The sequence below is a fragment of the Scyliorhinus canicula genome, chromosome 20 (genome assembly GCF_902713615.1).
Source record: "Scyliorhinus canicula chromosome 20, sScyCan1.1, whole genome shotgun sequence".
In the NCBI taxonomy this organism is placed as follows: Eukaryota; Metazoa; Chordata; class Chondrichthyes; order Carcharhiniformes; family Scyliorhinidae; genus Scyliorhinus; species Scyliorhinus canicula.
Window position 1 is genome coordinate 37,587,996 of NC_052165.1, and position 72,089 is coordinate 37,660,084.

Here is a 72,089-nt window from a genome sequence, read left to right on the forward strand (position 1 = left end):
ACATTAATGACTGGGAGGAGCTTACTAACAATTGTTTAAAATGGGGACAAACTATCAATCAAGCTGCGAGTCCAAATGTCTCAGTGGTGAGGCACACAAGGGAAGCAAATGCTACTCTCCAGATCCCACTACTTGTGGATGTCCTGCCTCACGTGCCCAATGATCTGTGGTCTGAGAATTGACCTGTTTAGCCACATGAAGAATCACATGGCAGAAACTCATGACCCTAAGTAGATGTCATCCTCAAATCGAGTGACAACTAATGATGGCGACTGTCAGAGGTGGTGCTTTCAGATGAGGACCCGTAGCTAGCTTGGATGAATGCAAAAGATCCCATGGCACTATTTAGAAGAAGAGGGGGAGAGTTAACCCCCAGTGTCCTGGCCAATATTCATCCCTTATTTAACATCTCAAAGGAAAAAGATTATCATTTTCACATTGCGGTTCATGGGAGCTTGTTGTGAGAAGATTGGCTGCCACATTTCCCATATTACAGCAGTGAGGGTACACTTTTAGAAAAATACTTTTATTGGCTGTAAATGAGATATCCTGTTGTGAAATCTTTGTTAATTACGTCTAAGTAACTTGTTAAAAATATGGTTACACCTCATGCACCAAGTCGTAATGTTTTCAAGAGTTTTTACAGTAAAACTAACAGCGTAAAAAAATGAAAGCTCTAGTCAAATCAGTGATTTCTAAAGATTTCCATTTGTGACAACATCAACTGGGCACCTAATGGAGAGACAGGATACGGGGATATGGGGGAAGGAGGATATGGGGGAAGGGGGGATAGAGAAATACAGCACAGAACAGGCCCTTCGGCCCACGATGTTGTGCCGAACTTTTGTCCTAGGTTAATCATAGAATTTTGGACACTAAGGGCAATTTTTCATGGCCAATCCACCCAACCTGCACATCTTTGGACTGTGGGAGGAAACGAGTACCCGGAGGAAACCCACGCACACACGGGGAGGATGTGCAGACTCCATACAGACAGTGACCCAAGTCGAAATCGAACTTGGGACCCTGGAGCTGTGAAGCAATTGTGCTATCCACAATGCTACCGTGCTGCCCTTAAGAAGAAGTTAATCTACACTCCATTATTCTACCCTAATCCATGTAGCTATCCAATAGCCGCTTGAAGGTCCCTAACGTTTCCGACTCAACTACTTCCACAGGCAGTGCATTCCATGCCCCTACTACTCTCTGGGTAAAGAACCTACCTCTGACATCCCCTCTATATCTTCCACCATTTATCTTAAATTTATGTCCCCTTGTAATGGTGTGTTCCACCCGGGGAAAAAGTCTCTGACTGTCTACTCTATTCCCCTGATCATCTTATAAACCTCTATCAAGTCGCCCCTCATCCTTCTCCGTTCTAATGAGAAAAGGCCTAGCACCCTCAACCTTTCCTCGTATGACCTATTCTCCATTCTAGGCAACATCCTGGTAAATCTCCTTTGCACCTTTTCCAAAGCTTCCACATCCTTCCTAAAATGAGGCGACCAGAACTGCACACAGTACTCCAAGTGTGGCCTGACCAAGGTTTTGTACAGCTGCATCATCACCTCACGGCTCTTAAATTCAATCCCTCTGCTAATGAACGCTAGCACACCATAAGCCTTCTTCACAGCTCTATCCACTTGAGTGGCAACTCTCAAAGATCTATGAACATAGACCCCAAGATCTCTCTGCTCCTCCACATTGCCAAGAACCCTACTGTTAGCCCTGTATTCCGCATTCATATTTGTCCTTCCAAAATGGACAACCTCACTGTAACACTTGTCAGGGTTAAACTCCATCTGCCACTTCTCAGCCCAGCTCTGCATCCTATCTATGTCTCTTTGAAGCCGACAACAGCCCTCCTCACTATCCACAACTCCACCAATCTTCGTATCATCTGCAAATTTACTCACCCACCCTTCAACTTCCTCATCCGTCGTTAATGAAAATCACAAACAGCAGAGGACCCAGAACTGATCCCTGCGGTACGCCACTGATAACTGGGCTCCAGGCTGAATATTTGCCATCCACCACCACTCTCTGTCTTCTAGCGGTTAGCCAGTTTGTTATCCAACTGGCCAAATTTCCCACTATCCCATGCCTCCTTACTTTCTGCACAAGCCTGCAATGGGGAACCTTATCAAATGCCTTACTAAAATCCATGTACACTACATCCACTGCTTTACCTTCATCCACATGCTTGGTCACCTCCTCAAAGAAGTCAATAAGACTTGTAAGGCAAGACCTACCCCTCACAAATCTGTGCTGACTATCCCTAATCAAGCAGTGTCTTTCCAGATGCTCAGAAATCCTATCCCTCAGTACCCTTTCCATTACTTTGCCTACCACCGAAGTAAGACTAACTGGCCTGTAATTCCCAGGGTTATCCCTATTCCCTTTTTTGAACAGGGGCACGACATTTGCCACTCTCCAATCCTCTGGTACCACCCCTGTTGACAGCGAGGACGAAAAGATCATTGCCAACGGCTCTGCAATTTCATTTCTTGCTTCCCATAGAATCCTTGGATATATCCCGTCAGGCCCGGGGGACTTGTCTATCCTCAAGTTTTTCAAAACGCGCAACACATCTTCCTTCCTGACAAATATCCCCTCGAGCTTATCAGTCTGTTTCACACTGTCCTCTCCAACAATATGGCCCCTCTCGTTTGTAAATACTGAAGAAAAATACTTGTTCAAGACCTCTCCTATCTCTTCAGACTCAATACACAATCTCCCGCTACTGTCCTTGATCGGACCTACCATCGCTCTAGTCATTCTCATATTTCTCACATATGTGTAAAAGGCCTTGGGATTTTCCTTAATCCTACCTGCCAAAGATTTTTCATGCCCTCTCTTAACTCTCTTAATCCCTTTCTTCAGTTCCCTCCTGGCTATCTTGTATCCCTCTAGCGCCCTGTCTGAACCTTGTTTCTTCAGCCTTACATAAGTCTCCTTCTTCCTCTTAACAAGACATTCAACCTCTCTTGTCAACCATGGTTCCCTCACTCGACCATCTCTTCCCTGCCTGACAGGGACATACATATCAAAGACACGCAGTACCTGTTCCTTGAACAAGTTCCACATTTCACTTGTGTCCTTCCCTGACAGCCTATGTTCCCAACTTCTGCACTTCAATTCTTGTCTGACAGCATTGTATTTACCCTTCCCCCAATTGTAAACCTTGCCCTGTTGCACGCACCTATCCCTCTCCATAACTAAAGTGAAAGTCACAGAATTGTGGTTACTACCTCCAAAATGCTCCCCCACTAACAAATCTATCACCTGCCCTGGTTCATTACCAAGTACTAAATCCAATATGGCCTCCCCTCTGGTCGGACAATCTACATACTGTGTTAGAAAAGCTTCCTGGACACACTGCACAAACACTACCCCATCCAAACTATTTGATCTAAAGAGTTTCCACTCAATGTTTGGGAAGTTGAAGTCACCCATGACTACTACCCTGTGGCTTCTGCACCTTTCCAAAATCTGTTTCCCAATCTGTTCCTCCACATCTCTGCTGCTATTGGAGGGCCTATAGAAAACTCCCAACAAGGTGACTGCTCCTTTCCTATTTCTGACTTCAACCCATATTACCTCAGTAGGCAGATCCCCCTCGAACTGCCTTTCTGCAGCTGTTATACCATCTCTAATTAACAATGCCCCCCCCCCCCCCCCCCCACCCACCACCTCTTTTACCATCCTCCCTAATCTTGTTGAAACATCTATAACCAGGGACCTCCAACAACCATTTCTGCCCCTCTTCTATCCAAGTTTCCGTGATGGCCACCATATCGTAGTCCCAAGTACCGATCCATGCCTTAAGTTCACCCACCTTATTCCTGATGCTTCTTGCATTAAAGTATACACACTTTAACCCATCTCCTTGCCTGCAAGTACTCTCCTTTGTCAGTGTTACCTTCCCCACTGCATCACTACTTGCTTTGACGTCCTGAATATTGGCTTCCTTAGTTGCTGGACTACAAATCCGGTTCCCATTCCCCTGCCAAATTAGTTTAAACCCTCCCGAAGAGTACTAGAAAACCTCCCCCCCAGGATATTGGTGCCCTTCTGGTTCAGATGCAACCCGTCCTGCTTGTACAGGTCCCACCTTCCCCAGAATGCGCTCCAATTATCCAAATACCTGAAGCCCTCCCTCCTACACCATTCCTGCAGCCACGTGTTCAACTGCACTCTCTCCCTATTCCTAGCCTCGCTATCACGTGGCACCGGCAACAAACCAGAGATGACAACTCAGGCTGGAAGTTAAAGGCCAGGACAGACAAACTCCCTAAACTTGTTTATTACCTCCACACCCTTTTTCCTACCTATGCCGTTGGTACCAATGTGCACCACGACTTCTGGCTGCTCACCCTCCCCCTTCAGGATCCTGAAGACACGATCCGAGACATCCCTGGCCCTGGCACCCGGGAGGCAACATACCTTTCGGGAGTCTCGCTCGCGACCACAGAATCTCCTATCTATTCCCCTAACCATTGAATCTCCTATTACTATTGCTTTTCTATGCTCCCCCCTCCCCTTCTGAGCCCCAGAGCCAGACTCAGTGCCAGAGACCTGGCCGCTGGGGCCTTCCCCCGGTAGGTCATCCCCCCCCAACAGCATCCAAAACGGTATACTTGTTTTGAAGGGGAACGGCCACGAGGGATCCCTGCACTGTCTGCCTGTTAGTTTTCTTTCCCCTGACTGTAACCCAGCTACTCTTGTCCAGTACCTTGGGTGTGGCTACCTCCATGTAACTCTTCTCGATAACCCCCTCTGCCTACCGGATGATCCGAAGTTCATCCAGTTCCAGCTCCAGTTCCTTAACACGGTCTCTGAGGAGCTGGAGTTGGGTGCACTTCCCGCAGATATAGTCAGCGGGGACACCAGTGGTATCCCTCACCACCCACATCCTACAGGAGGAGCATGCAACTGCCCTAGCCTCCATCCCCTCTTACTTTACAGAATTAGCTGCCCCGTGGACCAACTGGACCTCCGCCCTCCGACTCTGCTTCCAGTCAGCTGTACTCTAAACTCCTGGCTCCCTTCACGCTCTTTGATAAATATAGGAAATGAAATGTAAGGAGCGCCTTACTCCCTCCTCACCTAACTCCCTCAGTCACCAAACTCTCACTGTAGCACTCAAATGCAACAAGCTCAGCACTCAGTGCAAACAAAGCCTGCACTGTAACTAGCTCCTATTTATACTGTGACTCTAGCCTCTGAAAACTGGCCTAATCCAATTAACTAATGGGGGATATGGGGGAAGGTGGATATGGAGGAAGGGGGGATATGGAGGAAGGGGGGATATAGGGAAAGGGGGGATATGGGAGAAGGGGAGATATGGGGTAAGGGGGAATATGGGGGAAGGGGGATATGGGGAAGGGGTATATGGGGAAGGGGGGATATGGGGGAAGGGGATATGGGGAAAGGGATATGGGGAAGGGGGTATGGGTGATATGGGGAGAGGGAAAGGGGGGCAGGCAGTGGGGGGTCTCACTTGGCGCTGTGTGGCAGGCGGCCATTTTGCCAGGTCTCCAGGGGGGAGCGGCGTGTGCGTCCGTGACGGGTGGTGCCGTCACGAATGGTGTCACACCGCTACTAGCCCATTCCCGGCCAGAGAATTTGCGACGTTTCGGGGAGCCCAACGCCGGAGTGAGTTGCGCCATTTTTGCCGCCGAGTTTGGGCCATCGTGCCGATTCACGGAGAATCCCGCCCATGGTCTGCGCATCTAAGTTGAATTATCAGGAGGGTGGTCCACATGCTGTTGAGCCCAGCACAATGAAAGACCTCATTGTTTGTGATTTTTGCCTTGAATTGAATTCTCATGATGGACCACCAGGACGTGTTCCAGGATTTTGTTGTGGCTCCTGTAGAAGGGGTTTAATACCGTTTAGCAGGTGCGAAGGACACAGGCTTGGACGAGTTTGATTTTAGTATTTGTCTCAATGCCAAGCTGCTTCCAAACACAATCATGAAGTCAGCCATAGACAGAACTTGCTTTTTGGATGCGTGTACTGGTGTTTTCATCAGTAGCAGAATCCCTAAAGAGCACATGACCAAGGATCGGGGAATTCTTCTACAACCCAGAGATTGGTGCCATCAATGGTTATATCTACTGGACCAGTACCAGAGGTACATTAGAAACAAAACCAGAAAAGATCAACAAAACCTTCAAGGCCTTCTACCAAGGGCTGTATACCTCAGAGCCCCCAATGGGGGAGTCCAGGATACTTCCAGCTGCACAGGGGCACCAGACAAGGATGCCCACTGTCCCTGCTGCTGTTTGCTCTAGCGATCGAACCACTAGCAATCGCGCTCAAAGCAGCAAAAAGCTGGAGGGGGATCCGAAGGGGCGGCAGAGAGCACAGAGTCTCACCCTATGCAGATAACCTGCTCCTCTACATTTTGGACCCACAAAGCAGCATGGACGGAATCATCGCGCTCCTGAAAGAGTTTGGCGCCCTCTCGGGCTACAAACGCAACATGAGCAAAAGCGAGATCTTCCCGGTAGACCCACAAGTAGGGGGGGAGCACTAACGGGACTGCTGTTTTCAAACGTTAGAAGTGTATTGAACATCGTTATGGCACCGGCGGAGGGGAAGGAAACAGAGGTGGTTGTGGCATTGGACGCTGAAAAGGCGTTTGACTGGGCAGAATGGGGGAACTTGATGGCAGTTCTGGAGCAGTTTGGGATCCAGACCAAGATTTGTGAATTGGGTAAAGCTACTATATAAGGAGCTGAGGTCGAGTGTCCACACAAATAACATCATCTCAAGATACTTTTATCTCCACCGTGGGACTAGGCAGGGATGTCCTATGTCCCCCCTGCTGTTTGCACTCGCGATTGAGCCATTGGCCATCGCATTAAGAAGTTTGGGGGTACGGAAAGGAATAGTGCGGGGCGGGGGGGATAGATCATAGGGTGTCCTTATATGCCGATGACTTGCTGTCATACGTGTCGCAACCGAGTGTGTCGATAGGGGGAATATTGGAGCTGTTTCGAGTGTTTGGGTCTTTCTCGGGGTACAAACTAAATCTCGACAAGAGTGAGTATTTTGTGGTGTCTCGGCTGGGGGCCGGGGGCAGGGATGGGGAGCTGCCATTCCGTAGGGCAGGGACTCACTTTAGGTACCTGGGGGTGCAGGTTGTGCGGGAAGGGGAGGGCTCCGCAGGTACAACATTCCTAGTTTGGTGGGGAGAGTGAAAGCTGATCTGGTAAGGTGGGATGGACTCCCTCTGTCACTGGCGGGTCGGGTACAGGCTGTTAAAATGAACTTGCCGCGATTTCTGTTTAATTTTCAATGCCTGCCGATTGTCCTGCCAAATGCTTTTTTCAGAGAGATTGAGGGAAGGATTACGTTGTTCATATGGGGAGGGAAGGTGGCCAGAGTTAGAAAGGTGCTGCTACAGAGGGGAAGGCAGGTAGGGGGTTCGGGCCTTCCGAACCTGATGTATTACTACTGGACGGCGAATGTGGAGAAGGTGCGGAGCTGGGTCAGAGGGGTTGATTCCCAGTGGGGTCAGAATGAAGGAGAGTTTGTGCAGGGGGTCGGGATTGAAAGCACTAGCAACAGCGCCGCTCCCGATGGCCCCGGGGAAATACTCAGGGAGTCCGGTAATAATAGCTTCATTGAGAATCTGGAGGCAGTTTCGCCAACACTTCAGGTTGGGGGCAGGGTCAAGGGAAATGTCGATTCGGGGGAACCACAGATTTGAGCCAGGGAAGTGGGATGGAAATTTTCGGAAATGGAAGGAGAAGGGGATTAAGACACTAAAAGATTTGTTTCTTTTTTCTTTTTCTTTTCTGTTTTTTAATAAATTTAGATTACCCAATTATTTTTTCCAATTAAGGGGCAATTTAGTGGGGCCAATCCACCTACTCTGCACATTTTTTGGGTTGTGGGGGCGAAACCCATGCAGACACGGGAAGAATGTGCTAAGTCCACATGGACGGTAACCCAGAGTCGGGATCGAACCTGGGACCTCAGTACCATGAGGCAGCTGTGCTAACCACTAGGCGACCGTGCTGCCCAAAGATTTGTTTCTTAAGGGTCGGTTTGAAGGATTGAAGGAGCTGGAAGCAAAGTATGGGCTGGAGCAGGGGGAAATGTTTAGATACATGCAGGTTCGAGATTTTGCCAGAAAGGAGATACAGAGCTTCCCGGTGGAGCCGGCCTCCACATTGCTGGAGGAGGTGCTGCCGACAGGGGGACTGGAGAAGGGGGTAGTGTCGGAGGTTTACGAAGAGGAGAAGGCACCACTGGAAGGGATCAAAGGAAAGTGGGAGGAAGTGTTGAGAGAGGATATGGAGGAGGGGTTCTGGAGTGAGGTGTTCCGGAGAGTAAATGCCTCCACCTCGTGCGCGAGGTTGGAGCTGATACAGCTGAAGGTGGTATACAGAGCACACCTCACGAGGGCGAGGATGAGCCAATTCTTTGAGGGAGTGGTAGATGTGTGTGAACATTACGGGGAGGGGGGGGGGGGGGGGGGGGGGGGGGGGGGGGGGGGGAGCGCTAATCATGTTCATATGTTTTGGTCCTGTCCAAAGCTACAGGATTACTGGAAGGAGGTTTTTAGGGTAATTTCTAAAGTGGTGCGCGTGAAACTGGACCCGGGCCCCCGGGAGGCCATATTCGGGATGTCGAACCAGCCAGGGTTGGAAACGGGTATGGAGGCAGATGTTGTAGCCTTCGCCTCGTTGATCGCCCAGAGGCGGATCCTGATAGTTTGGAGAGCAGCCTCTCCACCCTGTGCCCTGGCGTGACGGGGGGACCCGTTGGAATTCTTGACTCTTGAGAAGGTTAAGTTTGAACTGAGGGGAAGGATGGAGGGGTTCTACAATTCATGGGCGTTATTCATTATGCACTTTCAAGAACTGGATAACATCGAACATTAGTTGGGTGGGAGGGTTGGGGGGAGGGGGGCTGTGTGTGTTAATGGCGACTATGGGTGATTCTTGATTCCTTTTTGTCATTTTTTGTGTGAACATGCGTGCTAATGATTGGGGTTTGGTGGGAGGATGGGATCGTTGTTATTGATATGGGGATTGACATATCTGTTGCTGATTGTTGTTTATTGTTGGTGGGTGTAAATTTGGAAGAAAATGTGAAAAAGGAGGAGAATAAAAAATATTTTTTTAAAAAGGTCTCATGCACATTACGGTTCATGATTCCTCAGAAGGTTTGTGATACATGACTCTTTAAAAACCTGGCCTGACTCCAGGAATATTGCGGAGGAGTAGAAGATCCCTACCTACACAATGGAGCCAGCCAGGTTGAGTGTGCTGGGTGTGGGCTCCTAACAAGAACAGATTTGCATCCTATAAAGGCATTCCTGAAACCAGACAGCTCGGAAATGTGGTCAGGATTCCTGGAATCAGGACCGCCTGCCACTTTTAAAGGGTGAAAATTCAGCCCAAGCTTTCAGGTCAATGATCTTTCTTTAGAATCCAGCTCCTGACCTGAAATGTGAACACTGGGTGTGATTCTACTATCGCTTTGCGCCCGGAGCTGATCTGGGCGCGCCAGATGTATCGCGGCAGAGATCCAAATCAGGCTTAGCGCCGGGGGCGAAACCTTGCACGAGTGACCCGACCCATGGTGCCCGGCGGGATCTGGATCATGCCCTCACCGGCCGTGATCCAGGTAATGATATTTCAATGAGTTATTAGGCTGATTTAAATATGCGTGGCATAGTTGAGGCCACATTCGCCTGATGTCCAGGAGTCACCGGCCGCATCAGCGAGGCCTCACAGGCTCGCCGATTAGTACTGGCCTCCACAAGCAGAGACCATGCGTGATGGCCACTCTCGGGGTTTTGGATCCATTGGAGCCCCTCAGGTGATCAGGGACAGGGCAGTACCCTAGCACCCGGATCTGGCACTGTCAGAGTACCAGGTTGGCACTGCCAGTGTGTCAGGGGCAATGCCTGGATGCCAGGTCAGCACTGACAAAAGTCGGGCCTGAGGGGTACCATGCCCATGAAAGGGGGGGGGGGGTAAGGAGAATATAAAGGATGGGGGGGGGGTATGATGGGACGTCATAAAGATAGGGGGCGAAGGGGAAGTGAGGGGGGGGCGGTTCCTGAAAGTGGGGTGATGGGGCCTGAAAGTAGGGGGGGCCTCAGCAACCCTTAGTAGGGTGAGTAATGCCCATGTTTGCAGAGGGTGGCATTGCCCATGGGTAGGTGGGTGTGGAGGACCCTCAAGCTCACTTAGAGATCAGGGCACCCTTTCAAAATGGCAGCCTGATCTCTGATGAGCCGGTCTCACCAGCATGTTCAGCTCCCCACTGCTAAAACAATTTTAAGTGTGGGGTAGACTGGGGAGAAACTCCCCGAGGCCCAAACAAATTACTAAGGGAGTGATTTAACAAAGAAAAGTCCCGTTCTAGGAGTGAAGAGCAGGGTGTTTTGCGGCAGTGGCGTGAATGACTCCGCTATCAAAGCGGGACTTTGTTTTTTTTGGGCCTTGGCGAGGAACGTCCGTACCAACATTACATACCGGGTATGTAAGTATGAGAGAGATTCCCGGTCAGCCGTGTGGTGGAAAGAATGTTGGAGCCTCTACCATTACTATCCTGTTATGGGCCAGGGTTTAGAGAACCCCATAGTGTATCATGGAGTTCACCTGACCCACAACTTTTAATAGATAGTGGTATGGTACAGGTGTGGTACAGCAGAAATGGAAAAGCCCAGCTCCACCCACACTCTGACGTCACTGATAAACACCCATTTCTTAAAGGTACATTTCTTAAACACCCATTTCTTAAAGGTATATTTCTTAAACACCCATTTCTTAAAGGTACACTCACATGTCACCACCCCTAAGAAAAAAAACCATCAACTTCAAGATGGTTTCATTTTTCATCTTTTCACTATTCTTTAAGAAATACACACAGTAAATATACTTTATCGTTTCAAAAAACAACACACGCAAACAGGTATAATAATAGTCCATTTTTGTTCTTCTTCCTCCAACTGAAAGCCTTGTCGATTGACAGTCTCTTTGAACAAGAAGGTCTCTGCACGATCCATCCATTTCTCCATGCCTCGGCATTTCTCTTTAAAGTCAGATATTTTAGTTCAATCTAATCAGAGTTCCTTGTAATTCCCCAACACAGGAGCATTGGTTATCACAGCTTTAAGGCAGTCAATGCCTGTTGAAAGTCCGCTGTCCACTGAAATTTTCGACGTTTCTTCAGCAAGTCCATCAGTGGAGCAACCACGCTACAAAACTTTTTCACAAATGTTCGATCAAATCCACTCATGCCAAGAAATTGCATTATTTCCCGTTGTGTCGAGGTTATCGGAAACTCCTCAATGACTGTTGGTTTCACATCCCATGTGACCATTCAACCCCGTCCGATTGTATGGCCAAGGAAAGTGACTTGGGCTTTTCCAAATTCACTTTTGGCTAGGTTTATCACCAAACCCACCTCCTGAAGTCAATCAAATAACTCCATCAGATGTTTTAAATGTTCTTTCCATGCCTGGTTGAAAATTACCAGATTGTCGATGAATACCACACAATTGGGTAATCCTGAAACAACCTTGTTAGTTAACCGTTGAAATGTGGCTGGGGCGTTTTTCATGTCAAATGGCATAACTTTGAATTGGTATATACCATCTGGAGTCACAAAAGCAGAAATCTCCTTCGCCCTTTCGGATAAAGGTACCTGCCAGTAACCTTAAAGTAAATCCAGTTTGGAAATAAAAGCTGATTGTCCCGCTTTCTCGATGCAATCCTCCAAACGTGGGATAGGATAAGAGTCTGTTCTTGTAATTGCATTAACTTTTCTATACTCCACACACAACTGTTGGGTACCATTTGGTTTAGGTACCATCACTATGGGTGAGCTCCATTGGCTGCAACCACTTCAATTATGCCATTTTTAACCATACTCGCAATCTCTTTGTTAACCTGTGCCAATTTTAAAGGGTTAAGTCTATATGGATGTTGTTTGATTGGAACAGCTACACCTACATCATTTATAGCCATTTTAGTACTTCCCAATTTATCTCTACAAACTTGCCCACAGGATATCAATAACTCTTTCAGGTCAGTCCGTTTTTCCTCTGGACATAACTCAACAATTTTATCCCAATTTTTAGAACATCCTCGTTTTCCAATTAATTTGAGGTATGTAAAATTCACAGTCATCTGGATTTGGTTCATCACTTTGAGTTAGAATCATTAAAACTTCCTTTTTCTCTCCTTCCCTTTCAAAGTACCTTTTAAGCATATTCACATGACACACTCAGTGAGTCTTCCTTCTATTTGGTGTTTTTACCACATAATTTACCTCACTTAATTTCCTTTCAATCTGATAAGGTCCACAAAACCTAGCTTTTAAAGGTTCACCTACCACTGGTAACAACACTAACTGGTAACAACAAAACTTTATCTGCACTGGCAAAACTACGAACTTTGGATTTCTTGTCCGCTAGCTGTTTCATCACATTTTGAGTAACTTTTAATGCTGTCTAGCCAATTCACCTGCTCTATTTAATTGTTCCCTAAAATTTGACACTTAATCCAATAATGTAATTTCCGATTTCTCACTCACCAATTTTTCCTTAATCAATTTAAGTGGTCCTCTTACCTCATGACCAAAAATTAGTTCAAATGGAGTAAATTTGGTTGACGCATTAGGTGCATCCCTAATTGCGAACAGTACGAATGGAATTCCTTGATCCCAATCCTCTGGATGATCGTGACAATAAGCCCTCAACATTGTCTTTGATGTCTGATGCCACCTTTCTAACAGCCCCTGCGATTCTGGATGGTACGCAGTTGATTTAAATTGTTTTATTCCTAAGCTATCTATAACTTCTTTGAATAACCTTGAGGTAAAATTTGATCCTTGATCCGATTGTATTTCTGTGGATAGTCCATATCCAGTAAAGATTTGAAGTAACTCCTCCACAATCTTTTTAGCTGTAATATTACGTACTGGAATGGCCTCTGGAAACCTAGTAGACACATCCATTATAGTCAAAATATATTGATTCCCACCTTTTGCTTTCGGAAGCGGTCCTACGCAATCAATTAGGATGCTTGTAAAAGGTTCCTCAAATGCTAGAATGGGTATTCAGGGTGCTGATTTTATCACTGCTTCAGGTTTCCCTATCACTTGACATGTGTGACATGATTGACAAAATTTAACTACATCTTTATGTAGTCCAGGCCAATAAAAATGTTTATGGATTTTAGCTTGAGTTTTCCTTATTCCCAAATGACCTCCCACTGGTACCTCATGTGCAACTCACAATACCTCCTTTCTATACCCTACCGGCAATACTACTTGATGAACGTCTGCCCACTTTTCATCCGCCTGCATATGTAAAGGTCTCCATTTTCTCATCAAGATATCATTTTTACAGTAATAACACTCTGGTATACATGCAGATTCCTCTTCCATGTATGCTTTCTGATACATCCGTTTTATTTCTACATCTTTTCATTGTAACTCCGCCAATTTTCCTGAACTAAAAATATCTGCCTCATCCTCCACCTGTTCTTGTTCTTCTTCAACTATCTGATCAAAAATCGTTTCTGATAATTGCACTTCAACTTCATCTTCACTCTTTGATTTCTCCTCTTGTCTTAACCTGTGACTTTGCGACCTTGTTACTACACAATCCGGAAAAATCCCAGGATATTCGTCCTTCAACTCTTCAGTTGTCTGATTTTCCACTGGCTTATCAACCACAGTCGGCATCACTCCCACCTGCAATCCAGCTATATCATTACCCAAGATAAACTGTATTCCTGGACAAGATAGTTTCTCTATTACTCCTACTACCACTTCACCACTCTTCATTGGACTTTCCAACTTACCTTACATAATGGAACACTACACCTCTCACCCTGAATTCCACATATTACCACCTTTTCTGGCAAATTTCTTCCCAAACTACATAATTACTTATCTCTTACCATTAAAGATTGACTAGCTCCCGTATCTCTTAAAATTGTAACTTCTTTATCTGCCGTTCCTGATACACATGGGTAAACTTTACCCACACAAGTAAATTCTTTAAAGAGATCTGTCACCTTATCAATCACCTCTTGATCAGGCTGTACAATCTTTTGCACCTCCTTCGCTTCACTTGGGCTTTCCTTTACCACTTTAACAAACCCCACTGTCTTGTACTGTTTTACCACATCAGCCTTCCCAGTGCTTTTCTTCAACCACCAACACTGTGACTTTACATCGCCTAGTTTATTACAGTGAAAACATTTGAAACTTTTCATTTCTTTTCCACCCTCCTGGATTTCTTTTTTAATCTGAGGTACACTCTCCTCATTATCTCCCATCAGATCACCTTTACCTTTACCACTTGAGTATTTCTCATGTCCCCAGTTTCTATCCTTCACAGGCGGAAACTGATGTCGGAAACCAAGCTTTGATTTATGAACTAATTCATAATCATCTGCCATTTCTGCTGCTAACCTCGCAGTTTTAACCCTCTGTTCTTCCACGTGAGTTCTCACTACATCAGGAATTGAATTTTTAAACTCCTCCAAAAGTATAATTTCTCTGAGAGCTTCATAAGTATAGTCTAATTACAACGCCCTTATCCACCTATCAAAATTACTCTGTTTGAGCCTTTCAAACTCCATGTATGTTTGACCAAATTTGTTCCTTAAATTTCTAAACCTTTGTCTGTAGGCTTCAGGCACTAGTTTATATGCACCTAAGATGGATTTTTTCACCTCCTCATACATCCCAGATACCTCCTCCGGTAATGATGTAAACATTTCACTAGCCCTACCCATCAGCTTTGCTTGAATCAGTAACACCCACATGTCCTGTGGCCATTTCATTTGGTTAGCTACCTTCTCAAATTAAATGAAAAGGCTTCTACCTCCTTCTCATCAAACCTTGGCAATGCTCTGTACATACTTAAATAGATCCCCACCACGCCTCTCGACTTTGATGCTCTTTCTCACTATCCTCATCACTATATCCAACTCTAAGTTCCCTTTATGTCTGCCAATTTACTGACTGTCATGTTTCATGGCCATTTTCTGAAGTTCACATTCTCTCTCTTTATCTTTTTCCACTGATCGTATCTCCCTTTCTCTTTCTTTTTGTCTGCTAGGGCCTATGTTTCTTTTCTCCTTTCTTCTCTACTTTTCTTTTACCTCTCTCTCTTTTTCTTTTCCGCTCTCTCTTTTTCTTTTCGCTCTCTCTCTCTTTTTCCTCTCTTTCGTATTCAAGCTGCTTAATTCTTTTCATGTTCCATTTGTTTAATTTGCTAACTGAATTTTTGCCATTTGCAATGATGTCAAACTGTATCTCAGGCAACTTTAAAGCTTAGCCACTGCCATAATTACCTCATCTTTTCGCATTTTGTCAGGCAATGTTAACTGCAATGTTTTTGCCAAATCTAACAGTCTGCTTTTAGTCTCTGTCCATTAAGGTACTGTGTGTGGCCGTCTCCACCCCCAAAACTTCTAAGCCTCTGAAAGAGCCATTGTCCATAACACACTCCCTACTTAAACTAAAAGACCACACCTGAAAAGCATCACAATATGCTTACCTCTCACTGTCTTTAAGTTCATTAAGCCAATTCAATAGATAGACTTTATCCCCTCGAGCCCCCACTTTGTTATGGGCCAGAGTTTAGAGAACCCCAACGTGTATCATGGAGTTCACCTGACCCACAACTTTTAATAGGTTGTGTATGGGGAGCACACAGCCCACTCTACAAGGGCGGTACAGCAGAAACAGAAAAGTATTTTTTAAAGCAAAACAATGTTTATTCTATGAACTGAAGTTACCTTTTAAAACATACAGTGAACATCTTAGCAACCATTAATTCAAATACAACCCCAAAGAATACAACACTAAGTAATCCTTAAGCTGTCATTTTAACATCCATAAGACTTAAAAAAACCTTTGAACCGAAGCACATCAGGTTAAAGTCACTACTGAGAGCAGTTATTAGTTTTAAATCAGCAAAGGATCGATTTACCGTCTTTAGATTACGGAGAGAGACTAATACCCTTGCTGGCTGTGACTGCAGCTATCCAGCTCTGGAAACGAAACTAAAACACACCCTGCAGCAAACAGCCTAAAATGAAAGTAAAAAGCTGACAGACAGCCCAGCTCCACCACACTCTGGCGTCACTGATAAACACCTATTTCTTAAAGGTACATTTCTTAAACACTCATTTCTTAAAGGTACTCTCACAAGACAACCCATACTACAAAACTACAAAGTGGGGTTGGATGAAGAGGAGTGGGAGAAGATTCATACAGAAATAGATTGATAGGCTGAATAGCCTTCTTCTCTGCTGCTGAAAATATTGTGCCCTTAGTTTAACTGCAACCTTCTGACTAAGTTCCTTTCTAACTCCGCCTGACCTTCTCCATTCCCTTTGCATCCAGCTCAATAATTAAAAAAAATCTTAAATGGTTTCTTTGTGCTGGCAAATATAAATCCCTCCCAGCAGGGAAATTAATTTTGCAGCCTATGACCTCAGTGTTCCTGCACAAGAATCATTCCAACGTTGGCACATATCGGACCTCATTAGGTAAAGAGAGGAAACCATCTTGTTGGGAGGAGGGCCAATATGGGGGGGCTGGAGGCGGTGGGATATTGGAATGCAGATAGTCCCATCATGGATTCAGCATTGTGTGCCTGCACATTGGAGTGTCTGTAACATTGGAAGTGAAACAATGATATGAACTGTGCTGAGCTGCGACGATGGAGGGAAAAAATTGTGGCTTATATTTTCCTCCAAAGAGTTCAAAGGGGTTGATTGTTGGGACAGATATCCACATTGTGCATTTTGTGTGAATCTCGTAGTTGGAGTTGTAACTGCAAGAAAATGGCAACATTTAATGGTTGTTGGTTATCATGATTACCAGAGGAATTCTTCATAATATTAAGTGAGAAAACACAAGCTTGTTTCACAGGAAAACATTGATTTTTTATCTAAAGCATGTCTGTTACTTGCTCTTCGGAGTCACTGAGTGAGTGAAGACTAAAATCTTCCCACTATCGCGTGCCTTTACTTGCCAATTTAATGACTTTGATTGCACAATGACTTCTAGTCTTAAAATGATTTATATTTCTTTGAAGTGGCCCCTGGAGGAAATGAACCATCCGACTATAAAACACTAGAAAATGTCCTCCATCCCATTGGGCTATATTGACAAGTTACAAGACTTCACTTCCTGACCCAGAGGTACCCATGTATGAGATCAGATTAGTTATATCACCAAACAATCCCCTCCGTTACCTGTCTTGCTGTAACCTTCCTTCACCCTCCCAGAATGATATTATAAACATGTCCTGTTACATATTTTATATCTTAGATCTATGCAGAGATATTTAAAAATAAATTTAAGTGCCCAATTCTTTTTTTTCCAATTAAGGGGCAATTCAGTGTGGCCAATCCAACCTACCATGCACATCTGTGGGTTGTGAGGATGAGACCACACTGGCACGGGGAGAATGTGCAAACTCCACACGGACAGTGACCGGGGGCCAGGATTTAACGTGGATCCTCAGCGTCATGAGGCAGCAGTGCTAACCACTGCAGCACCCGTGCCACCCTGATCTATGCAGAGATGACTCTCATTTCAACAAGTGTATTAAAATGTCTACACCATGCTTGAACTCTAGTTTCTAGCTCTTTCAACTATTTGCTTTCTTTTCTGAGTCCATACATCGGCTAAACCAATCCAGCACAGTGATAATCAAAAGTAAACAGACTCACATAATAAAGCACAGAACATTTGAACGTGACATGCCTCAGACACAAAGGACCTTCCATTGAATCTTCTCCATAACAGCGTACCAGGTTGCCAAATGCCAATTCAACCCTTGATACTACCACCTGTTACTCTACAGTTCCGAAAAATAGTCAAATTGGACTTGAAACGTTAATTCTGGGCATGATTCCATGGTAAAAAACAGAGTCCAGTTTTGTTTGGGCATGCTTAGTGGTGTGTTTCGTGGCGTGTGCAGCTAAGGACAGATACAGTATACTCGAGAGAGAACTTCAGTATTATGGAACAATGGCTTCGCTGATAAAGCATCGTGCAAAAGACCAAGATTAAGAGGCGAGGACTGAAGTTGATAATGAAACAACTGTCTTGTAAACAATGCACAAAGAAACAACCTTTAATTTGTTCCACTCCAGTGGAACAAGACCAAAGTGAGTACAAAGAAGGGAAACACCAGGTGACCTAAGAAAATAATCTAGCATTTGGCACAAGTATAAAACATCAGACGCTCCTTCGATAAATATTTCTGAAAGAAGAATGAACATATGTGCAGTTTTGTACACACCTATGCCAACAAACACATGCTCTCACACACAAACACATGCTCTCACACACGGACAAACTCATAATCACACACACAGACAAACTCATAATCAAACACACAAACTCATAATCACACACACAGACAAACTCATAATCACACACAGACAAACTCATAATCAAACACACAGACAAACTCATAATCCACACACAGACAAAACTCATATTCACACACAGACAAACTCATATTCACGCACACAGATAAACTCAGACACAGACAAACACGGTGGGCAGCACGGTAGCATTGTGGATAGCACAATTGCTTCACAGCTCCAGGGTCCCACGTTCAATTCCGGCTTGGGTCACTGTCTGTGCAGAGTCTGCACATCCTCCTCGTGTGTGCGTGGGTTTCCTCTGGTTTCCTCCCACAGTCCAAAGATGTGCAGGTTAGGTAGATTGGCCATGATAAATTGCCCATAGTGTCCAAAATTGCCCTTAGTGTTGGGTGGGTTTACTGGGTTATGGGGATAGGGTGAAGGTGTTGACCTTGGGTAGGGTGCTCTTTCCAGGAGCCGATGCAGACTCGATGGGCTGAATGGCCTCCTTCTGCACTGTAAATTCTATGAGAACACATACTCACACACACAGACAAACCTATACAAAACCTATACACATACAAAAAAAACTCATAATCACACACACATAAACTCATACTCACACACAAACTCATACTTACACACAACCTCATATTCACACACATAGACAAACTCATACTCACACACAAACTCACAAACACACACACAGACAAACCTATCCTCTCATAGAATCATAGAATTTACAGTGCAATAGGAGGCCATTTGGTCCATATAGTGTGCACCGGCCCTTGGAAAGAGCACCCTACTTAAGCCCACACCTCCACCCTATCCCGTAACCCCACCTCTCACACACAGCCAACCCATACTAACACACACAGACAAACCTATACTCACACACACAGGCAACTCATACTCACATACACAGACAAACCTATACTCACACACACAGGCAACTCATACTCACATACACAGACAAACCTATACTCACACACACAGGCAAACTCATACACACATTACACAGACAAACGCACACACTCAAACTCATACTCATACACACACACACACAAACACTCATGCTCACACACACAAACCCATAGTCACACACACAGACTCATAATCACACACTCACAGATAAACCCTTTACTCACACACAGATTAACTCATATTCACACACAGACAAACCCATACTCATAAATCCCACACACACCATATATTTACTCACCCACAGTCACACACACGTGTTCACCCAAATGCACACGCACAAATTCTCAAACTCTCATGCACAAACACCTCATCCCCGTAGGCACACACACTCATACATACACACACATAAAAGGCACATATATTCAGGCACACTTAATCATACTAACATACAGGTACATGCATAAACACACTCAGATACACACAAGGACACATGCAAAAGCAACTGCTTAAAATGGCTAGTGTGTGTTCACATGCACACATCTGAGTGACTACAGAGCATTGCTGGCATCTCATCCAATCAATTTTATAACCCTCTTCCAATATGGTCACTGCAAGAAAGACGACCAGATGTCATGTCCCAGGGACATCTGCTCATTCCTATCTGAGCATCACCATGGAGGCCGTGACAAAACAAAGAGCAGAGGATCAAAGATTAAATATGAGAAGGTCACACAGAGATAATTGGAATCAAAGAAAGAGGGAAAGGAGGCAGGAAGGCGATAAGTGATAGAAGGGATGGGATAGTGGAAGAGAGAAGAATGAAGCCAAGGGATAGAGAAATAAGAGTGAAAACAAAACAGAGAGAATGGTAATGTGAAGAGAGCAAGAAATTGAGAAAGAGAAAGAATGGAAGAACCAAAAGAGAACAGGCCTGAGAGGCCGAATGGCCCACTTCTGCTCCTATTTTCGTATATTCATATGAAACAAAAACAGTGAGGAAAAGAAAGAATTGGAGAGGGAGAGAAACAAAGAGAGGGGAAGAGTTACAGAAAGAAAGGGAGATGGAGCGAGAAATAGGGAAATAGTTTCTCTTGTTTACAAGTGCTTACTAGTTATCTGCAGTATTTTCCATATTTTCTTTCACTGACCAATCAGTTCATGATTCCTAACCCACAAAATGTCAAGTTCACACATGATCAACACTTCCAGTAAGGGTGATATGAACGTGAAAAATTATTTCTGTTTGAAAAAGAGAATTTCTGTTCTATTTTCAACCCCAAACTCTCACAGCAGAGAAGCAGCTGAGTTGCATCTTTGAGAGGGCCATTCTTGTCTGTTTTTGTGCATGGTTTTGTATATCACATGACTGACCTTTCTTTGTTTCTACGCGCTCAACAGATTTATTTACAACCGTTTTAAAATATCTCTGCTCCATGCTTACGGCTCGGTATCTACAGTAGCTTCTGTGGTGTCTGTTTACCTATCGCTGAGTTCGCACCCAGGCTTAACCAATCAATCATAGTGATCATAAATCAGTTACCAGACTAACATAGTCAAACACAAAACAATTGAACATTGCACAGGGTGTTGCTTTTAACCTTGAGAGGGTTCAGGATAGAGGGAGAGGGGACAAGAGAAAATATTGCCATGGCTGGCCTGATCTTTCGGCCTGATTGCTTTAGTCCCCCCTGGGCTTCAAGTTGTCAACTCTGCTTGGACTGCCATAACTTGGCCTCCCTTCTTCCAACCACCCTAATCCCACACCCCTGGCATTGGCTTCCCAATATGACATTGCACCAGCTTCCACCAGAATGGTATTGGGGTTATATACGAAGACGGGTTCCAGAGACGAGGGCTGGGATTTGCTGGTCTTGTCATGCAGAGAGGTGCTAGGGGCAACATGGCGGACTAGCCAAAAGCCCATTGACTTTCAGCAGGACGAGACACTCCTAACAGCAGACGGACTGGAACATCCAGATCTAAGATTAAACAAATAGGTGTGATATAATTGAGATGTTTAAGAATGATTGATGGAGATGATAGGGTGGAGTACAAGAATCTCTGGTCGGGGGGGGGGGGGGGGGGGGGGGGGGGGGAGGGGGGGGGGGGGTAGTAGTCAGGGGGCGTAACCTTAAAATTAGAGCTAGGCCATTCAGGAAGTACTTCTTTACACATAGGAAATATGTAAGCCGGTAAATCAATTGTGAACTATTTGAATGGCGGCCAGGCTTAAGGAGCTGAATGGCCTCCTCCTATTCCTATGTTTCACCAACTGAAAAGTAAGCATTCTCTCATTGGAAGATACGGCTGTCTGTCAGGCAGCAATTTCCCACAATTGCTGATATTTTTGTAACTGGTCAACAAAAGTGTTCAACAAATGTGCTAATGGAAGCACGGTGCTGGATTCTCCAATTTGGAGACTATGATCCCACCCCCCTCCCTCCCCCCTCTGCCGGCGTGGGAACGGTGGTGTTTTATGCCAGGAAAACTGGCGCAAAACGGTCACCGATTCCCCGTTTGCCGGGGGCTCGCAGGAAGGCAGCATAGAGCACCCGGCTCTAGCTGCCAATACAGCCTGGAGAATTGCCGGGTCCGTGGCCACACATGCACACAGCAGTGGCCTGCAGCTGCTGAGCCGTGCTTTATGGCGGATGCCGCTCGCGGACCCTGCCCACGAAATAGTCTCCCCCTTCGGCTGGCTCGCGTGCCCCGAACCGCCCCACCACAGTGCCCCCAGTCCCGAATAATGTCCCCATCTACCGAGGATCAGCCCTTCCCCGATTGTTGGGGCACTGGACTGTGTCCGCAGCCGCCACGCTGAGTCCCCGACGGGTGAGACCATGAGAGACCCACGCCGTCGGGAACTCGGCCAGTCAGGGGCAGAGCATTGGGGGCGGGCCTCAGGCAATGGCCGAGGCCGTGGATACGCAATGTGGCGTACTCTGCGAGTACGCCGCTCTGGAGGGAACGGAGCATCGCAGAAGCGGCGTCGCCCCCGATTCTGTCGGGAATTTGGATTCTCCCAACGTGATTTCGGCATCGCCGACCGGAGAATCCAGCCCACGATATTTTTGTGCACCCAAGCGCTGTCCTTAATAGTGTCCTGGAGATTAATCTTTAAAGCCTGGAGCGTATTGAATGAATTAAAATTAAATCCAGCATTTTACTGCAGCTGTACAGAGCCCTGGTGACACCACATCTGGAATACTGTGCACTGCTTTGGTTTTGCTATTTGAAAAAGGATATAACTGCGTTAGAAACAGTTCAGAGAAAATTCATCAGTCTCATTCCTGAGATGAAGGGCTTATTTTAATGAAGAAAGGTTGAACAGGTTGGGCCTATACCCATTGGAGGTTAGAAGGATGAGTGGTGACTTTATCGAAACATAAAAGATCCTAGGGGAACTTGATAGGCTGGATATCTGGATGATGTTTCCTCTTCTGGGAGAGACTAGAACTGGGAGGGCACAGTTTAAAAATAAGAGGTCTCCATTTTAAGACGGAGTTGGGGAGAATTTCTTTCTCAGGGCATCATTAATCTGCGAAATCCTGTTCCCCAGAGTTCAGCGGAGGCAGGGTCATTGAATAAATTCAAGGCTGAGTTAGACAGATTTCTGATGGACAAGGGAGTCAAGGGTTATGGGGATGTTGTGGTCTTATAATGATATAATCCTTGAGCTTATTTTCAAGCTTATGTACAAGGCACAAGGCACCAATCGCTCATCAGGGATTGGGTAAACACGTGTGTTTGTTTATTAAGACTCAGGACATGAGAACAGTTACACAGATATAAAACCTAAATACAGCAGAGCTGTGAGTGTGTGTTCTGCTCAAAGCAAACATGAAACCAAGACTGGATCACATGATACATTTCCCTTCTAGTGATGTCATGTTGATATCTGTTAAAGGCATATTACAACAAGGACGGACAGGAACGTGGAATCGAAACCACAACCAGGTCAGCCATGTTTTGATTGAATGGCAGAGCAGGTTCAAAGGGAAGAATGGCCTACTCTTTCTCCCAAGTCCTCTGTTTTGATGCTCCGATGTGACTTATAAAAGTACCACCGTACATTATAGAACTAATTATATTCTCATTCAAAAGTGTCCTTAGAGTTCATAGAATCCCTCCAGTGCAGAAGGAGCTGACCATTCGCCCCATCGAGTTTGCACCAATGCTCTGAAAGAGCACCCTACCAACTCCCTCACCCTATCCCCGTAACCCCACCTAACCTGCACATCTTTGGACTGTGGGAGGAAACCGGAGCACCCGGAGGAAACCCATACAGACACAGGGAGAACAGTTATGTTTTCACGTGGATCAGGACACCCTTTAAAAAGGGAGCCGAGCTCTCTGTTGAGCCGACATTGCCGACTGTATCAGGCCTTGCCTCACCAGCGTGATGGCAGGAACCTTGCCCCCAGATTTTCTGTGTAGAGTGCCAGAGAATCTGGAGGGAAAACGTCACTGTGTAGCTGGAGAGCTACACTTCAGTTTTGTCACCTCAACCAGCAGTCAGTGCGCAGAGTGCAAAGTTCCGCCCATTATCTGGTCAATATTGCATTGCTGGTTATGGGAGCTTTCTGTGTAAAAATTGGCTGCCATGTTTCCTCCAACAGTAACTACACTTTTAAAGGGGCTTGATTGGCCGTAAAGCACTTTGAGACGCCTGGTGGTGCTATATAAATGCAAGTTTTAATTTGCATTTTCTGGTTACCAATCTGTCTGCCAATGGAGGCTTGGATAATCTCTGTGGTAATCTCTAACTGGCCATTACTATAGCCAGATTAAAACAGTTATGCTAGTTTTTAAATTGTAAAGAATTACCCACAAATCATTCTCCAATTTGAATGAAAACTGTAGTTTCCAGTTTAATTGCTGTTCATAATTAATTGAAAGAGAACATTATTAGTGCATAAACACATACCAGTTCCAATTCTGGCTGTTTTGTTACTGATTAAGCCAAATGATTTGAGTCACGAGTTATTGTGAGGGTACTTATGATTGAATGTTAAAATATAAACCCACCCTGTCATCAATGAAAACTCGTTTGTCGGGTGTAACTAACTGAGATCTGAAATAGGCTGGCAGCAGCAACAACCCGGGCCCGGGGGGGTTTGGATCGGTGGGAGGGAGAACTGTGTACATGGGTTTGTGGGATGTGGCGGGTGTTATCTCTTTCCCTTTTGTTGTTGGGTGTTCTTTTGTTTTTTTCCTTTGTTTGTAGTTGCTGTTGAAGTTGGGTGGGTATTGTTCTTGGGGTGTTACCGCGGTTGTTTTGTTAATAGAGTTGAGATGTTTATATTTTGTAAAAATTTCAATAAAAATTATTTTTAAAAAAACTAACTCAGATCTAAGGGCAGAGGTTCGTGTCTCATAGCCTAATTGTCCTCCCTATTCTCTAACCTTTTTGAGACCCACAATTCACTGAGATGTCAACCCTCCTCTACCTCTGCCTGTTATGCATCCCCACCTTTCATCACTTCACCATTGGCGATTGTGACCTTCACTGCCTTCTGACCCCAGACTCTGGATTTCCATCCCTAAACCTTTCCACCTCTCGACACAGCATACCTCCTTTAAGCAGCTAATTAAAATCTGCCTTTTTGACCAAGTCTTTTTGATCATCTTGTCTCCTCCTTTGGTTCAGTGTCACGTTTTATCTGATTATCTCGCATGGTGCAAAAGGAGGTCATGTGACCCATCGTGTCGGCACTGGCTCTCCAAACGAACATCATGACTTAATGCCATTCATCTACCTTTTCCCCGGACCCCTGCACATTGCTTCTGTTCAAGTAATCATCCAATTCCCTCTGGAATGCCTCAATTGAACCTTCCTCCATCACACTTCCAGACAGAATATTCCAGGGCCGAACCACTTGTGTGTAAAAGATTTTTTCACATCACATTTATTTCTTTTGCAAATCACTTGAAACCTGCACCCTCGCCTTCTTGATCCTTTTACCAGTGGGAACACTTCCTCCCTCTATACTCTGTCAAACCCCCTGATGAGTTTGAATATCTCTACCAAATCTGCTCTTAGCCTTCTTCTCTCTAAGATCAAGAGTCCCAATCTCTCTAATCTCTCCTCATTACTGAGGTTTCTCATCCTTGGAACCATTGTTGTAAGCGTCTTCTGCACTCTCTCCAATGTGTTCTCATCCTTGTGATAATGTGGCACCCAGAGCTGTAATATATTCCAGCTGAGGTCTAACCAGTGTTTTTTTATAAGTTCAGCTTAACGCCTTGCTCTTGTACTCAATATTGTGTGCAGTCCTTGCCGGCATGGTAGCACAGTGATTAGCACAGTTGCTTCACAGCTCTAGGGTCTCAGGATCGATTCCCGGCTTGGGTCATTGTCTGTGCGGAATCTGCACGTTCTCCCGTGTCTGCGTGGGTTTCCTCCGGGTGCTCCCACAGTCCAAAAATGTGCAGGTTAGGTGGATTGGCCATGCTAAATTGCCTTTCGTGTCCTAAAAGATCAGGTAGGGTTCCTGGGTTACGGGGATAGGGTTGAGGTGTGGGCTTGGGTAGGGTGCTCTTTCCAAGGGCCGGTGCAGACTCAGTGGGCCGAATGGCCCCCTTCTGCACTGTAAATTCTGTGTGATTCTATGATATCTCTATTAATAAGGCCATGAAAACTCTATGCTTTATTAACTGCTCTCTCCAACTGTCCTGCCACCTTCAATGATCTATGCACATATACACACAGGTCCTTCTGCTCCTGCACCCGCTTAAGAATTTTACCCCTTAGTTTTTATTGTTCTTCCGACCAAAATGCATCACCTCACGCTTCTCACACCTCGACAAGTTTTGCCACACTCTATAAAAGCATGTTGTTGTGGCTATCAGTGGGTAACACTCTTGGCTGTGTTAAAGAGTTCCACGTTCAAGACCAACTCCATGACCAGAGCACAAACACCAAAGCTAATACGTCAGTGGAGTTCTGAGGGAGAACTGCACTGCCACAAGTGCTATCTTTCAGATAAGAAGTTAAACCAAGGCCTCATTTTCCCTCTCAGGCGGATGTAAAAGGTCCCATGACGCTACTTCGAAGAACAGTGGAGTTAACCATGCTGTCCTAGCCAATATTCATCCCTTAAATGACATCACAAACACAGATTATCTGATCATTATCATATTTTAATGTCTGTGGAAGATTTCTGTGCACAAATTGGCTTCTGGGTTTTCAACATTACAACTGTGACTACACATTGACAATGCATCATTAGTTATAAAGCAGCTTGAGTCAAGTAGTGGTCAATATAGGGGCTATGTAGATATAAATTATTTTTATTTGTTTTTATCCCCCATACTTGCAGTCGGCCTAATCCTATTTCCTTGCTCTGCTCTCATGTCTCCTTAACCCCTTTTTATTCAAACCAGCCGTCTCTAGCCTTTTCAGAAATATTAGTACATTCTCTATTTCAATCAGTAACACTCACAATCTCCTGGTGAAAATGATATTTTAGCTCTCAGTCTTAAAAAGGTCGTTTTCAGATAACTTTTTAAAAATGGTTAAATTCCTACCTGAGTCAACAAGTAAAAGAAGTACATTTGAAGAGGCCCCTTTGTGTTCGCAAAAGTGTCGTTTTTAAAAAAATATAAAACACCTCTGACAGTCTGTGAGTGATTGGATAGATTATTGTGTGATATCTACACTGGCCAGAGCCTAACGCACAAAGGAAAATGGGTAGATTAACAGTGCTGGTAATGAAAACAGGGACATTGCTCCAATTATTGTACGTTTAGTCTGACTCACGTTAACATAATGAGGGGATTATAATGGGTATTGATAAGTGACATTTATGACAGATAGGCTCTTAGCTGGAGTATAATGCATCAGCCACACCAACACATATTTCTGTTTAGGAAAGATAGCAGGTGCAATACTGCAGGACTGAGCAAGGAGCAGTTGTCTCCTCACTAACAATGTCATATCTGTCTAGGCAATATGTTACTGGTCTCAGTGAGCAACGCGCAGTCACTTCCTCATAACAGAGATAAATGAACAGGTCCTTTGACACATGTTCCTCACAGGAACATACCACCCCCCCCCCCCCCCCCCCCCCCTTCTCCACCCCACACTTGGCAAAACTGGCTTTGGATTGGTCAACATGAAGACAGCCTTCCTTGGGTCCTTGGCTGATGTGAAGGTTGGTAGTTATAATGTCTAAAAATAAAGGAACCCACTGACTTAGGAGATGCAAATATGATCACAACCTGGTTGGTTAGTGCTTATATTGGCTGGTTGCAGGGAGGGAGATGTGGGGCGCGATTCTCCACAAATGCGGTGAGTCGTAAAGGCTGCCGTGAAACTGGCCGTGTTTCACGGCAGCCTCCGCGCCCCCTCCCAGAACCCGATTCTCCCCCCTGGGCGGGGCTAGCAGCACGGCCCCGTGAAGCATGGCATCGCGGGCTTAGCGACCGTCGCTAAGTCCGCGCGCCAAGCGTCACGGCGGCTGGCGCGCACGATGACGTCAGCCGCGCATGCGCGGGTTGGACGGCTCCAAACCCGCGCATGCGTGGATGACATCATCACGCAGACGCGTCAAACCCGCGCATACGCGGGCCGTCATGCCCCTCAGCCGCCCCACGGACTGATCCTGCGGGGCGGCGGAAGAACAAATAGTGCGCGGGTATCGGACTCGCTGCCCGCGATCGGTGCCCACCTATCGCAGGCCCATGCCACCCTTTGGCACGGCCGTGGTTCGGCCGTGCCAATCGGTGCCATGGTTGTCCGGGACGGCACTTTGCGGCCGTTTTCACGAACGGTGAGAGCAGGTGTGATTGCGTTCGTGAAAACGGCCGTAAAGGCCTGGGAACTCGGCCCATCGGCCTGGGGAGAATCGCTGTTCGCCGTAAAAAACGGCGAGCAGCGATTCGTGTCGTGGGGCAGCCGTGGGGGGTGGGGGGGGGGAGAATAGCGGGAGGGCGGGAAAAATGTCGGGAAGGCCCTCCCGCTATTCTCTGACCCGTCGTGGACAGTGGAGAATCGCGCCCGTGGAGTTTGGCCTTCCAACCAATTTTGGTGTTTCTATTCTGTCATTCTTGGGATATGGGTGTCATCGGGAAGGCCAACATTTATTGCCCATCCCCTAGTCACCCAAAGGAAGTTTTGATACAACTGGGTGGTTTGCTAGGCCACATCACAGGGCAGCTAAGAGACAACTGCATTGTTATGGGACTGGAACCAGATAGTGGAAGTTTTCTTCCCCATTGGACATTGTTGAGTTTTCACAACAATCCACTTTGGTCACTTTTGACCTGTAGTAATCCACGGGAGGCAGGAGTTCCGTCACCACACCAATATTTATTTACAATAACGATATTACAGGAGCAGCTACAAACAGTGCTGCTAGCAGTCCAGTCAACTGAAGACTGGCTCACAAAGCCTACACAGGTGCTTATATGGGCCCCCTCAATGAGCTATCATTGAGGGAGCTCATACTCCAATTGGCCAACCAATAAAGCCAATTGGAGTTCATTACATGACCAATACCATTTTTTTTTACTAATTCTCAGAATTTTTAAAATTCATTTATGTTCAAATTTTCAAATGGTCATGGTCGGATTTGAATCCATATCCTCTGGGTTATTAGCACAACCACAGCACCATCACCTCCTCTTACAAGCCAACGCGCAAAAAATAAATTTATACAGCATCTTTTAGCAACCTCAAAACACTTTGGCTCCAATGAAGTACTTTTGAAGTGCAGTCACTGCTGGAATGTAGCAAATGCAGCAGCTAATTGACGCACAGCAAGCTCCCACACACAGAAATGTGAAAATGACCAAATTAATTTGTGATGTAGGCTGAGGGATAAATATTGGTCAGAACACTGGGAAGAACTCCCCTGCCCCGCTTTGAAATAGCGGCAAAAGGATTTTTTACATTCACCTGAGGGGGTGGAGGAGATCTCAGTTTAACATCTTATCCAAAAAGATAGTACAGCATTCCCTCAGCACTGCACTGGGAGTCGCAGCCTAGATTTCTGCATTCAAGATTCTAGAATAGGATTTAAACCCCTAACCATTTGAGTCAGAATGCTACCAAATAAGCCATGGCTAACACAAAGATAGGGACAGTGTCCCTTTAATACTGTCTATGGAGTCTGACAGCGCTGACTCTCCCTGTTCATCTGTACTACTCACACCTGAAGGAGCAGATAGGAACCAGGCAGTAATCCTGCTTTTGCAGCTCAAGAGATTTCCTTTGAAATGGTCTTTGAGAACAGGCAATTTATGCCAAGGAACATTAGTCAAATACAATTAGGTTTAAAAATCGATGGAGGGTATATCATCACAGCTTTCAAAGCTTGGTGAGATCTTTTCACTGTGTTGGGGTGTGGGGTTGCCAAAAGTAATCGCTCTGCAATGTAAAAATATCACAGTCAATAAAAGCTTCCATAATTCATCTTACTGATCCATATCCCTTTGCTGTGTCTCTCTTCCTCCTCCCTGGGAGATGTGCTGGTTGAACGAGCAGATGCATTTGAACAGAATTGGCGCAAGTGGCTTTGTAAAATTTTTATGGAACCTTCCAACACCCTTTTTATCAATAGCATGGAGATGATGGCATTGGACTGGGGTGAGCACAGTAAGAATTCTTACAACACTTAGTGTCATTTCCTGAGGAGCTCCAATAAGTGGAGCTCCTCAGTGCAGGAAGAGATCAGGCAGCATTTTTGGATGGCACCCCGATCTCTTGACCACCTTGGCGCGACCACCGGACCCCGACCCAATGCCCCAACTCACCTATAAGGGGATCCTCGGCTCCCGGAAAAAGCCAGTCTGGCACCTTGGTAGTGCCCTTTCCAACCTGATAGTGCCAAGGTGGTACCCAGGTACATTGCCAAAATGCCATAGTGGCACTGTCAGGGTGCCAGCCTGACAGTACCAAGGTGGCACCCAGGAGGCACTGCCAAAATGCCAGGGTGGCACTTCCAGGGTGTCAGGCTGGCACTGCCAAAGTGGTCACATAGCATCAACAGTACCAGCGTGCCACCCTGCTCAGAGGCCGGCCACTCAGAGCCTTCCATTGCCTGGGAGATCCTCCCCAAGTGCCGTTCCGCCTGGTCACCGTTTGTGGGGTTTCTCAGGGAGGCCATTAGATGCTGGGCGGTCGGTCGATCCGGCGTAGACATAGTTATGTGGGCTTTTAAGCTCACTTAACTCTGCAAGCTTGGGGCCCACCCATTGTGGGCGGGATCCAGATCACGATTATTCGTGAGATCTGGTTAGAGGCCTCTCCCGGGATTACCGGCCGCGGCACGTCCCGATTCCAGTGGGACATGGTCGGTAAGTTGCTCCCATGTGCAATTATACAGGGCCTTTTCACAGCCTTCGGACGTCCCAAAGCATTTGCAACCAATGAAGTATTATTGAAGTGTTGTCACTCTTGTAATGTTGGGAGCACGGTAGCCAATTTGTGCATAATATGCTCCCCCAAACAGTAAAGTGATAAATGACCAGATAATCTGTTTTAGCTTTTAAAAAAATATTTTCTCTTGAGTTTTCACATTTTGTATCCAACAATTTACAAAACAATGCTAAACCAACACATATATTCACAACAGGAGGATTCCAAGAACAAATGGGGCCGTGCCCCCCCCCCCCCCCCCCCCCCCACTTTAACAGACAAACATTCCTTACATCTTTGATATTCTTCAACATGGCCAAAACACGTATTTACAGACATTTCTGTACAGTTTGGTTCGGACTTTAGCTTGTCTTCGGGCCAGTCTTCTGTGGCTCTTGTCCCTCCTGCCTATTCCTCGCCTTACACTTGTGTGTGCTCGAGGCCCTGACTTTCCAAACACCCCCTGCTCCCATCTTTCTCCTCTTTATGATAATCTGTTCTGGGATGTTGGTTGAAGGATAAATATTGGGCAGAACACCAGGGGTAAACATTCCTGTACTTCTCCTGTTCTTCTAACACTAGTGTTATGGGATCTTTTACTTTGACCTGAGAGGACAGATTGAGGGCCTCAGTATAAAGGCTCAGCTGAAAGACAGCACCTCTGGCATTGCAGCCCTCCCTCAGTAAAGCATCGGAGGATCAGCTTTGATTCACTCCCGGAGTGGGTGGCAAAACCACAACCTGGTGATTCAGTGGCACGGGTGCTACCAACTTAGCCACAGCTGACAAAAATAAATATCCATTTATTAGGGATAAGAATACTGGAATTGGCGGGTTGGGGAAAAGGCTGTTTGACCAGTGGTCAGGAACCATCCAATGGGTTTTAAAGAGCTGAGGTGTGGCAAGATGGGGAACCATGAGGAGAGACAAGTCGGGTGACCAATAGTCAGAGAGTGGGTGTGAGGCATGTGGTTATGGCTCAAGGAATGCATTAAACCAGTCTTGGCCAGCTTATGCGCACTGCATTAAGCCACCTGTGTGTTTTTTCATGCAAACATAAGATTAACTTGAAAACACAAAGAAAACACAAAGATTATTGAAATGAAATGAAATGAAAATCGCTTATTGTCACAAGTAGGCTTCAAATGAAGTTACTGTGAAAAGCCCCTAGTTGCCACATTCCGGCGCCTGTTCGGGGAGGCTGGTACGGGAATTGAGCCGTGCTGTTGGCCTGCCTTGGTCTGCTTTAAAAGCCAGCAATTTAGCCCTGTGCTAAACCAGCCCCATTCATTCCATCAAACCTGCTGTCCCCATTCAATTCAATCATGGCTGATCTTGGGCTTCAGCACCATTTTCCCGCTCGCTCCCCATATCCAAAGATTCCTTGAGAGACCAAAAATCTGTCTATCCCAGCCTTAAATATATTCAACATATATCTTGGGCTTCAACACCATTTTCCCGCTCGCTCCCCATATCCAAAGATTCCTTGAGAAACCAAAAATCTGTCTATCCCAGCCTTAAATATATTCAACAATGAAGCTTCCATGACCCTCTGGGGGAGAGATTTTCAAAGATTGACAACCCTTTGAGTGAAGAAATTTCTCCTCATCTCCATCCTAAATGATCAACCCCTTATCCTGAGACTGTTCCCTTGTGCTTTAGATTCCCTGATCAGCAGAAACAATCTCTCAGCATCCACCCCATCAAACCCCTTCAGAAATTTGTCTGTTTCAACGAGATCACCTCTCATTCTTTTAAATGTCAGAGAATGTAAACCCAATTTATTCAGCCTCTCATCATAGGCCGACACCCTCACCCCAGGGATCAATGAAATGAAAATCGCTTATTGTCACGAGTAGGCTTCAATGAAGTTACTGTGAAAAGCCCCTAGTTGCCTCATTCCGGCACCTGTCCAGGGAGGCTGGTACGGGAATCGAACCGTGCTGCTGGCCTGCTTGGTCTGCTTTAAAAGCCAGCGATTTAGCCCAGTGAGCTAAACCAGCCCCTATTTAGTGAATATTCACTGCATTGTTTCCAATATCCTTCCTTAAATATGGTGACCAAAACTGTTCACTGTATTCCAGATTTGGTCTCAGCAAACCGTTACATAAACTGAAAATTGTACTTAAATGTATGTAAATTGTCCATGTGCTGTTATTTTTTTTATTTTTTTTTAAATTTAGTGTACTCAATTCATTTTTTCCAATTAAGGGGCAATTTAGAGTGGCCAATTCACCTAGCCTGCACATCTTTTGGGTTGTGGGGGTGAAACCCACGCAAACACAGGGAGAATGTGCAAACTCCACACGGACAGTGACCCAGAGCCGGGATCGAACCTGGGACCTCGGCGGCGTGAGGCAGCAGGGCTAACCCACTGAGCCACCGTGCTGCCTTTCCACGTGCTGTTATGATGGGGACTGTTCGGAGGAACCGAATCAGGACTCAAAACACAATAGCTAAAGCTGAACTTGTTCCTCTCGGAGGTAGAAAGTCCATTTCAGTAGAGGACCTGCTGGCAGGGTGACCAAGAGGCTTTTCTGCCCACATTTTGTTTTGTCCCTAAAGTAACTGAAACTGATGACGCCAAATCTCCACCCCGTCTTTGCTTGACCAAGAGCCTTTTCCAACCCGTCCCAACTCTCATTCGGTCAAAGCAAAAAAGATTGTGGACGCTGGGAATCCAAAATAAAGACAGGAAACACTCAGCAAAGTCAGGCAGCATCTGTGAAGGGAGAGGAACAAAGCTAAAGGTCGGAGCTTTTCAGCCGTCCACACCGGTGGGATCTTCCAGGCCCGCCGACGGCGTACCCCCTGCCGCCGGTTTCCCAACCACGAGGGGTGCATTCAACAGGTAATCCCGCTGAAAATGACAGGATTGGAAAATCCAGGCCAATGGTGGGCCACCTCGTCGGGTTGCATCAAAAATCCCATCCAAGGTTTCCGATCGGTGCATCCATCAGGACTGGATGTTGGAGATAAGCCTGTAAAGTAAGAAGGAGGCAGGTTCACCTGAAGCATTTAAAAAGGAATCAGACTGTTATCTAAAAAGGAAGAACATGAAGGGTAATGGGAAGTAGGCGAGGGAATGGCACTTGGTGAGTTGCTCATTTGAATAGTAGGTGCAGACACGATGGGCCGAATAGTCTCCTTCTGCACTGTGATGTGTTGGCTTGTGTAGGCTTGAGAGATGAACAGACACTTCCAACACAGATGAAGGTTCAACTCAATTTTATTAACTACTCCTAACTAACTCGGGCTGTTTAGCTCACTAGGGGCTGTTTAGCTCACTGAGCTAAATTGCTGGCTTTGAAAGCAGACCAAGGCAGGCCAGCAGCACCGTTCGATTCCCGTACCAGCCTCCCCGAACAGGCGCTGGAACGTGGCGACTAGGGGCTTTTCACAGTAACTTCATTGAAGCCTACTCGTGACAATAAGCGATTTTCATTTTCATTTCATTTTCAACTAACACACGATGACTGTGGGTCTAAATGATGCTAACTTGAACTAGAGACCTAAGCCTTGTCCGAACCAGTTGATTCTCTCAGCACGTGTTGTGAGTCCGTGCTGGGCTGGATGAGTTCCTGTTACACTCAGAGGCAGCACCCAGAATGAGCGGGAACCGTGGTGCCCTCTGCCTTTATAGTGTGTGTATTCTAACTGGTGATTGGCTGTGGTGTTTGTACATGTTGATTGGTCCCTGTGTGTGTCCATCAGTGAGTGCCTGCACCATGATATATTGGTATATATTATGACACACTGTACAAATTCTGCAATTCTGTAGCTGTTGGAGCGAAGGTGTCAGGGTGTAGAGTATTAATTCAAATATCTGAGGCTGGATTCTCTGGTCCTCCAGCCTGTTTCTTGGCGGCGACCATTCCTTGGTTTCCCCCGCTTGTCAATGGTATTTCCCATTGAAACCTCCCCACACTACCGGCGGAGAATTCCAGCCTTGTCCTCTACTATCATCAGTTACATTTCCCTTGTGCTTCCATGCTTATCTCATTATCACCTCATATACCTTACATCATCCTTTTGTTTTCCCCCTGGGCCAGCAGCGCTGAGATGGAGTTCTTGGTGAGACTGTGCACTCCATGTTTCTGAAGGAGAACTGAAACCCGAGAAAGGACCTTTTTAATTTATCTACAATCTGTAACCTATGGCCACCAACCCTCCTGTCAGTTCCTCATTACTCTGTCAAATCCCCTCATCATTTTGAATGCCTCAGATGGGGCTGCAATTAGTGACACCCTTATTCCTGGCCGGAATAGAGCTAAATGGGCAATTCCTTTATCAATCAGCCCTTGCCACTGCAATGCTGCACGTTATTTGAATCCTGAAACTGTCCTCCACTCGCTGCAATTACTTTGGCTTTTATCTGGAGATTTTTCTGTATTTTGTGTTCTAATGTCTCTAGCTTGTAGGGGCTCTTTAAACTAGACTCTGTGGACTGTTGCTGTAGTGCGCTGTCTAAATAGATCTTGCTCGCTGAGTAAATACAGTCGACTTTGGTTGCTGTACAATAGACTGTTTACTGTGACCCATAAGCCCTGACTGCCTCCTACTCACTGGTTGACACAATGGCATCATTGGGGGCTGTGTGAAATTGACGAATCGGGATTCCCTCCAGGGCCCTGCCTGTCCCAACCACCCAGCTATTTTATGCTAGGGCGGGCTAGGCCTCGGACAGGAAGCCCACCATTGCCCCAATTGAAGCCCTTTTTGGCCAATTATTGACCACTTAATAGCCACTTCCTCAATTGGATTGAACTTCCGTGGGGGAATCCTGAAAAGGAATTGAGTTACATCTTGGGTGGGAAATTGGGGCGGAAGGTGGAGGAGGCGCGCCTCCAAGAAAAGTCCCTTTTTGAAGTCAGCAAACTGCCCCTGAAGGTCCAGTTGATTCTGCACCTCCCTCCCCCCCGGCCACTCCCCGAGACCCCAATCGCCCCTTCGCGCCCCCCCCCCCCATCCCCCTAACCCCCTAACTAGACCTTCCCTACTATCCCTACTCTGGAACCATTTGAACTTCCCATGGCCTGCGCTCCTCAGTTTTAGGCTCTGACGTCCTCCTGAACTTCCTCTTCTGTCCACACCAGCGCTGTTGCCGGGGGGATTGGAGAGCTGCCGATCAATCTGACTGGCCAGCAGCTTACTAAGGCACGATTTCCTCCTGAGTGAGGAGCGGAAGTCCTGCTGGCAGCCAATCAGCGCTCAATTTGAGTGTGAAATGGCTGTGGGGCACACCGAGTCTTTGAATGGCCCAAAGCGAGACCCCACCATCCAAAAAATTCAGGTCTCTGTCTTAAATAAGTGATCCCATTATTTTAAAACCATGATCCCTAGTTCTAGATTCTCCGACGAGACACTGTCTGTGCGGAGTCTGCACGTCCTCCCCGTGTTTGCGTGGGTTTCCTCCGGGTGCTCCAGTTTTCTCCCACAGTCCAAAGATGTGCGGGTTAGGTGGATTGACTATGCTAAATTGCCCTTAGTGTCCTAAAAAAAATAATATTCGGGGGGGGGGGGGGGGGGGGGGTTGTTGGGTTACGGGTATAGGGTGGATACGTGGGTTTGAGTAGGGTGATCATTGCTCGGCACAACATCGAGGGCCGAAGGGCCTGTTCTGTGCTGTACTGTTCTATGTTCTATGTTCTATCCGCTCCGCATCCACCCTGTCAATACAACTCCGGATCTTAAAGTTTTCAATCAAGTCGCCTCTCACTCTTCTAAACTCCAGTGGATACAAGCCTAGTCTGTACAATCATTAAAAGCACGCTTATGAATTCAAACAAGTAGAAAAAATAACCACAGAAGGATGTTAACAGCCAGAGAAAGCTGCTTGAGTGACATAGCCCCTGAAAGGATTACAACCCATGCATTGCAAGCAGCTTTCCTCCTGCTCTCTGAACGACGTCAGCTTCCAGTGACACTGGGTGAGTGTTCCCAACAAACATAAACATGTTACATAATAATGTCTGTCACCTGCAGCAGCAGCACATTGCAAGATCTTGACGTTGAGAGAGGCCGTGTGATTGAAAGATCAAACAAGATTAGTGCTGGGTTTCAAACCCGCAGCTGCTGACCTACTTTTTGGAAAATGTTTACTCTCCATCGTGATCTTTGTTTATCAGTGACTGGGACTCCTCTTATGTCCTTTCATTCAACAGGGGCTTCTTTGTGAGTCCAACAGCTATTTGCTCACAGCCTGGAGCTGCTCTGTCAAGAGGCCCAGACTGCCTTCAATTGGTTCCACCATTCCTTGATCATCAAAGCGTCAATAGTCTCCTCCTCCAGCCTCTTTACCGCCCCTACCAACTGTCCCCTTAAACCCCTTTCCCCTGTTCCCCGGGAACCCAAAGGCTAATGGAATTTCAGCCTCCATCAAGGGAATGGAAAACAGAGGAAGAGGAAGCGTTACAGAGTATTTTGAGACTGTGTTCAGTTTTGTGCGCCACAGCTCAGCAAGTAAACTTTGGCCTGAAAGCAGGTGCAGTCCAGCCTCCAGAATGATACCATTAGAAGGGCAGGTTGCGAAGATTTGTAGAAGATTAAGGCACAATCTAATTTAGCCATTTAGTACGGGTAAAGAATTTGATAGGACAGAAAGAGGCCGGGGTGGGGGTGGGGGGGGGGGGGGGGGGGGGTTGAGATCCAGAGAAGAGGGCATAACCCCCCCTTCAGGAATGTCAGGAAACACTTCTTCACAGCAAGTTAAAAAACAAATGCAATACCACGAGGTATCACCGAGGAGGCTCCTTATAATGAAGAGGTTTATTGGAACAACAATGAGGTTTAACCATATACAGACATATCGTACCGGTCTTTATTCCTTGACTCCCGGGTCCACACTGCCCAGACATTTGGTTCAAGGGCCCTGTGCTTTTTCCCCTTTGGTGTGGGTTCGTACGCCCCACACGATAGGCCCCAAGTGGGACACGTGCCCCCCGACAGATCAGCTTTTAAAGGGGACAAGCGACCACATCCCTGCCCTCTAAAATCCCTCAACACATATATACATCTGTGTACAATGGGGGCAGAACCACTCCCAGGAGGGTAGACCAGGACAGTCCTTCATAAGGGCAGCCGATCAGGTGGCATGTCTCAGTTCCCTTACTAGTTCCTCCACCAGTGGGCTGGGTTTTTTGGTCGCGCCCACTGCAAGATCGCCATGGATGGGACGGGGATCATGTAAAGGTCCTTTGACCTCAGGCGGGAATTTCCGGTCTCTGGGCGGGCAAGGCCCAAAACCCCGCTCAGTATTTGCCTCAAGGTCTCGACTGATGCATTGTGGGCACCCCGCCTCTCCATTCCATCAAGTGTAGTTGCCTTTTCTGCAACCCCCCACCCACCCAGTTTCCTTGCTTCAGGCTCTGCTGAAAGGGCGTTGCAAGTGCGGGGGCTGCAGCCTCTCTGCTCCTTATATCATCGACATACTTACGTACTTGTTTCCCTTGTTCAGCCACCAGGTATGAGAAAGCCAAATTTTGTCACAATTTTCCCAGGTATCCACAATGGACCAGATTCAAAGTTCCTTACAAAATCTAGGTCGCCCGTTTTAAACAACATGTTGTCTTTCACTAAGTTGTATTTCGTTTGGGGGGCTTACCTGGCCTCCACCCTCCCCGCAACACCAGGTCTAACCGAATGTGATTGCAACACCACATAAATGAATTTTCCAGTCTCATTATCATATTTAAAGTTCTAACCTTGAAGTTGGTTGGTTGCCCCTCCAGCCGCCCTCAGTGAAAGCTGGAAAAGGGTGAGTCAGATTGGACGACAAATCACTTCCGGTGACGGGGATGTGCTGAGCAGTCCTCCAGAATACAATAAAGTAGGCACTTTTGGACGAGTTTAGCCTGACTAATTTTACCCACAAGAAATAAAGGAAGAAGAAAGTTGCAGTATGCCAGCGAATGGGAGTCGCAGAGAAGATGGAAGCTGAGGAAAGGGTCAAGAGCAGTGAGCGAGCGAGTCTGTAGACCCATGAGGCGAGGGGACCCCGCCACCCTGGAGAAAGGGAGACGACGACCCGAACAACACCGTCCCTCCGGGTGACTATTCTAATATCCCAGCTGAGGCAGGCGGGTTTGTGCGGACGAACAGCCTGGACAAGGGGAAGACAAGGCAGCGTTGAGGATGAGGCAGAGAAAGAAAGGAGAAAGTGCAGTGATCGACTTGAACAATGTTTACGCGGGACAGTGTTGCCTCGCTTTGAACAAAAATACCAAATCACAGGAAAGGGCGAGGGCAGCGGAGCGCGAGAGTGGGTGAAGAGGCGACAGAGAGAACAGCTATTGACCAGGCATAGGAAAGGGGCAAGATCGACTCCAAGAGGGGGGGCGACCACACTAGTATAAATTTCATAGACTTTACAGTGCAGAAGGAGGCCATTCAGTCCATCGAGTCTGCATCAGCCCTTGGAAAGAGCACCCCACCTAAGCCCCACGCCTCCACCCTATCCGCTTTATCCCCATAACCCAACCTAACCTTTTTGGACACTAAGGGCAATTTAGAATGGCCATTCCACATAACCATTCCTTCCGCCTAACCTCTTTGGACTGAGGGAGGAAACTGGAGCACCCGGAGGAAACCCACGCACACACAGGGAGAACGTGCAGATTCCACACAGACAGTGACCCAAGCCGGGAATCAAACCTGGGATCCTGGAGCTGTGAAGCAATTGTGCTAACCACTGTGCTACCGTGCTGCCCTTATGTGGGGAAAGCTAGCACTAGGAAGCATGAAAGCAAGGGGGGCCACGGCACACCTCCCGACGGGGAAGTTGGGGGTACCACAGGGGCAGGGATGGGGAATGTAAGGGGGGAAATAGGGAAAGGGAGTCACGGGGTGGGGTAGAAAGGGGGACGGGTCCCACAAGGGGAACACAATGATAAGGAAGGGAAGGGTTTCAGATTGGCTTCAGCAGGTAAGGTTCAGGTTGAGGGAACAAGATGGCGCCTTAAGCAGCCATTGGTGGGACCCTAGGCAAAGGGAAACCGCAGAGTGCAGCCACATGGCATACACAGAGTTGATGCCCATGTTGGGTACCCCTTGGACAAAAGGAAATGCCAGAGTCAGGGGTCCGGCCTCATGGTGAGAACAACGACCATGGCCATTTTGGAAGGCCCTCTAACATAGAGAAACCCCGAGTGTGAGGCACGCCCACCAGATAAGTATGGTTGATCCCGCAGGAAGGAGACAAAAGCCCCCCACCAGGATTGTCACCTGGAACATCCGGGGACTTAATGGCCCAGTGAAAAGATTGAGTCTTCGCCCATTTGAGAAATTTGAAAGCTGACATAGTCTTCCTCCAAGCGACGCACCTGAGGGAGAAGCACCGACTGTGGGTAAGGAAGGGCTGGGTGGGACAGACCTACCATTCCTGCTACGGGACGAGAGCTAGGTGGTAGCTATCTTGATAAGCACGAGAATGGTGTTTACGGCGACAAAGACATTTATGGACCAAGGGGGACAGCGTGTGATGGCCAGCGGTGTCCTAGATGGGCACTGGTGGTCCTGGTGAACGTGTATGCGCCCAACTGGGGTGACACGGATTTTATAAAGAAGCCCATGGCGGAAATCCCGAACATCGACTGATCACTGCGTATAGGAAGCAAAGTACTATACACATCTCTGTCTGCATCAACGAGGCCAAGCTGGAGATGGTGAATGGCTTCAAATTCCGAAAGGTGCACATCACCAAAAATCTGTCTTGCTCCACCCACGTCGACGCTACCACCAAGAAAGCACAACAGCGCCTATACTTCCTCAGGAAACGAAGGAAATTTGGCATGTCCACACTGACTCTTACCAACTTTTACACATCCACCGTAGAAAGCATCCTATCTGGCTGCATCACAGCCTGGTATGGCAACTGCTCGGCTCAAGACCGCAAGAAACTTCAGAGAGTCGTGAACACAGCCCAGTCCATCACACAAACCTGCCTCCCATCCACTGACTCCATCTACACCTCCCGCTGTCTTGGGAAAGCGGGCAGCATAATCAAAGACCCCTCCCACCCGGCTTACTCACTCTTCCAACTTCTTCCATTGGGCAGGAGACATAAAAGTCTGAGAACACGCAAAAACAGATTCAAAAACAGCTTCTTCCCCACTAAACGATCCACTTATGGACTTACCTGATTAATACTACACTCCTGTACACTTCACCCAATACCGGTGTCTATGTATTTACATTGTGTACCTTGTGTTGCCCTATTATGTATTTTCCTTTTATTTTATTTTCATGCACTCAGAAGTGAATCACTAATAGGGCCAACTCCACCTCCTGTGCAAGTCTAAGTCTCATGCAGTTTAAGGTGGTGCACAGGGCACACCTAACCAGAACCCAAATGAGCAGGTTTTTCCCGCAGGTGGAGGGCAAGTGTGAACTGTGCCAAGGAGACACAGCCAACCATGCCCACATGTTCTGGGCCTGCCCCAGGCTTGTCTGGTTCTGGACAACCTTCTTCGAGATGATGTCCAAGATTGTGGGGGTGAGGGTGGAGCTGTGCCCGAGTCTTCAGAGTATTGGACCAGCCGGAGAACCCTGCTTGGCTGGCGATCAGCAGCAGCACCCACAGCTGTGGACTGGCTGGCGGACCTGTCAGAATTTCTCCATCTGGAGAAGTTCAAATACACCATCTGAGGGCCAGGCGATGGCTTCCACAATGCGTGGGGGCAATTCATCAGCCTGTTCCAAGACCGTTTGAAGACAACAATGGATTGAAGGGGAGGGAGGATGTATAGCAGGGGTGGGCAAACTACAGCCCGTGGGCCGCATGCGGCCCGCCAAAGGTCTTTATGCGGCCCACCAAGATCAAGTCATAAAAAAATTTAAAAAAATTTTTTTTTTTTTAATTCAAAATTTTTTTTTTTTAATACGGTTAATGGGGGGGGGGGGGGCGTTGGGTTACTGGTATAGGGTGGATACGTTGACTTGAGTAGGGTGATCATTGCTCGGCACAACATCGAGGGCCGAAGGGCCTGTTCTGTGCTGTACTGTTCTATGTTCTATATGAGGCGCCCAGAATCATAACCGGGTGAAGCGCCATTTTTGAAAAGTAGAGAAAAAGAGGGCTAAAGGCAGGATGCCGCCGGGGGAAGCGCTGAGGTATATGCCGCACGCTAATTGGTTACAACCGGGACTATTAATTAATATACTATGCGGCCCTTTAAAATTGTGAATTTCTGAATGTGGCCCTTGCACGGGAAAGTTTGCCCACCCCTGATGTATAGGAACCACCAGGGCCAGATAAAGCAGACAGGAACAGGGGGGGCGGGAATGGGTTGGGGGGGGGGGGGGGGTGAGGGAGGGACCAAAGGAAATGCCGAGATGGTACCCAGGGAGACCAATGAGGGGTCAAGAATGCACCCCCCTACAAAGCCATAAGAGCAAAATAAACGATAAATAATTCATCTACGGCAGAGAAAAGGACCTGAGGCAGGGCTCGGAAATAGTAGGAAAGGGGAGCGGGGAGCAGGGGTAACAGTGGGAGGAAGGGGCCAAAAAAGGAACAACATGTAAATTGTAAATAATAATCATCTCTTGTACAGTGTACAAATGTAAAATTCAATAAAAATATTTATTAAAAAAAGATTGGGAAACAAATTTTTCAAACTTTAGTTTAAAATTCACCCTTGTAGAGTAGCACGAAGCATAATCATCAAAATTGATCATTCCCTAACCCAATCACTTTGGACTGAAAGGAGTTCCTTCTGCCTCTTATTCTCTGTATCTTTGATGAACACTGCATCAATATGTACAACCTTAATCATCAGACTCTGTTTGTTTCGGACTTTAATTCAATCACGTTTTATATCCAAGGATTTTTACATCACATCTTTTTAATCCAAAGAAAAATTCAATCCTGATCTTCTTGTGAGAATAATGCTTTATTTAAATGAGTTTATAGTTCATTCGCCTGACCCCTCCCTCACTTCATTGCTGCACGTATCTTCATGTTTGACTCTTTTTCGGTCTTCCTATAACTTTGGAGACTTAGACAACCTAAAACACTGGAGAAATATCACCAGCGACAATTTCACAAGATCCTCCAAATCAAGTGACAAGAAAGGTGGTCCAACAGCAGCGTCCTATCCCGAGCCAACATCAAGGCGCTAATCAGTCAAAACCGGCTCCACTGGGCAGGACATATTGTGTGTGATGTGTTAGGCAGGTTGGTTCGACATTGACTGCAACTGGATGCAGTGAAGCTAGAAACAGGCGTCTGACACAGGAGATGGTCCAACACTGTTTTATTTAACTAGTGGACTGCTGTACATGTTCAGCTGTGGATCGACACTCTACTATTCTAACTGATGACCTCTTACTGGCTTGACCAGACTTACTAGCTACCACATGGCAGAAATGCCCACTAACTTGTGCACTCTGACTGTCTCAGTATCTGGGTCCTGCGAGAGGGAGAGTCTTAATGCCCTGTGGGCTTTATAGTGGTGGTGTCCTGTCTGGTGATTGGTTGTTCTGTGTTGTGTGTTCATTGGTCATCCTGTGTGTCAATCACTGCCTGTCTGCATCTCATTATATACATGAGTGGATATTATGACAGTGTGGATGCCTGACTCCAGACTCCCAAACCAACTGCTCTACGCAGAGCTCAGTCGTGGCAGGATATTCCCAGGAGGATAACGGAAATGTTTTACGGATGTCCTCAAAGCATCTCTGATGAGGTCAAACATCCCGCCGACTCTTGGCTTGTGACCAAAATGAAGAAGGTTTATTCAGGAAGAGAGACTTTCACCAGGAACATGCAGAGGCCAAGACGCGGCATCAGAGAGAGTGCACAAACCTCCAAACAACTCATCTATCCAACTCTTCAAGCATCACTAGCCCCACATGTCTGCAGGTCGTGCATTGGATTTATCAGCCACCTCAGAACCCATTGAAGCAGAATGGAAACAAAACATCCTCAATCTCGAAGGATTGTCCAAGAGACAAAAGAGACAAGGATGAAAACCAATCAAATTTGAAAATGCTTGCATGTTATTAAATGACGGAGAGTTATTTTTTGTTCTCTGTAAGAGACTGTGGTTAGAGTATGATGATTGCTTGCTCAGATAGTCAGACAGATAAAGAGCAATCTGAACGTACCTGAAAAAGCAAACACCCAGAAAGTAGCTCAGAAGTCATTGCCATTTATCACAGAAATAAACTTACATTTGTACAACACCTTTCATTACCTCAGGCCATCCAAAGCATTAATGAAGTACATCTTGAAATTTAGTTGTAATGTTGGAGTTACGGCAACCAATTTGCACACCGCAATGTTCTGCAAACTGAAATGTAATGATGTGAATTGATGGATAAATGTTGGCCAGGGTCCCAAAGACGACTCCTGTGCTCTTGTGTGAAATAGTGCTATTTGGTCATTTACAGCCACCTGAGACAGGTAATGGGGCCTCAGTTTAATGTCCGATCTGAAAGACAGCACCTCTTTACCATGCAATACCCCCTCAGCACTACATTAATGCAGTAAACTAGTTTAATACTCATTTCTCTGGAATGTGACTTGAACAAAGAATACAGCACAGAAACAGGCCCTTCAGTCCTCCAAGCCTGTACCGGTCATGATACCAACCTTGGCCAAAACCCTCAACACTTCCTTGTGCCGTATCCCTCGAAAACGATCCTATCCATGTATTTGTCAAGATGCCTTTTGAACGCCGTTAATGTATCTGCTTACCACAATGTTTCTGACTTCAGGGTCAGTGTGGTGAATGTATTCACCATAATGCATGCATAATACTGTAACCTGTGACCTATGATCTGGAAGTGGTGATATAAACTGCTTCCAGGTACTGTACTGTAACCCCGGTATGGCTCCGCCTCTGGCTCCGCCCACACCGGGGCACATATAAGCCGGCCTCTTGTAGGCGGCATCCATTCTGTACTACTGACTCTGGCGAGGCAAGTTCATGATTAATAAAGCCACTTGCTCTCTCAGCCTCACGGTGAGTTGAAGGTATATCAGTCAGAGAACCACAGCTGACGAAGTCCATCTGTCCAATATCCCGAGAGGCTTTCAAACCCTTGTCGAACTATTTTCATAGATGACCTTACAACATTACTGTACTCACTTCTGTAACATTGCCTGTCTCTGCTCCTGTCTCAACTGATCTGCGGGTGGGACTCTGTCACTCCTAAATTTCTCCGTGCCTCTCTCTCTCTCCTTTGTCAAGGCAGTCCTTATAACCCACCTCTTTGACCACCATTTGCAGCACAGTGTCAAACTTGTTTGATAACACTCCTGTAAAATGTCCTGGGATATTTTACTAAATTAAAGGTGCTGTATAAATACAACTTGTTGTTACCGATGACAGCAGCATTTTAATATCCAGATGGTTTGAAACTGATTTCAAATTATCAAACTCTTAAATTAGGTTTTGATTTACTAGGCCAGGCCTCGTGGATTATTAGCCCAGGAACATAACCATCACAATATTTTGGGGGTTTAGGTACCTTGCAATTTTATGTGGGCAATGCAAATCAGATAGGTCCATGTGTTCCTGATTATAATTCCGGGATTCAAATTAGGCAACTTGTCAGAAAGAGATAAATAGACGAGAGATGCTTTATGCGTGGTCCAAATCAAACAGTTATGTAAAGGACTATTCAAAGGGCACCTTTCAAAGGGCCTGCTCAGACATGTTCGATTGAACCACTCAGCTCCACATCTCAGCGCAGCTTTGATCCAGGCACACAAGCTGAATGTCAAAGAAGATGTTGTGAATAACTTCAAGGCAATATCTGGCTTCCTTTGGTAACAGAGTGCCTCAGCAAGAATGAGATCAATGGGATCAAAGGGAAAATCACCAATACGTGGGCACAGGCCTGACGCAAGGCTTCATGGTTGTGGCCAGCAGTAAATCAGTCATTAAAATCGGAGAACATAGCTGCAGAAGAGAAGCCAAATTTAGATGATTCTTCAATGACCAGTTCTTCATTGTAAGGTCAGGAGTCTGGATGTTCACTGAAGAGTCCACAATCATCAGCTCCATTCTTTTGAGCGGGAGAGAGAGAGCAAGAGAGAGAGCGATAGAGAAAGAAAGAAAGAAAATGATCTGACAGGGGGTCTGCGTGTGGGGGAGGGTCTGTGGAGGGCAGCCTTTAGGTTCAGGCAGCCCCTATTACAGGGGTCCCTGGGGAGAGAGAAAGAGAGAGAGAGAAAGGAAGAAAGAAAGGCTGACAGGGGGTCTGTGTGTGGGAGGGCCTATGGAGGGGGTCCTTTAGATACAGGGTCCCCCTATTCCAGGGGCAGTGGAAAGCATTGTAGCTGTAATACTTACATTGCAGCTCCACATGTCTTTGGTTTTAACAATAGATTCATTCAGACTTGCAGTTTAAGAAATACAGCAGGTTTTCTGGAGAGAATTTGAGTGAAAGGGAGCAGATCCTTTCCTTTAAATGTTCAGGATTCAAAAACTGCTTTCCTTAGGTCTCTGTAAATCATCCCACTCTGGCAGGATCCAATTGCCACCTGTTACCGGGCAGAATACTGCCTTTTGACTAATTCATTGGCCACCAGACAACCAATCAAACCGTGTCCCGCCCCATTTCTTGGCTGCCACAAGGTCAGAGTTTTGCTGTTCAAATCTAGCAGAGTGTTCTCTTTTGTAACTTTTCAATTCCTCATTTCCCCTGCTCGACTTAAACATATGTGGCCATTAAGCATCCATGGATCAAAAATGATAAAATGAAAAAATAAAGGAGGGGGAAATAAGGGAATCAAAAGGAAAAAGCATTTACATACTTCCCTCCTTGAAAGGAATGAAACATCAGGCACGAACGCTCCATTATGAGGCATTCAGGACATGAATCACAAACTCATCAATCCATCTATCGCCATTATATAAGTTTCCTTCCCAGTCTCTACATTGGTAACGTGTCAGCCCTTAAACCCATGACAAACCATCCTTAATCACATTTTTTCCAGGAATAGGTACAGTATTAACATTGAACTGTTGTAATAATAATTTCCAACAGAATAATCTTGCTTTCCGGGTTTTAAACCTTTCTAACTGCAAGCAGACTATGGTCTGAATAAGCTTTGTTTATTGTCATGTCGGACGTATTCTTCAATGCCCTGAAGAGCTAATAGCACTGCCCTACCCCCATACCCCCAGGTCATTGGCATCTGTGGCTATTTTACTGGTCTGGATAAGTCCGAGACAGCAATCACCAGTTCGCCCACTAACACGAACTCTACTGGTATTGTGTGGACCATAGAATTTTCATTTGTTTCCGCAACATGTCCAACATGCACTGAATTTTAGACTCCGGGTCGGAGAATCCCTGCGGGGGGGGGGGGGGGGGGGGGCGGCGCGAATCTCACCGCGCCTCCCCGTCGCTGGCTGCCGTATTCTCCTGCACTGTTTTACGGGCGGGGGCGGGATTCACAGCACACTGGTTGGATACCATTGGCAGCAGCCACCCCCCTCCCCCCCCCCCCGGCAATTCTCCGGGTCCTGATGGGCCGAGCGGCCGTCCGTCCGTTTTTGGCCAGCCCCAGCGGCATGAATCACTCACCTCTGACACCGGCGGGACCTGGCAGGTAATTCAGAGGGGGCGTTCCTCGGGGGGGGGGGGGGGCATCCGACCCCGGGGGTGGCCCCCACGGTGGCCTGGCCCATGATCGTGGCCCACCGATCTGCGGGCGGGCCTGTTCCGTGGGGGGCACTTCTTCCTTTCCGCACCGGCCACTGAAGGGCTCCGCCATGGCCGGGGCGGAAATGAGAACCCCCTGTGCATGCGCCAAAATATGCCAGCTGATCTGCGCATGTGTGAAACCACACCGGCGGTTCTGCGCATGCGCGAGATCACGCCGGCCCTTCGGCACATGCGCGAACTCGCGCCGTCCCTTCGGCACCGACTGGAGCGGCGCCAACCCCTCCGGCGTCCACCTAGCCCCAGAGACAGGTGAGAATTCCTCACCTTGGGAGCCCGTTGAAGCCGGAGTCGTGGGTGCCGGTTTTCCCGCCGGGGTGGGGACTGAGTCCCCGGAAAGGGAGAATCCCGGCGTAAGTGACGCAGTCTCCATGGTTTTATGTCGAGATGGCATGGCTTTATTGGTTCAGAGTTTCTTCATGATTAGTTAACAGATTGCTCCCAATGTTTCCCTACAACTCCATCTATATTAGAATCATAGAATTTACAGTGCAGAAGGAGGCCATTCGGCCCATTGAGTCTGCACCGGCAGCGTCTTGTTTTCACTCTCTTCTTCAAAATCAAGGACAAGGTGCTTCCCTTTGGCAGGTTTCTGATTGTCCAAATTGAAAAGACGCCCTGAATGCATTTCTTCTGCATTTCTGTCTTTTCTGTCTCTCATATAATGCTACATTTTCTCTGAGTCCAGAAGTTGGATATTTTATAATGAACTTCCTGTGGGACAACTGATCAAAGGCCTTCTGAAAATTAATTCACTACGCTTCTAATATCAATCCAATTGACTTGCTAAGAAAATCTCAATTAATCCTGTCAAACACAATTAACCCTTAATAGATCTGAATTGACTGCCTCTGATTAACCAATGCATCTTTGAATTTTCACTTATTTCATCCCAAATTATGGATTCCAAAGCCAGAATTGTATTGCCTTGGCAGCAGCCAACGTATTTTTTCAGCTTAAGGTGTTAAGGGTTATGAAGTCAGGCAGGTATCAAGGAAAAGAGGGGATCATTCAGCCCCTCTAGCCTCTTCCATCATTTAGTTAGATCATGGCTAATCTCCCATCTACCTCTCCTTTGTTCCATAACCCTTGAAATTAGTGTCCAACAAAAATCTGTCAATCTCAATGTTTGAAACTTTCATTTGGCCCCCAGCTCCAACAACATCAACATTTGGGGGGGTGGGGGGGAGAGTTTCACATTTCCACCAGCTGGTGGTAGAGTGGGACAGGACTGAGGATCCTGTGGGCTACAAGAGCCCGTCATCCAAAGGAATGGCTTCTTACACCCAGACGAGTTATTGTAGGTGATGGAGGTGGGGCAGGAGTTGATTACAAGTGGGAAGGGAAGTGGGGGGGGGGGGGGGGGGGGGAGAGAGGGGGGGGTGGTAGGAGGAGGGTAAAATAAAACAGGACCCAGGAGAGAGCTGTGGTATTTTTGGGAGTCTGGACTACATAGAAAACAAGATTTCTTTCAATGAACCTACTTTCTCCATTGATTCCTGGGATGAGCACGCTATCCCTCCCAGAAGAGAGATAAAGCCACCTGCTCTCCCATTTATGTTGAGGTCAAAACCAATTCTTAAGCATTTGCTCACAACAGACGTTTGACTAATCGGTCTGCAGCTCCCTGACCTACCTGCTCCACTTGCTGAGCAATGGTTGTGACATCAGTTACCTTTCCAAACCCTGGCACCGTTGATGTGGTGATGCGTGTTCTTCGTGGAATTTAAAGCAGCAACACCCAAAATGAACTCCATTCCCACAGTAATTATGTTATTGCTTGGCAGCAATGGGCCCTGTGCCAGTGAAGGAGATACATTATACCGACACATTCTTGAACAAACTGGTTTGCTGCCAGCTTGTGATATCATTGCACAATCAATTTGCTCTTTGCTCCCATCAGTACTGTGTACAATCCCTGTCTCAATCATTAAGGAACAGCCCCCATCAATACCAAGATGGCATTGTTGAAGATTTGAACCCAACTGGTAGTTGGTCTTGCTGCCCAGCGCACAGTGGAGATGCAGTTTGCAATCGGTGAATTTCATGGACACTCTAAACCTACGTAATATTTTTACACTAAGTTAAAATAAATCTGCTCAAACATTCCTGTAAGGACAACAGCTCCAGGAACCTAGTGCAATCAGATTCAGGATTCATTCAAACAATAGTTCATGCGATTAATCTTTCAATTTAATGGCCCCAGGTTGTTCCTTGTTTTATATTCCTCCATTCTTGAACTTAGAAAACCCACCACATCACTTCCACCAGGATTTCACGTGCATTAATCATTTCATTCATCATCCATTTATTTAGTATTACTGCGTGTAAACTGGTTGCTGATTTTTGTCAGCCACAAAACAGTGGTTACATTTCAAAATCAATTTGTTTGTTGTGAATTGCTTTGGGATGTCCTGAGGGCATTGAAGGCACCATACACATGTCTTTCTAGAATTCCATTTGTCAGTATGGACTCAATTTTCAACCTCCCCCACTCCCAGTACCTTCTCCTACACTGACAAGAGGGACAGGGTCAGTTGGGAGTTTGTGGTTCAAATATTGGGACTGAGAAACCTAACCTAAAATGAACCCACATTCTGACCTGTTCAAATTTTGACAACTACAAATGGACTTATTGGGCCGTTTGGCGTATTTCGAAACTGTAAATGCAGGTCAGATTTGCCCATTAGCTCTCGAGATACATATGTCACATGCAAATCATATTTCTGCATTTTTAGCCATAATCTTTGAATTCTTGGTGAGTGCTCTTTGAGGCCTCTTTTCCCTTGTGCTCATTGATCTACGTTGACTCCCAGTCACAGAATGCTTCCATTTTAAAATTCTCGCCACATATTCAAATCCCTTCATGGTCTTGTTCGTCCCCATCTCTGTAACTCCTCTATTCCTGAACCATCCGCGATCTCTGACTTCTGTTCAGTCCTCGTTTTCTTGAATCCACCATTGGTGGATGTACCTTTGACCATTCGGCCCCTGAAAGATCTGGAAAGCCTAAAGCTCTCCATCTGTCTACCGCTCTCATCTCCTTTAAAACACTCCCTAAAACCAAGCATTTGTTAACCATTCAATGGCAACTGAACACATTTATGAAGAGAACTAATTTGTAGGCTTCTAGGAAAAGAGCAGGGGAGGGGTTTTCAAAGGACTAGCAGAGTCATAATGGATCAAATGATCCCTTTCTGTGCAGTATAATTTTATGATTCTAACTTGAGCGAATATATCCTTACGTGGCTTGGTGTCAAACTTTGATAAGACTCCTGTGAAGCGCCTTGGGGAAGTTGAAAGGTGCTAATTCTGTTAAAACAGCAGCAAAAAGTTTTACTTCAAGAATTTTTCCAGGTTGGCTGAAGCAGTCTTAAGTCCGTCTTAAACGGTCAGTATTTCCTTCTCCAATTGAACAGACACGAGGATCAATGTCAGCCATCAAGAGGCCTGCATGAACGATGACTTTCCAATCATCAAGGCAATAAAGTTTCATAATAGCCTGGGGAAATTCTACTGCAACCTCCCCCCATTAATAACTTTTGGGCTGTAAAGAACTAGTCTGGGAAACTGCAGAGGCTGTTACCAAGTATTTGCCCCAGTAGCTGACCCCTCTTTGTTTTGAAGGTGCCGTGAAAGTCAGCATTGTCGCATAATTTTATGTCTCGGATCTATGCAGAAACGACATTTGTCTCTACGGCAGGTTGGGTGTGGGGGCTTGGAGCATCGCGGCAGGGTTTCGAGGAAGAAATCATGGGGGAGAGATCACAGAGGAGGAGGAGGTGGTCGCTGGGATGGGAAGGGATATGGGAGAGGCGTCAGGCAACCAGAGAGGCAGAGGTTGTAGGGGAAAGATCACGTGAGGAGAAATCAGAGGACGGAAGAGATTGCAGGGGGAAGACATCACAGGGCATAGATAGAGGGAGGAAATGTCATGGGGAAGAGAGATCATGGTGGGGAGAGATTCCGGGGTGAAGAAATTGGATGGGGAGAGATTGCGGGTGGGAGAGTTGGAACAGGGAGACATTACAGGGCTAGAGATCATCAGGGCAGAGTTGCAGCAGTAAAGAGTATGGTAGTCACCACTGTTTGTATAATATGTACATGAGAGGTAATACGGTAAGGCTTCTGTACTACAGGTACGGGGGTAGATCCCTGCCTGCTGGCTCCGTCCAGTAGGCGGAGTATAAATGTGTGTGCTCACCGAACTGCAGCCATTTCGGCAGCAGCTGAAGGAGGCAACATATCTCTGCTTAATAAAGCCTCGATTACTCTCTACTTTGTCTCGTCATAATTGGTAGTGCATCAATTTATTAAGCAGAAATTTTACAGCGATGGATCGATGCATCAAGCCAGATCGCCTGTAGCTGCACCCTCAAGCAGACAACGCCACGTCGGTCTTCGACCACTGGCTAGTTTGCTTTGAAGCCTACATCGGATCTGCGACAGAACCACCCACAGAAGCCTGGTCCTGTACTCACTGGTGAGCTCCGATACATTTCCCCTTATCTGGGATGCGCCCAACTACACTGAGGCCATGACGCTTCTGAAAGAGAACTACATCCGGACGATCAACAAACTCTACGCCAGGCACCTCCTGTCCACACGGCAACAACTTCCCGTTGAGTCATTGGACAGCACGCCCTGGCGAGGAACTGCGATTGCCAGGCAGTTTCGACCATTGAACATACTGAACTCCTACTCGGGGACGCTTTCGCTACGGGCATAGGGTCGGCGTACATCCACCAGCGCCTCTTAGAAGCTCGACCTCGCGGCGACCAAGAAACACGCAACCTCACTAATGGTAGCCTCCCGTAATGTACAAGCGTACGCCCCTGACTGCAAGGTGCCCCCCTCATGGACATTGTGGGCCCCACCAGCGGCCGCCCCCAGCCAACCCCAAGCCTGCACCGAGCGGCAGCCAGCAAACCCCGGGGGCCCAAGTGCTATTTCTGCGGGCAGCCAAAGCACCCCCCGGCCGCGCTGCCTAGCGCGGAGCGCACTCTGCAAGACATGCGGGAAGAAGGAGCATTTCGCTGCAGTGTTCCAGGCCCCGTCGATCACCACTGTATCCAGGTCCATTGTTCCTACACCCCGCACGTGCGGCCTGTGGGCGCTGTCATCTTCGGCGCCATTTTGGACGGCGTCTCAGGACCCCTGCTCGTCGGGCACCTCATCTGGCCGCTCATCGCCTGCAACCGTCGCCGACCAGCCCGGGGCCCACCAACACCAGCCGCAGCTCGCCTCCATCACGCTCGACCAGTCCCGGCCACGCAACCTCGCACCCGCGACAACAACGGTGAAAATCGATGGCCACAAGATATCTTGCTTTCTCGACTCCGGGAGCACGGAGAGCTTCATTCACCCCGGTATGGTAAGTACCGGGTCATCTCTACAGTGGACCTGAAATCTGCCTACCACCATCTCCCCATCCGAAAGGTGGACCGCCAATACACTGCGTTCGAAGAAGATGGCCGCCTTTACCACTTCCTTTGGGTTCCCTTCGGCGTCACTAATGGGGTCTCAGTCTTCCAACAGGAGATGGACTGAATGGTTGACTGTTACAGACTACGGACCACCTTCCCGTACCTGGACAAAGTCACCATCTGCGGCCACGACCAGCAGGACCACAATGTTAACCGTTCCAAATTCCTCCACACCGCCAAACTCCTCAACCTTACGTACAACAAGGAGAAGTGCGTGTTCAGCACCAATCGCTTAGCCATCCTCGGCTATGTGGTGCAAAATGGAGTTCTAGGGCCCGACCCCAATCGCATGCGCCCCCTCATGGAACTCCCCCTCCCCCACTGCCCCATACTATGCCCAGTGGGTTCCTAACTATGCGGACAAGGCCCGTCCACTCATCCACTCCACAGTTTCCCCCCTGACGGCTGAGGCCCACCAGGCCTTCAACCGTATCAAGGTCGACATCGCCAAGGCCGCGATGCACGCGGTTGACGAGACCCTCCCCTTTCAAGTCAAGAGCGATGCATCAGACGTTGCTCTGGCCGCCACCCTCAACCAGGCAGGCAGACCCGTGGTATTCTTTTCCCGCACCCTCCATGCTTCCGAGATTCGGCACTCCTCTGTTAAAAAGGAGGCCCAAGCCATCGTTGAAGCTGTACGGCATTGGAGGCATTACCTGGCCGACAGGAGATTCACCCTCCTCACTGACCAACGGTCGGTTGCCTTCATGTTCAACAACACACAGCGGGGCAAGATCAAGAATGATAAAATCTTGAGGTGGAGGATTGAGCTCTCCACCTACAGTTATGAGATTTTGTGTCGCCCCGGTAAGCTCAACGAGCCCCTCGATGCCCTAACCTGAGGTACAAGTGCCAACGCACAAGTGGACCGACTCCGGGCCCTACACGTTGCCCTCTGTCACCCAGGGGTCACCCGGTTCTTTCATTTCATAAATGCCCGCAACCTGCCCTACTCCATTGCGGAGGTCAGGGCTATCACCAAAGACTGCCAGGTCTGCGCGGAGTGCAAACCGCACTACTACCGGACAGACCGCGCGTATCTAGTGAAGGCCTCCCACCCCTTTGAACACCTCAGGATTTCAAAGGGACCCTCCCCTCCTCCGACCAAAACACGTACTTCCTGAATGTGGTCGATGAATACTCCAGATTCCCCTTCGCCGCCCTATGCCCCGATATGACGTCTGCCACAGTCATCAAAGCCCTCAATAGCATCTTTACTCTGTTCGGTTTCCCCGCTTACGTCCACAGCGACCGGGGATCCTCCTTTATGAGTGATGAGCTGCGTCAGTTCCTGCTCAGCAAGGGCATTGCCTCGAGCAGGACGACCAGCTACAATCCCCAGGGAAACGGGCAGGTGGAGAGGGAGAACGGGAGGGACGGTCTGGAAAGCCGTCCTGCTGGCCCTACGGTCCAAGAATCTCCCGGTCTCCCGCTGGCAGGAGGTCCTCCCCGACGCCCTCCACTCCATCCGATCACTACTTTGCACTACGACTAATGGAACCCCCCATGAATGTCTCCTTGCCTTCCGCAGGAAGTCCACCTCCGGCGTTTCGCTCCCAATGTGGCTGGCAGCTCCAGGACCTGTTCTCCTCCACAAGCACGTGCGTCTCCACAAGGCAGACCCGTTGGTCGAAAGGGTACAAATGCTGCATGCGAACCCACAGTACGTCTACGTGGCGAACCCCGATGGCCGCCAAGACACAGTCTCCCTCAGGGACCTGGCACCAGCTGGTTCCCCCCCCCCCCTCCTCCCCCTCTGCCCCGGCGCCACCCTTCCTCCCCCCCAGCGCACCTCACCACAGCCCCCACTCCAGGACGATCCGTCCTCCCATTGGTTCCACCCGGGGATGAAGGTGAGGTCTACACACTCCTGGAGTCACAGGCGACCGAGCCAGCGCCTGCATCGTCACCGGGACTGCGGCACTCATAACGGAGGATCAAGGTACCCGACCGGCTAAATTTGTGAACTTTCACCAAACTGTACTCTCTAAAAATGCTCACATACCATGTAAATAGTTTTCCATCACCACCGCTGGACTCTTTTTTAACAGGGGGTGAATGTGGTAGTCACCACTGTTTGTATAATACATATATGAGAGGTAATACGGTAAGGCTCCTGTACTACAGGTGCGGGGGTAGATCCCTGCCTGCTGGCTCCGCCCAGAAGGTGGAGTATAAATGTGTGTGCTCTCCAAACAGCAGCCATTTCAGCAGCAGCTGAAGGAGGCAACATATCTCTGCTTAATAAAGCCTCGATTACTCTCTACTTTGTCTCGTCATAATTGGTAGTGCATCAATTTATTAAGCAGAAATTTTACAGCGATGGATCGATGCATCAAGCCAGATCGCCTGTAGCTGCACCCTCAAGCAGACAACGCCACGTCGGTCTTCGACCACTGGCTAGTTTGCTTTGAAGCCTACATCGGATCTGCGACAGAACCACCCACAGAAGCCTGGTCCTGTACTCACTGGTGAGCTCCGATACATTTCCCCTTATCTGGGATGCGCCCAACTACACTGAGGCCATGACGCTTCTGAAAGAGAACTACATCCGGACGATGAACAAACACTACGCCAGGCACCTCCTGTCCACATGGCAACAACTTCCCGTTGAGTCATTGGACAATTTCTGCCGTGCCCTGCACGCCCTGGCGAGGAACTGCGATTGCCAGGCAGTTTCGACCATTGAACATACTGAACTCCTACTCGGGGACGCTTTCGCTACGGGCATAGGGTCGGCGTACATCCACCAGCGCCTCTTAGAAGCTCGACCTCGCGGCGACCAAGAAACACGCAACCTCACTAATGGTAGCCTCCCGTAATGTACAAGCGTACGCCCCTGACTGCAAGGTGCCCCCCTCATGGACATTGTGGGCCCCACCAGCGGCCGCCCCCAGCCAACCCCAAGCCTGCACCGAGCGGCAGCCAGCAAACCCCGGGGGCCCAAGTGCTATTTCTGCGGGCAGACAAAGCACCCCCCGGCCGCGCTGCCTAGCGCGGAGCGCACTCTGCAAGACATGCGGGAAGAAGGAGCATTTCGCTGCAGTGTGCCAGGCCCCGTCGATCACCACTGTATCCAGGCCCATTGTTCCTACACCCCGCACGTGCGGCCTGTGGGCGCTGTCATCTTCGGCGCCATTTTGGACGGCGTCTCAGGACCCCTGCTCGTCGGGCACCTCATCTGGCCGCTCATCGCCCGCAACCGTCGCCGACCAGCCCGGGGCCCACCAACACCAGCCGCAGCTCGCCTCCATCATGCTCGACCAGTCCCGGCCACGCAACCTCGCACCCGCGACAACGACGGTGAAAATCGATGGCCACAAGATATCTTGCTTTCTCGACTCCGGGAGCACGGAGAGCTTCATTCACCCCGGTATGGTAAGTACCGGGTCATCTCTACAGTGGACCTGAAATCTGCCTACCACCAGCTCCCCATCCGAAAGGTGGACCGCCAATACACTGCGTTCGAAGAAGATGGCCGCCTTTACCACTTCCTTTGGGTTCCCTTCGGCGTCACTAATGGGGTCTCAGTCTTCCAACAGGAGATGGACTGAATGGTTGACTGTTACAGACTACGGACCACCTTCCCGTACCTGGACAAAGTCACCATCTGCGGCCACGACCAGCAGGACCACAATGTTAACCGTTCCAAATTCCTCCACACCGCCAAACTCCTCAACCTTACGTACAACAAGGAGAAGTGCGTGTTCAGCACCAATCGCTTAGCCATCCTCGGCTATGTGGTGCAAAATGGAGTTCTAGGGCCCGACCCCAATCGCATGCGCCCCCTCATGGAACTCCCCCTCCCCCACTGCCCCATACTATGCCCAGTGGGTTCCTAACTATGCGGACAAGGCCCGTCCACTCATCCACTCCACAGTTTCCCCCCTGACGGCTGAGGCCCACCAGGCCTTCAACCGTATCAAGGTCGACATCGCCAAGGCCGCGATGCACGCGGTTGACGAGACCCTCCCCTTTCAAGTCAAGAGCGATGCATCAGACGTTGCTCTGGCCGCCACCCTCAACCAGGCAGGCAGACCCGTGGTATTCTTTTCCCGCACCCTCCATGCTTCCGAGATTCGGCACTCCTCTGTTAAAAAGGAGGCCCAAGCCATCGTTGAAGCTGTACGGCATTGGAGGCATTACCTGGCCGACAGGAGATTCACCCTCCTCACTGACCAACGGTCGGTTGCCTTCATGTTCAACAACACACAGCGGGGCAAGATCAAGAATGATAAAATCTTGAGGTGGAGGATTGAGCTCTCCACCTACAGTTATGAGATTTTGTGTCGCCCCGGTAAGCTCAACGAGCCCCTCGATGCCCTAACCTGAGGTACAAGTGCCAACGCACAAGTGGACCGACTCCGGGCCCTACACGTTGCCCTCTGTCACCCAGGGGTCACCCGGTTCTTTCATTTCATAAATGCCCGCAACCTGCCCTACTCCATTGCGGAGGTCAGGGCTATCACCAAAGACTGCCAGGTCTGCGCGGAGTGCAAACCGCACTACTACCGGACAGACCGCGCGTATCTAGTGAAGGCCTCCCACCCCTTTGAACGCCTCAGGATTTCAAAGGGACCCTCCCCTCCTCCGACCAAAACACGTACTTCCTGAATGTGGTCGATGAATACTCCAGATTCCCCTTCGCCGCCCTATGCCCCGATATGACGTCTGCCACAGTCATCAAAGCCCTCAATAGCATCTTTACTCTGTTCGGTTTCCCCGCTTACGTCCACAGCGACCGGGGATCCTCCTTTATGAGTGATGAGCTGCGTCAGTTCCTGCTCAGCAAGGGCATTGCCTCGAGCAGGACGACCAGCTACAATCCCCAGGGAAACGGGCAGGTGGAGAGGGAGAACGGGAGGGACGGTCTGGAAAGCCGTCCTGCTGGCCCTACGGTCCAAGAATCTCCCGGTCTCCCGCTGGCAGGAGGTCCTCCCCGACGCCCTCCACTCCATCCGATCACTACTTTGCACTACGACTAATGGAACCCCCCATGAATGTCTCCTTGCCTTCCGCAGGAAGTCCACCTCCGGCGTTTCGCTCCCAATGTGGCTGGCAGCTCCAGGACCTGTTCTCCTCCACAAGCACGTGCGTCTCCACAAGGCAGACCCGTTGGTCGAAAGGGTACAAATGCTGCATGCGAACCCACAGTACGTCTACGTGGCGAACCCCGATGGCCGCCAAGACACAGTCTCCCTCAGGGACCTGGCACCAGCTGGTTCCCCCCCCCCCTCCTCCCCCTCTGCCCCGGCGCCACCCTTCCTCCCCCCCAGCGCACCTCACCACAGCCCCCACTCCAGGACGATCCGTCCTCCCATTGGTTCCACCCGGGGATGAAGGTGAGGTCTACACGCTCCTGGAGTCACAGGCGACCGAGCCAGCGCCTGCATCGTCACCGGGACTGCGGCGCTCATAACGGAGGATCAAGGTACCCGTCCGGCTAAATTTGTGAACTTTCACCAAACTGTACTCTCTAAAAATGCTCACATACCATGTAAATAGTTTTCCATCACCACCGCTGGACTCGTTTTTAACAGGGGGTGAATGTGGTAGTCACCACTGTTTGTATAATACATGTATGAGAGGTAATACGGTAAGGCTCCTGTACTACAGGTGCGGGGGTAGATCCCTGCCTGCTGGCTCCGCCCAGAAGGTGGAGTATAAATGTGTGTGCTCTCCAAACAGCAGCCATTTCAGCAGCAGCTGAAGGAGGCAACATATCTCTGCTTAATAAAGCCTCGATTACTCTCTACTTTGTCTCGTCATAATTGGTAGTGCATCAATTTATTAAGCAGAAATTTTACAGCGATGGATCGATGCATCAAGCCAGATCGCCTGTAGCTGCACCCTCAAGCAGACAACGCCACGTCGGTCTTCGACCACTGGCTAGTTTGCTTTGAAGCCTACATCGGATCTGCGACAGAACCACCCACAGAAGCCTGGTCCTGTACTCACTGGTGAGCTCCGATACATTTCCCCTTATCTGGGATGCGCCCAACTACACTGAGGCCATGACGCTTCTGAAAGAGAACTACATCCGGACGATGAACAAACACTACGCCAGGCACCTCCTGTCCACATGGCAACAACTTCCCGTTGAGTCATTGGACAATTTCTGCCGTGCCCTGCACGCCCTGGCGAGGAACTGCGATTGCCAGGCAGTTTCGACCATTGAACATACTGAACTCCTACTCAGGGACGCTTTCGCTACGGGCATAGGGTCGGCGTACATCCACCAGCGCCTCTTAGAAGCTCGACCTCGCGGCGACCAAGAAACACGCAACCTCACTAATGGTAGCCTCCCGTAATGTACAAGCGTACGCCCCTGACTGCAAGGTGCCCCCCTCATGGACATTGTGGGCCCCACCAGCGGCCGCCCCCAGCCAACCCCAAGCCTGCACCGAGCGGCAGCCAGCAAACCCCGGGGGCCCAAGTGCTATTTCTGCGGGCAGACAAAGCACCCCCCGGCCCGCGCTGCCTAGCGCGGAGCGCACTCTGCAAGACATGCGGGAAGAAGGAGCATTTCGCTGCAGTGTGCCAGGCCCCGTCGATCACCACTGTATCCAGGCCCATTGTTCCTACACCCCGCACGTGCGGCCTGTGGGCGCTGTCATCTTCGGCGCCATTTTGGACGGCGTCTCAGGACCCCTGCTCGTCGGGCACCTCATCTGGCCGCTCATCGCCCGCAACCGTCGCCGACCAGCCCGGGGCCCACCAACACCAGCCGCAGCTCGCCTCCATCATGCTCGACCAGTCCCGGCCACGCAACCTCGCACCCGCGACAACGACGGTGAAAATCGATGGCCACAAGATATCTTGCTTTCTCGACTCCGGGAGCACGGAGAGCTTCATTCACCCCGGTATGGTAAGTACCGGGTCATCTCTACAGTGGACCTGAAATCTGCCTACCACCAGCTCCCCATCCGAAAGGTGGACCGCCAATACACTGCGTTCGAAGAAGATGGCCGCCTTTACCACTTCCTTTGGGTTCCCTTCGGCGTCACTAATGGGGTCTCAGTCTTCCAACAGGAGATGGACTGAATGGTTGACTGTTACAGACTACGGACCACCTTCCCGTACCTGGACAAAGTCACCATCTGCGGCCACGACCAGCAGGACCACAATGTTTTTTTTTTTTTTAAATAATTTTTATTGAATTTTTCAAAATACAAACATTTTAACCCCCCCTACATTTACATTTAAATTATAACAAAACAAAGTCAAACCCCCTACTTAACAAGAAAAAAAAAAAAAAAAAAAACCCCCCCCCCCCCTACCCGCGCGTCCCCCCCCCCCCCCCCCCCCCCCCGCCGGCGAACCGACAGTCAGACCAACTTATCATTTCTAGCAGCGTCCTCGGGCAGGCCTTGCCCGTGCCACCGCCGCTACCGTACTTCCTTCGTCGTTGTCCCCCCTCCCCCCCCCCCCTCCCCCCCTCCCGCCCTCCCCTCCCCTCCCGGGTTGCTGCTGTCATGGCCTCAGTTTCTATCTCTGATCCAAGAGGTCTAGGAAGGGTTGCCATCGCCTGGAAAACCCCTGCACCGACCCTCTCAGGGCGAATTTGATCCTTTCCAGTTGGATGAAGTTTGCCATGTCGTTTAACCAGGTGTTAACACTCGGAGGCCTTTCGTCCCTCCACTGAATCAGGATCCTCCTCCGAGCCACCAAGGACGCAAAGGCTAATATTCCAGCCTCCCTCGCCTCCTGTACCCCCGGTTCCACCCCAACCCCGAAGATCGCAAGTCCCCATCCTGGCTTGACCCTGGACCACACCACTCTCGACACCGTCCCTGCCACCCCCTTCCAGAACTCCTCCAGTGCCGGACATGCCCAAAACATATGTGCATGATTCGCAGGGCTTCCCGAACATCTAATACACCTGTCTTCACCCCCGAAAAACCGACTCATCCTTGTCCCCGTCATGTGGGCTCTATGCAGTACCTTAAATTGAATGAGACTTAGTCTCGCACATGACGACGACGAGTTGACCCTCTCCAGGGCGTCTGCCCATGTCCCGTCCTCTATCTGTTCCCCCAGCTCTAACTCCCACTTATCTTTCAGCTCCTCTACTGGTACCTCCTCCACCTCCTGCATAATCTTATAGATGTCCGAGATCTTCCCCTCCCCGACCCAGACCCCTGATAGCACCCTATCACTCACCCCCCTGTCGGGGAGCGCGGGGAACCCCGCTACCTGTCGTCTGGCAAATGCCTTCACTTGGAGGTACCTGAACGTGTTCCCCGGGGGGAGCCCAAATTTCTCCTCCAGCTCTCCCAGGCTCGCAAACCTCCCCTCTATAAACAAGTCCCTCAGTTGTCTAATACCCGCCCTCTGCCAGCTCTGGAATCCCCCTCCTGTGTTTCCCGGCGCAAATCTGTGGTTCCCTCTTAGTGGTGCCCCTATCAGACCTCCCACTTCCCCCCTGTGTCGCCTCCACTGCCCCCAGATCTTGAGGGTGGCCGCCACCACCGGGCTCGTGGTATACCTCGTGGGAGGGAGCGGCCATGGTGCCGTTACCAGTGCCCCTAAGCTTATGTTGCCGCAGGACGCCCTCTCCATGCGCTTCCAGGCTGCCCCCTCCCCTTCCATCATCCACTTTCGTACCATCGATGTATTTGCCGCCCAGTAATATCCTGAAAGGTTGGGTAACGCCAGCCCTCCACTATCCCTACTCCGCTCCAAAAAGACCCTTCTAACTCTCGGGGTGCCATGTGCCCACACATACCCCATGATACTACTCGTTACCTTCTTGAAAAAGGCCCTGGGGAGGAAGATGGGCAGACACTGGAACAAAAACAAGAACCTCGGGAGGACCGTCATTTTAACTGACTGCACCCTCCCTGCCAGCGACAGCGGCACCATGTCCCACCTCTTAAACTCCTCCTCCATCTGCTCCACCAGTCTGGAAAAGTTCAACTTGTGTAGGGTCCCCCAGTTCTTTGCCACCTGCACCCCCAAATACCTAAAACTTTTAACTGCTCTTTTGAAGGGGAGCCTCCCAATTCCCTCCCCTTGGTCTCCCGGGTGTATTACAAAGACCTCACTTTTCCCCAGATTTAATTTATATCCCGAAAAGTCCCCGAACTCCGCTAGTATCCCCATTACCTCCGGCATTCCCCCCTCCGGGTCTGCCACATACAACAACAAATCATCCGCATAGAGCGAGACCCGATGTTCCTCCCCTCCCCTTGTCAGTCCTCTCCACCCCCCTGAACCCCTCAGTGCCATCGCCAACGGCTCAATCGCTAATGCAAAGAGTAAGGGAGATAGGGGACATCCCTGCCTAGTACCTCGATGGAGCCCAAAATATTCTGACCTCCTCCCGTTTGTTACCACACTTGCCATCGGAAGGACCACAATGTTAACCGTTCCAAATTCCTCCACACCGCCAAACTCCTCAACCTTACGTACAACAAGGAGAAGTGCGTGTTCAGCACCAATCGCTTAGCCATCCTCGGCTATGTGGTGCAAAATGGAGTTCTAGGGCCCGACCCCAATCGCATGCGCCCCCTCATGGAACTCCCCCTCCCCCACTGCCCCATACTATGCCCAGTGGGTTCCTAACTATGCGGACAAGGCCCGTCCACTCATCCACTCCACAGTTTCCCCCCTGACGGCTGAGGCCCACCAGGCCTTCAACCGTATCAAGGTCGACATCGCCAAGGCCGCGATGCACGCGGTTGACGAGACCCTCCCCTTTCAAGTCAAGAGCGATGCATCAGACGTTGCTCTGGCCGCCACCCTCAACCAGGCAGGCAGACCCGTGGTATTCTTTTCCCGCACCCTCCATGCTTCCGAGATTCGGCACTCCTCTGTTAAAAAGGAGGCCCAAGCCATCGTTGAAGCTGTACGGCATTGGAGGCATTACCTGGCCGACAGGAGATTCACCCTCCTCACTGACCAACGGTCGGTTGCCTTCATGTTCAACAACACACAGCGGGGCAAGATCAAGAATGATAAAATCTTGAGGTGGAGGATTGAGCTCTCCACCTACAGTTATGAGATTTTGTGTCGCCCCGGTAAGCTCAACGAGCCCCTCGATGCCCTAACCTGAGGTACAAGTGCCAACGCACAAGTGGACCGACTCCGGGCCCTACACGTTGCCCTCTGTCACCCAGGGGTCACCCGGTTCTTTCATTTCATAAATGCCCGCAACCTGCCCTACTCCATTGCGGAGGTCAGGGCTGTCACCAAAGACTGCCAGGTCTGCGCGGAGTGCAAACCGCACTACTACCGGCCAGACCGCGCATATCTAGTGAAGGCCTCCCACCCCTTTGAACGCCTCAGCATGGATTTCAAAGGGACCCTCCCCTCCTCCGACCGAAACACGTACTTCCTGAATGTGGTCGATGAATACTCCAGATTCCCCTTCGCCGCCCTATGCCCCGATATGACGTCTGCCACAGTCATCAAAGCCCTCAATAGCATCTTTACTCTGTTCGGTTTCCCCGCTTACGTCCACAGCGACCGGGGATCCTCCTTTATGAGTGATGAGCTGCGTCAGTTCCTGCTCAGCAAGGGCATTGCCTCGAGCAGGACGACCAGCTACAATCCCCAGGGAAACGGGCAGGTGGAGAGGGAGAACGGGAGGGACGGTCTGGAAAGCCGTCCTGCTGGCCCTACGGTCCAAGAATCTCCCTGTCTCCCGCTGGCAGGAGGTCCTCCCCGACGCCCTCCACTCCATCCGATCACTACTTTGCACTACGACTAATGGAACCCCCCATGAATGTCTCCTTGCCTTCCGCAGGAAGTCCACCTCCGGCGTTTCGTTCCCAATGTGGCTGGCAGCTCCAGGACCTGTTCTCCTCCGCAAGCACGTGCGTCTCCACAAGGCAGACCCGTTGGTCGAAAGGGTACAAATGCTGCATGCGAACCCACAGTACGTCTACGTGGCGAACCCCGATGGCCGCCAAGACACAGTCTCCCTCAGGGACCTGGCACCAGCTGGTTCCCCCCCCCTCCCCCCCCTCTGCCCCGGCGCCACCCTTCCTCCCCCCCAGCGCACCTCACCACAGCCCCCGCTCCAGGACGATCCGTCCTCCCATTGGTTCCACCCGGGGATGAAGGTGAGGTCTACACGCTCCTGGAGTCACAGGCGACCGAGCCAGCGCCTGCATCGTCACCGGGACTGCGGCGCTCATAACGGAGGATCAAGGTACCCGTCCGGCTAAATTTGTGAACTTTCACCAAACTGTACTCTCTAAAAATGCTCACATACCATGTAAATAGTTTTCCATCACCACCGCTGGACTCTTTTTTAACAGGGGGTGAATGTGGTAGTCACCACTGTTTGTATAATACATGTATGAGAGGTAATACGGTAAGGCTCCTGTACTACAGGTGCGGGGGTAGATCCCTGCCTGCTGGCTCCGCCCAGAAGGTGGAGTATAAATGTGTGTGCTCCCCAAACAGCAGCCATTTGAGCAGCAGCTGAAGGAGGCAACATATCTCTGTTTAATAAAGCCTCGATTACTCTCTACTTTGTCTCGTCATAATTGGTAGTGCATCAATTTATTAAGCAGAAATTTTACAGCGATGGATCGATGCATCAAGCCAGATCGCCTGCAGCTGCACCCTCAAGCAGACAACGCCACGTCGGTCTTCGACCACTGGCTAGTTTGCTTTGAAGCCTACATCGGATCTGCGACAGAACCACCCACAGAAGCCTGGTCCTGTACTCACTGGTGAGCTCCGATACATTTCCCCTTATCTGGGATGCGCCCAACTACACTGAGGCCATGACGCTTCTGAAAGAGAACTACATCCGGACGATGAACAAACACTACGCCAGGCACCTCCTGTCCACATGGCAACAACTTCCCGTTGAGTCATTGGACAATTTCTGCCGTGCCCTGCACGCCCTGGCGAGGAACTGCGATTGCCAGGCAGTTTCGACCATTGAACATACTGAACTCCTACTCAGGGACGCTTTCGCTACGGGCATAGGGTCGGCGTACATCCACCAGCGCCTCTTAGAAGCTCGACCTCGCGGCGACCAAGAAACACGCAACCTCACTAATGGTAGCCTCCCGTAATGTACAAGCGTACGCCCCTGACTGCAAGGTGCCCCCCTCATGGACATTGTGGGCCCCACCAGCGGCCGCCCCCAGCCAAACCCAAGCCTGCACCGAGCGGCAGCCAGCAAACCCCGGGAGCCCAAGTGCTATTTCTGCGGGCAGACAAAGCACCCCCCGGCCGCGCTGCCTAGCGCGGAGCGCACTCTGCAAGACATGCGGAAAGAAGGAGCATTTCGCTGCAGTGTTCCAGGCCCCGTCGATCGCCACTGTATCCAGGCCCATTGTTCCTACACCCCGCACGTGCGGCCCGTGGGCGCTGTCATCTTCGGCGCCATTTTGGACGGCGCCTCAGGACCCCTGCTCGTCGGGCACCTCATCTGGCCGCTCATCGCCCGCAACCGTCGCCGACCAGCCGGGGCCCACCAACACCAGCCGCAGCTCGCCTCCATCACGCTCGACCAGTCCCGGCCACGCAACCTCGCACCCTCGACAACGACGGTGAAAATCGATGGCCACAAGATATCTTGCTTTCTCGACTCCGGGAGCACGGAGAGCTTCATTCACCCCGGTATGGTAAGTACCGGGTCATCTCTACAGTGGACCTGAAATCTGCCTACCACCAGCTCCCCATCCGAAAGGTGGACCGCCAATACACTGCGTTCGAAGAAGATGGCCGCCTTTACCACTTCCTTTGGGTTCCCTTCGGCGTCACTAATGGGGTCTCAGTCTTCCAACAGGAGATGGACTGAATGGTTGACTGTTACAGACTGCGGACCACCTTCCCGTACCTGGACAAAGTCACCATCTGCGGCCACGACCAGCAGGACCACAATGTTAACCTTTCCAAATTCCTCCACACCGCCAAACTCCTCAACCTTACGTACAACAAGGAGAAGTGCGTGTTCAGCACCAATCGCTTAGCCATCCTCGGCTATGTGGTGCAAAATGGAGTTCTAGGGCCCGACCCCAATCGCATGCGCCCCCTCATGGAACTCCCCCTCCCCCACTGCCCCATACTATGCCCAGTGGGTTCCTAACTATGCGGACAAGGCCCGTCCACTCATCCACTCCACAGTTTCCCCCCTGACGGCTGAGGCCCACCAGGCCTTCAACCGTATCAAGGTCGACATCGCCAAGGCCGCGATGCACGCGGTTGACGAGACCCTCCACTTTCAAGTCGAGAGCGATGCATCAGACGTTGCTCTGGCCGCCACCCTCAACCAGGCAGGCAGGCCCGTGGTATTCTTTTCCCGCACCCTCCATGCTTCCGAGATTCGGCACTCCTCTGTCAAAAAGGAGGCCCAAGCCATCGTTGAAGCTGTGCGGCATTGGAGGCATTACCTGGTCGGCAGGAGATTCACCCTCCTCACTGACCAACGGTCGGTTGCCTTCATGTTCAACAACACACAGCGGGGCAAGATCAAGAATGATAAAATCTTGAGGTGGAGGATTGAGTTCTCCACCTACAGTTACGAGATTTTGTGTCGCCCCGGTAAGCTCAACGAGCCCCTCGATGCCCTAACCTGAGATACAAGTGCCAACGCACAAGTGGACCGACTCCGGGCCCTACACGTTGCCCTCTGCCACCCAGGGGTCACCCGGTTCTTTCATTTCATAAATGCCCGCAACCTGCCCTACTCCATTGCGGAGGTCAGGGCTGTCACCAAAGACTGCCAGGTCTGCGTGGAGTGCAAACCGCACTACTACCGGACAGACCGCGCGTATCTAGTGAAGGCCTCCCACCCCTTTGAACGCCTCAGGATTTCAAAGGGACCCTCCCCTCCTCCGACCGAAACACGTACTTCCTGAATGTGGTCGATGAATACTCCAGATTCCCCTTCGCCGCCCTATGCCCCGATATGACGTCTGCCACAGTCATCAAAGCCCTCAATAGCATCTTTACTCTGTTCCGTTTCCCCGCTTACGTCCACAGCGACCGGGGATCCTCCTTTATGAGTGATGAGCTGCGTCAGTTCCTGCTCAGCAAGGGCATTGCCTCGAGCAGGACGACCAGCTACAATCCCCAGGGAAACGGGCAGGTGGAGAGGGAGAACGGGAGGGACGGTCTGGAAAGCCGTCCTGCTGGCCTACGGTCCAAGAATCTCCCTGTCTCCCGCTGGCAGGAGGTCCTCCCCGACGCCCTCTACTCCATCCGATCACTACTTTGCACTACGACTAATGGAACCCCCCATGAATGTCTCCTTGCCTTCCGCAGGAAGTCCACCTCCGGCGTTTCGCTCCCAATGTGGCTGGCAGCTCCAGGACCTGTTCTCCTCCGCAAGCACGTGCGTCTCCACAAGGCAGACCAGTTGGTCGAAAGGGTACAAATACTGCATGCGAACCCACAGTACGTCTACGTGGCGAACCCCGATGGCCGCCAAGACACAGTCTCCCTCAGGGACCTGGCACCAGCTGGTTCCCTCCCCCTTCCCCCCCCCCTCTGCTCCGGCGCCACCCTTCCTCCCCCCCAGCGCACCTCACCACAGCCCCCGCTCCAGGACGATCCGTCCTCCCATTGGTTCCACCCGGGGATGAAGGTGAGGTCTACACGCTCCTGGAGTCACAGGCGACCGAGCCAGCGCCTGCATCGCCACCGGGACTGCGGCGCTCATAACGGAGGATCAAGGTACCCGACCGGCTAAATTTGTGAACTTTCACCAAACTGTACTCTCTAAAAATGCTCACATACCATGTAAATAGTTTTCCATCACCGCCGCTGGACTCTTTTTTAACAGGGGGTGAATGTGGTAGTCACCACTGTTTGTATAATACATGTATGAGAGGTAATACGGTAAGGTTCCTGTACTACAGGTACGGGGGTAGATTCCTGCCTGCTGGCTCCGCCCAGAAGGTGGAGTATAAATGTATGTGCTCACTGAGCTGCAGCCATTTTGGCAGCAGCTGCAGGAGGCTGCATATCTCTGCGTAATAAAGCCTTGATTACTCTCTACTCTCATCTCGCCGTAATTGATAGTGCATCAAAGAGATCATAGGGAGGGAGAGATCGTAGTGTATGAGAGATCAGGGGGAGGAGGTGATTGCAGTGGGAGAGATTGCAGAAGTTTTAAGTTGAGGGGCTGGAGGTTGGAGAACTCTCCTGGCCCACCAACAGCTCCCACCTTCCTGTTGCTGCTGGGCTTCCTGATCTCTGTGAACCAAAGTGAGCAGCCATTTGTACAAATGGGTCCCAAAATCTGAGAAATAGAAACAAATATAAATATAGACTTGCCTCTCCAGAGCCAGTTACTAAATATCCCCAAACCAGCCACACTTAAACTGAGAGTAAGTGAATTTGTGGCAGCTTGGGGTCAGGTTTCACATGTATATCAATTTAACCTCTCATTTTTACCCTCTCCTATCTGTCATTGGCAGGGAGGAGTTTCAAATTCACCAGTTCATCCTATGAAAGCCATAGGGCGGGATTCTCCCAGCCCCGCACCGGGCCGGAGAATCCCCGCGAACGGGCCACACCACCACCACGCTGGCACGCGATTCTCTGCAGTGCGGAGAATCGGCACCATTGGCGCCAGCGTGGTTGGCGCGACGTCAGTCGCGGGATGCTCTATGCAGCCGGCCAGTCGATTCTCCAGCCCGGATGGGCCGAGTGGCTGTAGGAAAAGAGCCGAGTCCAGCCGGCGCCGTTCTAACCTGCTCTGGGCCGGCGGGACCTAGGCGTGTAAGGGTCGGGTGGCGGCCTTTGGGGGGGGTAGGGGGTTCCGACCCCCATGGGGGCCTCTGATGTGGCCTGGTCCGCGATCAGGACCCACCGATCGGCGGGCCGGCCTCTGCGGCTGGGGGCCTCCCTTCCTACGCGCCGGCCCCTGTAGCCCTGCGCCATGTTGTGTCGGGGCCGGCACGTTGAAGGAGGCCACTGCGCATGTCCTCGTTGGCGCCGGCGCAACTGCTCATGCGCGGATCCAGCAGTGCCAGTTCGTGCCGGGATCTGCAGTTGGAGCTGCGCAAACCGCTCCAGCGCTGTGCTGTCCCCCTGTAGGGGCCAGAATTAGACGTGGGAGCGGCCCATTCATGCCATCGTAAAAAGCGACGGGTTTACGACGGCATGGGTACTCTGCGCAGGATTGGAGAATCCTGCCCATAGTCTGCACCACCTTCCCTTCTGAAAATTGAGAGCCAGCAAAATATGAAGCAAATATAGAACTACACAACAGTCTCAGCTATCTGCAGAAATTAAAGGATGTTGGCAAAAGCACTGGTTGTTGTTTCTTAATCCAATCATGCTGTGTGGTTTGTAAACGCCTGTCTGAATCCCTGAATCTTAACAATGTTTAATGGGAACCAGCATTCACTGCACTATCACTACTAAAGATCACAGATCACAAGTTGAAATTCCATTTCTACAAGGAGGCTTTGGAAGCCATTTCCCTGCTTGCAGGGTGGAATTTTAATTCCTGTTAATCGAGGAAGACTTTTGGAGCACTTATTTTAAGAGGAGATGTCACAGAAGCCGAAGTCAGAAGGTGTTCAAAGCAGTGTCCACCCCCTTGATTGGTGATTAATGCTGAACATTGGGTGTTCACAGAAACAACTGGGTGAAGCGTTCCGAGACTGTAATCCTGACGCAGGAATGTGGATCAGAGAATCGGATGCAGGGCTGCAGGGGGAATGAGGTGCCAGCACAAGTCTGTCCCATTCTTTCCACTCCCAATTTTATGACCTTTGTTGAGCGAGAACCCGTGTTGGCTCTGTATCTCTGAAAATCAGCTAGACTGCTAGCCGGGGTTTTGTTAGCAGCATTGTCAATTCTGAGTCAGAAGTTTTTGGGATGGAGTTCCACTCCAGAGACATAAGCACAAAAACTCAGGCTGATAATCCAGTGTTCTACTGAGGGAGTGCTGCACTGTTAGAGATTGTCGTCTTTCATGAGACTTTAAGCCGAGGCCACTTCTGCTCTCTCATATGGCCATAAGATCCCATGTTATTATTTTGAAGATGAGCAGGGAAGTTCTTCCTGATGTCCCGGTCTGTATATTTCCCTCAATCCACATCAGTGCAACATCAGATCATCTCTCACATTACTGTTTGTGGGATCTTGCTGTGCGCAAAGTAGCTGCTGGGTTTCCCACATGCCAATTGTTTTTTTTAAATTCATTTACAGTATGTGGGTGTCACTGGTCAGGCCAGCATTTACTACCCATCCCTAGTTGCCCTTCAGAAGTCGTGGTGAGCTGCCTTCTTGAACCGCTGCAGTCCTTCAGGTGTAGGTACACCCATTGTGCTGTTAGGGAGGGAGTTCCAGGATTTTGACCCAGCGACAGTGAAGGAACGGTGATATATTTCCAAATCAGGGTGGTGAGTGACTTGAAGGGGAACTTCCCATGGGGTTCCCATGTAACTGCTGCTCTTGTCCTTCTAGATGGTAGTGGTTGTGGGTTTGGAAGGTGCTGTCTGAGGAACCTTGGTGAGTTACTGTAGTGCATCTTGTACATGGTACACACGGCTGCCACTGTTCGTCAGTGGTGGAGGGTTTGAATGTTTGTGGAAGGAGGAGCAATCAAGCGTGATGTTTGTCTTGGATGGGGTTGAACTTCTTGAGTGTTTTTGGAGCTGCACTCATCTCGGCAAGTGTAGAGAATTCCATTACACTCCTGACTTGTGCCTTGTAGATAGTTGACAGGCTGTGGGGAGTCAGGAGGTGAGTTACTCGCCGTAGGATTCCTAGTCTTTGACCTGCCCCGGTAGCTACAGTATTAATGTGGCTAGTTCAGTTAAGTTTCTGATCAGGATGTTGACAGTGGGGGATTCAGCGATGGTAATGCCATTGAATGTCAAGGGGCGATGGTTAGATCCTCTCTTGCAGGAGATGGTCATTGCCCGGTACTTGTGTGGCACAAATGTAACTTACCACTTATCAGCCCAAGCCTGTATATTGTCCTAGTCTTGCTGCATTTGGACATGGACTGCTTCATTATCTGAGTCGTGAATGTTGCTGAACATTGTGCAGACGTCCACAAACATCCCCACTTCTGACCTTATGATGGAAGGCAGGTCATTGATGAAGCAGCTGAAGATGGTTGGGTATTGCGACTCCATTTTAAAAAATGGTTCCTTGGCTGTGCTGTGCCCGGTATCTCATTTTTTTTTGGCCTTGGTCGGGAATGCCCCACTGAGGCCGCACTTACCTCATTTCCTGCAGCAAGATGGCTCCCAGTTCGGGGTGCCATTGTTAAATGCTGCCCCGATCTTTCGCCTCCCCCCAACCTCCTGCTCCTCCACTGCGGCTGAGCTCTTGAAAGGTGCTATATAAACATAGGAGGTTTTGCTTTGCAACAAAATTCCACCCTGCTGCACAAAACCTCCAGCCTCCACAACAGTGTATTTCAGCAGAAGGCATGCGGCCCACCGAGTTGGGAAGATGGGGTGGTGACTAGATTTGCATTTATCCGCAGGGAATACCAGTACAAGCTTCCATTAGGAGAGAATCTGATTGACAACAGTGGTAAGAGAAATAATTCAATCCATTGGCGTTGGTTGGCCAATAAGGAGATTGGCTGAATGCCCATACGTTGTCTCCACATTGGCTACCTGTTGAAATCATGTAACTTATTGACCGCATCGTGTTCCTGATGGGGTCAGAGACAGAGGTCATTGGCACTCCCAATGACAATGGGACTGGAGGCTTTTGCAACCAATGTGTGATAAACTTTGAGAGCTCCATTTACCTTATTTTCTTTGTTTTTTGTACATTCCTTCAACAACACCACCACTAATACCTCCCCCACCATTCCCTTTGTTCCTCCATTGGTTGACCTGACTTCAGTTGCCTGGGCCCTAAGCTCTCGATTTCCCTCCATGAACCTGTCCAGTTTTGTCTCTTCCTATAAACCCCCCCCCCCCCCGCCTACAAATCTTTAACCAAGCATCTGGGCAAATGCCCCAATATCTCTTCACATGGCTCAGTGTTACATTTTACCTGCGAACACTCCGTGAAGTACTTTGGAATGTTTTGCCACATTAAGGATGCTATATAAATATAAGTTGTTGTTATTTTAGAGAATGAAGTGTTTTTTGATGAGAAGGCTTTGATTGGCTGGTAATCATAAATTTCTTATTAGCAGCCTCTCAAATTAAGGGGATGATTCATCAGACAAATAAATCTTGGGTTAATGTAACACACCTAAGCCTAAGTTGAAACCTGGTTGGAGGTTGTCATCATGGATAGTTACGATAATAAATGTAAACCTAATTGCATCCACCCAATAATAATTGG